Raw genomic sequence first — 60,948 nt, 5'->3', positions numbered from 1 at the left:
ACAGCCCAGGCACGGCCCAACACGCTTCGGGCCGTGCCGGGCCGGCCCGAAGACACGATGGGCCATCGTGCTTTTCCTCAGAATAAGTCTAAATTTTCTCCCTCCTATTGGGCTGTGACATTGTATAGCTAAAAAAAGTCTATTTTACCTCCCTCTTCTTTGTGCTGTGGTATATAAATAGCTAAAATAAGTCTATTTAAGGTTCCTATTCTTTAGACATTGACATTTATATGTCTATTTTCAGTCCCTATACTTTGTGTACCGGGTCTGGCCTGCCAGCCCATCGTGCCGGGCCGGCCCGACCGTGCCAGGCCAGCCCAGCGTGCTGGTAGGGAGGCCCAGGCACGGCCCGACGGTCGGGCCGGGCCGGCATGGGCCCAACCCAAGTCGGGCCGTGCCGTGCTTGGGCCGGGCCAAAAAGGCATGCCGTGGGCCGGGCCTTCGGGCCTCGGGCCTTATGGCCAACTATAATAAGAAGCAGCACTACCACCGATATATAAACGCTGGTGATTCCGGCGAAGTTCTCATTGGTGGATCGATCCATCGATCACGTAGGTACGTAGGTAATTTCTTGGCGTCATCGCAACAATGGCGGGCGGGCCGGGGAGCTGCGTGATGTGCGCGTCCTGTTGCACCCTCCTGCTCTTACTGGTCGCCGCGCTGCTGATCCTCTCGTACGGCGTCGTCTTCAACGTCGGCGTCACGGTGGAGGACGCGTCCCTGACACGCCTCGACCTCGCCGGCGCCAACGGCACCGACCTGGCCTACGGCATCTCGCTCACCGTCGCCGTGCACAACCCCAACATGGCCGTCCGCGCCGAGTACACCCGGCCGCTCGCCGCCGAGCTCCGCCTCGCCACCAGGGAGGAGCTCCTCCACGCCGTCCATCTCGCGGACGCCGGGCAGAGGGTGGAGGCGGCCGAGACGGACAGGTTCGGCGTGACCGACGAGGGCGTGGCGGCTCATCTCGGCGGCGCGGCGTTGACGGAGCTGGTGAAGGAGATGGGCGCGCGCGGGGGAGGAGGTGTCGTCGCTGGAGCTGAAGATCACCGGCGAGGTGAGGTTCCGGCCGGTGCACGCCGGCCGGACGAGGAGGGTGGACGCGACGTGCCCGCTGAGGCTGTACCGACCGGGGACGAACACCACGCAGGTCAACCACAGGGTCATCAAATGCCACTAGACTAGAAGCCGAGCTAATTATATAGGACTCGTGAAAACCTTGTATCTCGTTAGCTCCCTCGGTTCGTTGCAGTTTGTAGGATCGAACGCGAATAACCAAGCCTATCAGGAGGGGGGTGAATGGCAAGGAAAACCAAAACCCCAAAAGCTTTTACCGAAAATAAAAGTTACCCTCAAATCGATGGAAATCTCGACGTAGTTCTATTGCCGCCGGTCGAACCACTCGCACGCAGCCGGTCTAACCGCCGCCTTGTCGCCGGTTGAACCGTCTCCCTGCCGCGGGTGTGACCGCCAGTGGTTAGACTGCAGACTTGCCTCCGGTCCAACCGTCAGGATCCAGAAAAACACGTATCGACGAAACACTTGAAAGTATATCAACTTTATTGCATCAATATATGTTTACAAAGTGTACCTAAAACACTCCCCTCTCAACTCACGAACTAGGATTGAAACCTCGAAGTAAACCCTAATTTTTCTCTCTCAAAAGTCGATATCCTTCTAGCCTCAACCCTTCCCATTGCGAAGATCTCATCCATACAGTATTCATCCACCGTATGCCATCTTGTATCCAACTTCGTCACCCGGTATCCTTGACCGTCTGGATCTCAACTCCTCCCTGAGTCTAGTCCCGATCCCCACCGTTGACCGAAGTTGACCTCCAAGAATCCTGACTTTAGTCATCTTCTCACATGGTATCCCGACCGCACTAGACCTCTGTTTTTCCCTGAACATAATCCCGGTCCTCACCATTGACCAAGGCTGACCTCAAGTCACCTGCACACAATCAGATAAAGCAAACATTTCTGGGCACAAATATCACAACCTGACCCACATTAGTCACACGCACTCACACTAACATCCACACATCTTTTCAAACTAATTCTTTGATTAAATCATTTGCATAGCCAATTGTTCATCACAAATATTAACCATGATAATGATTTCACGTTCTCCCCCTTGATGAACACATTGGCAACATCTTCAAAATGCAATTTTGTGTTTTTGAAAAATGAAAACAAAAATCTCAAAAGTGAAAAAGAAAAACTCTCCCCCTTTTTAAAAGAAAGAATTTCTCCCATCAATTTGCAATCAAAGCACAAAATCGACTATTTTTAAAATTGAAACAATTCAATTCTCCCTCTTTCAAGAAGCATGCATTTTGTATATTTCTCCTCCTTTAACAATGATTTCATCAAGAATGCAAAAGAGAATAATAACCAATGAAGCACATATGCAATGATGTCATGATCGCCACTTGGAATAACCATTTTATATTTTATATTTTATATTTCTTTCGAGAGCTTTGAAGTGTACCTAAAACAATTCATGATCATGTATTGCAAGACAAGAGAGATAAATTCATTAACTAGTTAACAAACATGCACTATATTATAAACATGAATCAAAGATATTATAATTAAGCTCGAATTAGCAATAAGGATTCATGATTTCAAATGATTTATAATGCAATATATTCACAAGCACATAGGTTGAAAAATAAACACTATACATATATACCTATTGCATTTATCACTCTTTCTCAAATTAGCTTTAGCACAAAACAAACAAGATAATTTTTTAAACTTTTATTTGAGCCATTTTACTCACTTTTTTTCTCTCAATTATTCCATGTACGTCACATACCTGGTGTACAGCGTTGGCAACCTACCCTAGGATACCTAGGAAAGGTGTTTGCACTATGCTACTACTGACAATATGAGAGATATGGATAGAGCTCTTGACAATATCTCTCATTACGAAAATAAAGGAGGAGACCAAAACTTGGGCCCTAGTAGAAGCAAAATGCCTTGCACATATCAATCCTTAGTTTTTTTAGAAAATACTTTCTAGTTTCCTTTTCTTTTTCTTTTGTAACGCTCTTCTTCCTATACAGTTTTTCCCTCCCAGTATACTCAATGAAATTGGCGCACCTAAATACCGATTTATTATAAAAAAAAAAGCTCGATTAGGTGGTTCAGCCGTTGCGTACGTGCATCGTAGCGCAGCAGATACTACCATCCAGCATATCACGTGGCATGTGGCACAGAAGTTGCGAGTTCGTGAATGCATATACATGCAGTAGGCCAGTATAGGAAGAAGAGAAGAGAAACGGTACAGATCGATCAAGATATTTCTGTACAGAAATTAACCAGAGTACGAAAAGTTAGTAATTTTGAATTGATGAATCATATATATTTCGACCAAAACTCACAAATTTGGACTTACAGATCAATGTATACTACAGGAGCAATTTTACGGTCCTTAAAGAGGTGTCACGAGGCACTACTTTTTTTTAGTAAACTAGTAAGGTAGCCCGCGCAGTTGCGCGGGCCTCTTATTTAAAATATCATTTTTTGTTGTTATTACGATTTTTTATATTATGACTTTGTCTCTCGGTGAAAAAATTTATGGTTGAAAAACTTCTTATGCATAACAATTGTCAATACAAAAGGTCCACACACATAGAAATTGTGTCGTATATATGTACACGTGCATTAGATTAGGAATAAGTTTTTTTTTTCTTATACACCGTTGTACGTACACGAAGAAGTTTAGCAATTGAATGGTTTAGTTTTAAAGGATCTAAGATAATGGGCTCACGGATTTAAATCATGTGATAATGTAGAGTGTTTGTAGCGTGTCATCTGGTGATTTATTAGGAGCGTCTGTAAAACAAAAGATTGAAAAGAGCATATATTTAGATGAAGCACAGAAAAACACAGGAATGTTAATTACAATTTATTAAGACATCTAGATGAAATAATCATTTATTAGTGAAAAAACTGCAGTTAACCATTAGTGATTTCATTGCCTTGATCCCACGCGCATGAAACAAAACCATGAGGAATTGATCAAAAACATTGGCTAGTAATAACGATGATAACGTCTGGAGATGTTGTACGTGTCACTTATGGCCAACCCATGTGTTGTGCTTATACTACATTAAATGAACTTAATTTGTCCATGATAGCAATCCAAAAGCTAAGGCTAATGATCTTACACCACACGCTTTACTTTGGAGTACTGGACTCTTTTGTAGTTCCCCGACCCCCTCTCCCTAATGCCTTGTTCGGTTAGGAGGGGAATTGAAGAAGATTAGAGGGGATTGAGGGGGAATAATTCCATACCATAATAGGTGTGGAACAAATCCCCTCCAATCCCTCTCTCATAGATATTAACCGAACATGGCCTAATAATGACTGTTGCAGCTTGCAGCGCCATATCCATGTCCCCCTCCTATATTCCGTCCTCACCTCAACATCCTCCTGGGAGTTATCTCCCAGCTCAGCAGGTGGCCGCCCTGGTCTCTCTCTCTCTATCCCTTCCTCTTCTGGTCATGTCCTCTCTATTTCCCTTGATTAGTTAGATTGGGCATCAGCTGCTGGGCTGGTGCCGCAGACCTCTTATTACAAAGATCACCTGTGTTCAAATTGCGTGTTGTAGAGGATGGGAGGATGTAGCCACCAAAATTGTGTGTTGCGGAGGATTAAAAGGTGTTGCTGGCGAGCTGTACATATATGTATGCAAGCCGGTGTGTGTATATGTATATATGTATATATGTATGTATATGTAATCTTGACTCATGAAATTAATCTTGTCATATGTGATTTAAATTTTGCTATGAGATAGATTTGAAATATTGCCTTGTGTACACAATTATGGAACTAATCTTCGTTTATTCATGACAAATCCATGCGCTGCACGTGCCTAATCTTGCATGCCATATGTGATTAGATTTTGCTTAATTTCGAATCTTGTCTCCAAACACGATTATATATGGAACTAATCTTCGTTAGTTCACGTTATGGAACTAACCCATGCGCTGCACGTGCGGGCCCCTAGGGAGTTCTCAACTCCCTCGATGTGCCACGTGATGACATAAGAGCGTTTTGAGGAAACTACGTGACAGTTTGAGAGCGTTTTTAGGAAGTTTAATGGACTTTTAGTATATAATAGAAGATTTGGTACCTCTTGGTACCTAAATACTACGTACCAAATTTTACACTAAATTTTTGATACCTCGTGGTACCTCCTCGAGGATCATAAAATTACTCTTCTTCTGTAGTTTTGTAGTTTTTCTGTTGGGCCCTGCTTTTTCCAATCTTACCACTTATCTAAAGTCTCTACAAGAAAGCGGAATATTCTTGGTGGCCAGTTGATTTTCTTAGCGGTCACAAAACAGCCGCCAAGATTATATTGGTGGCCAGTTGATTTTCTTATCTAAAGTCACAAGATTTTCTTAGCGGTTCAAACTAGCCGCCAAGCAAAACAGAATATCCTTGGCGGCCATACGATTTTATTGGCGGCTATTTCCAACCGCCAAGGTATTACCTTGGCGGTTGGAAATAGCCGCCAAGGTAATAATATTCTTGGCGGTTCGAAATAGCCGCCAAGGTAATTCCTGCCAACCGCCAAATCACCGATCCGCGCCTAATGCCACGTCATCGATCCACGCCTCCTCCCGCGATCTCAATCTTAACCGTCCATTCCCTCCCCATCCAACAGTAGATTCACTAATGAGTTAAAATACTCCTATGAGTTAAATTTTAACTCATGACAGTTAAATAATATTTTGAAGTAGTAAATGATTTCAACTGAAAAAGTCATCAACAATAAAGTTGTATAACTCATCAAGATCTATAACTTATATTTTGGTCAGTTCTTTATCTGACAATGTGATAGTAACATTTTCATAAAATTTACATATATCTCTTATAGTTTATAGAACTATATAAGAGATATGTACATTTTATGAACAATGTTACAAATCACTTTGTTAGATGAAGAAGTGACCAAAATAAAAGTTATAGATTTTGATGAGTTATACCACTTTGTTATTGATGACTTTTTCAGTTGAAATCATTTATTAGTTGAAAATGTTGTTTGAAGTAGTCATCATTTGAAATTCAAATTCAAACTGTTGAAACAAAGTCATATAGTAAAATGACCAAACCAAAAGTTGTAGATCTTGATGCGTTTTACAACTTTGTTGTTGATAGTTTTTTCATTTGAAAACATTTACTACCCAAAAAATTATTTGAATTTCATATATTTTAAAATTCAAATTTTTTATAGTTTAATCAAACTCGGATGGAAAAATGACCAAAATAAAAATGGTAGATCTCAATGAGTTCTACAACTTTATTTTTGACAACTTTTTCACATGAGTTCATTTATTATGATAAAATTCGATTTGAATTTTTTCATTGGTAAAATGGCCTCATGCCACGTCATCGATCCGCGCCTCCTCGCGCGATCCCAATCCCAACCATCCATCTTCATCCAACGGACTGAAGATCGCTGCCGGTTGGTCTCCATGATCGATCCGAGTGCAGTGAGAACAAAAAACACCTACTTATTCACCTAACAAGACAATGCAAGGTACGTACACTACACTGGTCAAGGTCACCTGTGACGGGCCCAAACCCTCACCTTTGACGGTTTTGGGCTTGGTCAATGATCAGTGGTCACTGGTAAGTCCAGTCACCTTTGACGGGTGGCCGGCTGTCAGTGGTGACATCCACCTCTGACGGGCAAGTTAATAGAAGGCCGTCAGAGGTGTTGGTCTAAGCTAGACTAGGGCTTGTTAGGACCCGTCACAGGTGTCTCATCTCTGACGAGCCCCTAAATAAAGGCCCGTCAGAGGTGATGATCTCCGGTATATAGTAGCCGTCACAGGGTGACCCACCTGTGATGGGCCCGAAAGTAAAGGCCCGTCACAGGTGGGTCACCTGTGACGGTCCGACGTTTGCGAGTCCGTCACAGGTGAGGTTACCTGTGACGGATGTTTCTTCCGAACCGTCACTGATGAGTTAATTCCAGAAAAAAATAAATGCTAAATATTGGCTAGCCTCAGGAATTGCTAGCCATGCCCTCTGAAAAACAGAAACATCACAGGTGCCAGTCACCCCCCCTCCAAATGGCACTTAAATCCACATTCAAGTTGCACTTAACTAACAGTTGCAACCATAGGCAGCAGCATGGGCAAACATAGACAGCAAGGGCAAACATAGACAGCAGCAGTTGCACTTAAATCCACATTCAAGATTCACTGCACCAAAATCATGTATATAAAATCTAGCCCCTACATTCATCCAAAACATCGACAGACAACAAATCACATTTAATTCATCTATACAGCAGCACCAATAATCGAAACAACAAATCACATTTCATTCATCTAAACAATGCAATTCATCCATCGAAAAAAAGGAGGAATGGGGGAGGGTGGCGGCATACTTGGAGAAGCGGCGTACTTGGAGACGGCGGCGCAGGCCGTAGTCGTCCTGGATCCTGGTGGCGGCGGCGGAGAGGCAGTGGCGAAGGGGTCGAGGCGGTCGGCGGTGGTCGGGGATCCCGGCGTCGGGGAGGTCGGGGTCGGGGAGGTCGGGGAAGTCGATGGACGGACGGCGGAGAGGACGACCGGCGGCGGCGGAGAGGGCGGAGATGGCAGCAGAGAGGGCAGCGGAGATGGCGGCGGAGAGGGAGGAGGAGAGGATGAGGCGGCGACGGTGGAGATATGGCGGTGGAGAGGACGGCGGAGATGGCGGCAGAGAGGGCAGCGGAGATGGCGGCGGAGAGGGCGGAGGAGAGGTTGAGGCGGCGACGGTGGAGATGGCGGTGGAGAGGACGGCGGCGGTCGAGAGAGTGAGTGAGGAGGCGGCGGTAGAGAGGATTTGCCCTAGGCAGTGGCGGCGAAGGAGAGAGGCCGAGAGAGATCGATCGGCCGAAAACGTCTAAGTGTTGGTGAAGAAGACGAGGGCGCACCGGGAATATATATACCCCCGGATCTTTACTCCCGGTTGTTCTCAACAACCGGGACTAAAGATATCTTTAGTCCCGGTTGTTGAGAACAACCGGGAGTAAAGAAAAGATCTTTACTCCCGGTTGTTGAGAAGTTGTTCTCAACAACCGGGAGTAAATATCTTTTCCCGCTATTTCAAAATTCTTTTTAAACCCGGTTAGGGTTAAGAACCGGGCCTAAAGATTATAGCACTGCATATGATTTTCGCTTACATATGTGTTTATAAAATAGAAGTTAATGCATTAACATTATTTAAAGTACAAAGATTAATGACAATTACTTCGAAAAATTATTTTTGTCTGTAATAAATTAAGTGGATAAATCGTAATAAGCAAATATATGACTTATAATTAATAAAAATTCCAATATATATATATACTTAGCATATATATGAATGATATTATTATATTGGTAAAAACTCTAATTAAGATATGTATGTACATACTGCATGATTTAAAATTAATAAAAATTGTAATCATCATATATACTTAGCGTAGGAATTATATTAAATTAAATGCTAAAAACTCTAATTAACATGTGTAAATGCCACATGCATGATTTAAACCTTTTAAAAATTCGAATAGTCATATATAAGTAGCATATGAAAGATAGTAAATTAAATTGTGAAAAACTCTAATATATGAATGATAGTTTTAAAAATATATTAAATTTAATACTTTTAAAAATTCTCCAGTCAATTATAATTAGCATATGAATGATAGTAAATTAAATGTTAAAAACTCTAATTAACATATGAAATTGCCACTTGCGTGATTTAAAACTTTTAAAAATCCTCTAGTCAATTATAATTAGCATATGAATGCTAGTAAATTAAATGTTAAAAACTCTAATTAACATACATATGAAATTGCCACCTGTGTGATTTAAAACTTTTAAAAATTGTAAGTATCACATATAACTAACATATACATGATTTAAACTTGTTGAAACCTCTAATAATCGTGCGTAATTAACATATGCCATACATCAATTGATTTATATGGATAATCAATACATCCAAAATAGTTTACATCGTGTACACAATAATTACGGCATTACATCGGCGGTGACGGTTGACCGCACGTACTTTCTCCTCACTATTGTTCCCTCCTTGTGATCGCTGCGTGAGTAAGGGGTGTCTTCATTTGATAGGAGGATGCTAGGGTCAATCGTCACCGTGAAAGGGGGTTGCCCATCCAACTGATCGTAATCCTCGTCAGTCTTGTCCTCAACTCCGACGATTTTTCTTTTGCCTGGGAGAACCACTTGACGCTTAGGCTCATCAGGCCCTCTGCCCTTCTTTCCTTTGCTAGATATGTCCTTCACGAAAAAGACTTGCGTTACATCATTGGCAAGGACAAAAGGTTCGTCCGAGTATCCAACCTTGTTAAGGTCAACAGTTGTCATCCCACTGTCATTCGCAAACATTCTCTTCATGCGCTCCGCAATTGGGAGATACCACACCACCTTTGCTGGGCCTCCCCTCTTTGACTTACTTCCTTCACCTTCACTCTTTGCTCGTTTGTATCTTGATGCCCCACAGATAGGGCAGACATCCAAGTCAGCGTATTCCTTGTAATACAAAATGCAGTCGCTCGGACATGCATAAATTCTTCTGACCTCCATGCCCAACGGACATAATACTTGCTTCGCTTCATATGTCGTCTGAGGTAAATTGTTCCCCTCTGGCAACAGATCCTTTAACAGTTCAAGGAGTTCTGTAAAACTCTTGTCCGACCAGCCATTACTAGCCTTAAGCTTCATGAGTTCCAACACGCATGACAACCTGCTGTGCTTCGACTTGCATCCATCATACAACGGCATCTGGCAATCTTCCACCAACTTACTAAACTTCTCATAATCTCTGTCATTGTCCTCTGCGTCTTCAATGTCATGCAACATTGTAGATAGACATTGAGTGTCCAAATCTATGGTCTCTCCACCTAAAGCAGAAGGTACGAACATGCCTTCTCGAGCTGCGGCGGTGTTCTCTACATCCTGATCCAACACTTCTTCAGCTGCGACATCAGGCGCCTCTTGCTCTCCATGCTTGGTCCAACAGGTATATTTCTTCATGAATCCATTCATTATCAAATGAGCATGCACTTCATCCTTGTCTTCGATCATCTGTTCATTCTTACAGTCCCTACATGGGCACAACATGTGCATGCTCATCCTACTTTTTCTGTCATTATCCGCAAATGTGACAAATTCAGTGACCCCCTCTCTATACTCGGTAGACGAACGATGCGCATAGTATATCCATCTACGATCCATCTGAAATCAACAACATACAAAGAAAAATAAATGATGATCGATATGTTGAGAATGAATGGAGAATAATGTGTTTTTTACCTTGAATTTTAGCAAAAAATCGCCCCCTTGCCCTCCCAACCGATTTGTGAACAGTAAAATGGTCGGGATGGAAAGCAGTTGGCAGTTTGGGGGGTATTTATAGACCCAACACACCTCAAACGGGTTAGATAAAAAAAGCCCGTCAAAGGTATTGGTCATACCTTTGACGGGCTTCTATTCAGTGGCCCGTCACTGGTATCCCCTCACCTGTGACGGGCCAGAAATGAAAGCTGTCACAGGTGGCGGCCCATCACCTCTGACGGCTTCTAATGTATCGGCCCGTCACAGGTGAGGGGATACCAGTGACGGGTTGGAAGCAAAACTCGTCACTGGTATACCTCTGACGGGTTTTCCTTTCGGCCCGTCACAGGTGAGGGGATACCTGTGACGGTCCGCGGCCGGATGGCTCACCGGTGACGTTATCCCGTCTGACCCGTCAGAGGTAATGGTCACTAGTGACCAAATCGTTTGCCTGTCACAGGTATCCCGTCAGAGGTGTGAGGATCTGGCGTAGTGGTACGTAGCTAGCTAGCTAACTCGGCTGCCGTTTCTTCGCACGCCGTACTTGCTAGCTAGCTAGTTTCCTCGATCAGTGCTCGGTCGCGTTCGATCGACTTGGTCCATGTCATGGAGGAGGCGTGGGACATGATCGAGAGTTTCGTGCAGTCTAGCCGAAGAGGCTCCTCCATCCGATCTGACCACAAGCAGCGTCGGAATGTGGGTGGAGCTGATCGAGCCTGTTGCCTCTGATCCAAATAAACTCGAGCAGGAAACGCCTCAGGTCCGGCCGTTGCACAAGATCGAGACAGGACACTGCCGCATGCACAAGCTTGCATTGGTGAACACAAAAAAGAAACGCGCGAAAGAGAGCGACGGAGGTGCATGCACAGTAGCCGTGGACCACCGTACCCCAACGCGTTGATGCAAAAAGGACGCGCTCTTCCATATTGAGCGATATAGATGCAATTAATGCAGTGATCGACCTGCACATACAGATGAGTATATATATCCCGGGAAAGTTTCAGGTGCAACAAACCCACCCAATCAGTTAGCTAGCTAGCTGGCTTATTGCAACCCACCCATCCTATATATATCAGCTAGCTAGCTGGCTTATTGCAGCCTCGATCAAGACAGTGATCGGCTCAAAAAGCTAGCAACGACCCAATGCAAGCTCTGCCGATGCAATCCTTCTACATATAAGGGATCGGAGGATGCATATATAGCCATCTCCATCACATCTCTTACAGCTTGATGGAGCAGCAGTTGGTTATTTTTCCTTAATTTGCCTAGTACGTTAATTTGGAAGAGTAAATGTACTATGAAACTGAAAATGTTTATGTGGCTACTTATGATGGATAGATTAAACACTAGAGAAATGCTACAGAGAAGACATTTCACAGTACATGGTGAACCAGAATGTGTAATGTGCAGTGATGCAGCCCTTGAAGACACGACCCATCTTTTTTTCTCCTGCTCCTTTGCAAAGAGTTGCTGGGTTTACCTTGGAATACATTGGAGAATGGACCTCAGTTTCATGAATATGATTATGTATGCTAAAGCATATTTCCAGAAATCTTTCTTTATTGAAGCGGTGGCAATTGCAGCTTAATTGGAACATTTGGACGACAAGAAATGCACAATTTTTTGATGGTGTTCAACTTAATCTAAACTCTTGGAAACAAAGGTTCAGGGTGGATTTTACTCTACATATGTTTAGAGTAAAAGAAGTAGAAAGGCCTATATGGAAATCATGGATAGACAGAGTGATGTAATAACTTTGTAAATTCTATCTCTCTCCCTCTTTGTAAATATTCTTCCCTTTATATATATTCTAAATGGATCACATGCGTATGGCTTGCACGATGAAGCAAGCCACCCACCAGGCCACCACTATATAAAGGGGGGCAGAGTTGCACGGTATATCTATTCCAGCACCCACCTACAAGCCGAGCAGAGCACAACTGCACGATGGCAACCACCCCACGCCTGCCGGTTGTGCTGCTGGTGTTGGCAGCGGCAGCACTGGCCGCACCGGCGATGGCCGACTACGCACACCCCCCATTGGATCCTAACCAGTAAGTTTTCCAACCCTCTCCTGCGCTCTCACTCTCACGTACTGAGGATTCATTCTCCTTAAGTCTCCTAGCTAATCGATCTTAATTAAGCCCCACTAATTAACTAGTCTCCCTATAGCAGCTAGATCGGCCCCTATATATAAATCAAGGGAATATACATGCTTTGCTGCCGATGTTAGCTTTTGCATTGCATTATTAGTTGGAAACTTGGAACAATTAAGCATGCCCGGCCGTGCAGGACTGACTCATCCACTGCACTGCACGACCACTACTCTGCAGTCTGCACCGGCCTGTGTAGTGTTACTAGTGTAGAACTCCTCGATCACTACTCTCTCGATCCAAATATGATACTACCTTATCAAGCAAGCATGCTAGTGATCTCATTAATTGATACTGATCGACAGTCGTATGTATGTACATCGATCACACTGGCTACTAGGAAGGAGATGCATGAGGCCATGGTATGTATGTATATATATGATGCTACCATAAATGCAGAATCAGCAAGCATATATCGATCGAATGCAATAACTTGATTTGGATTCATTAGTTTATTATTAAGTCTAATTAACCGCGCAATATATATAATTGGGAGTTAGTACGTAATAATTGTGCAGTAGCTCGGTCAGATCATCCCCGTATATTACGAACGATTCTCGATCAAGAGGGTTGTGCTGCTATGCTAGATTTTGTAATGTTCCATTGAATTTTTAATTTGTGTTCCGATCGATATGAGATATGATCATCTCATGCATCTAGTATCTCAGAAATACACGTACGTATGAATTTTTTTGAGAATTAATATTATTTTTATGGAAAATCGCAAAAGTAGTGGTCAACCGGGGAAAATCGCGAAAGTAGGTCCCCGTCGAACGGGTGCAGTTCGATAGGGCGCCTATCGAACGGCCAGAGCGCGACTGGCGAGGAGATCGGAAGGCTGCCGTTCGACAGGACCTGTCGAACAGCCCCCGTTCGACAGGCAGGGCTGTCGAACTGCCCCTGTTCGACAGGATATCCGTCGAACTGGCGCAGTTCGACAGGGTCGTGTTCTCCATTTATTACGAACAGCCCCCGTTCGACAGGCAGAGCTGTCGAACTGCCCCTGTTCGATAGGATATCCGCCGAACTGGCGCAGTTCGACAGGGTCGCGTTCTCCATTTATTTGTAATAAGTTATTTTTTTTAATAATATGTAATTTATTTTAGTGTGTAAGAAAGGAAAATATTTTTGTAATGTTATATGTATATGATTTAGGGTTTTGATAATGTTTGGTCAGAAATTGTAGTATTTATTTGTTGGTTAAAATATTTGAATTATTTAGTTTCATTATTTGTATATTTGAATGATAATTTGTCATGATTCATTCGAAGGGTATGCTACTGAGTAATTATCCGAAGAAGTTTATGAAATAGTACTGATAGTACTAAGTTAATCGTAAAGTGTTTCTCAAATAGTACGGACAGAACATAAATGACTAAAAGTTTAATACAAATAGATAAGTCAAGGACGATCAGTGCCCTTCGCACGCTTGCTAGGTCCTCCCTTCTTCCTACGCCTAATCTGCTCAGTGGGATATGTCAAATTATCAGGGGGGTGCCTATCTCTAGCTACCTGCTGTGGTGTCACGTCTGGCCCTGACCGGCCTCCGTCTCCTGCGTCGGCTGTGTGACCTGAGGTGCTGCGTGCCAGTAATCCATCCCTACTTCCCCCTGGGGAGGATCAGTGGAAAAGAAGTCCTCAATGAATGCTGTGCGAGGGGAGTAAGCAGGCATTCCGTGATGCGTCGACGCCGAACCGTACTCATCGTCTGTTTGCACAAGAGGGAGAAACCAAAAAATATGGCGTAGTTAGTAACGATACATATAATTAGAAACTAAAGCGTGTTATTGTTTAAAATGACTTACATGTGTGCTGTGTGTGGCCCTGCTCTGGCGCACGCGGAGTGATATGAAGTCCCTATGCTGGTGTGTTCAACACGTTGTCCCCCGTTGGCATGTAAGGGAAGTGTGCCGACCCAGATGCTCCCTGCGAGGGGTGAACATAAGGCGGAGTTTGGAATACCTGCGGACGTGGTGGTGCCGTGCTCGACGTGGGTACCCCTGATCCGGCTGACCCCCTGGTGTACTCCGGTGCTGGGGTGTGCTGAAAGGAAGGACGACCGTGAGATGTGTGGGCCGCTTCGTACCCGCGACGTGAAGAGGATGGACCACTCCGATCCACGCTGGAACGTCGGGGTAGTGGTGGTGATGGCCATCGGCCCGACGTCTACACCACATCTGCCGCGCTCCGACAGGAGACACGACGTAGTAGTGCGGCAGCACGTGCACGGAAGTTGCGAAGGATGCTCGCCACGTCGTCAGGCCTGACGACTGGAGGTCTTGCCTCTAGTCTTTGCAGCAGGGTGTCGGACTCCACGTGAACGTGCTCAACAAATTCCGCCTGTTCCACAAATAATCAAGGCAATTAAAATTATTTAACCAGTTGCACATTTATTAAGAGTATTTAACAAGATGCACATTTGTTAGAAATAATGAACCAGTTGCACATCATTTATAAATACTGAACTAGTTCCACATTTATGTAAGAAAAGGAACTAGTTGAACCAATTGCACATTTATTAGACATACTGAACTACTTGCTAACTTTTTAAAAATATTGAACTAGTTGCTCAAATTCCACAAATAAACACGTACCATTGAGTTGTAAGCTGATCTAGGCTGAGGGGTAAACGTGTCAGTAATCGCTGCCTGGTGGGGGACGGTGCTATCTCTTTGTGGAGGAAAACACCTCCATCGTGTAACACTGCGGTACCAACGAAGGTAAGCTCCATAATAACTCCCATCGTCTGGAGGTGTCTGAAGTGCCAAGTTATCAGCTGCGTGCTCCCACTCTTGTACCGTCGGCTGAACCGTGGTCACAATAACTAGCTCGTAGGAAAGCCCGAGCCCCTTTCTGGAGTACCTGCACAACAACAAATTCACACATCAGAAAAAATGTTGTGCAGTGATTTATTTTAAAAAATGTAGGATTAAACAACTGTGATGTGAACTAACCTATGAAGACTATCAGCCAAAGGACGACCATCTCTCGGAGGGAAGTCCTGATACATGCCCAACTGTTTGAGAACCCTGTGGACATTGTGTGGCTCGACGTGCACGTCCACCACGAGGTGACAAGTCGTCATCCAGAGTTGCATATCTCGCGTGCAAAGATCCGCGAGACCGTGCGGTGCACGATCATTGACATCGTGCTGAGTGTAGGGAGTCCACCGAACACGGTCAGGCGTAAGCTGATCAAAGTCAGCTACAAACTGAGTGTACACACGACGTGTCGTCCCGCTAACCCACTGCGGCTGTAACAAGTAGTAGTTTTCATTAGTCATATAAGGAAAGTTTGTGAACTAGTATTCATAATGATAACATCAACGAATTTAACGAAAAATACCTCACGGTGTGTCCACAAGGATCCCATAGTGGGACGATCGTCGATGTCATCAACACCAGACCTATACATCTCTCGCAAACTGTAGTTTGCGTACGAGTCAAGCTGAGGCCTACCAATGTCGAAGCGCTCGTGCGCCCACAACATAAGTAGCAATGGGCATCCAGGGAGTGAACTTTGCTTGCTGTTCCTCACGCAAGCATCACACAGTCCGGCATATGTCGCCGCAAGTACCGCCGACCCCCAACTGTACTGTGGAATCTCCGCGATAGGTAACTCTGCAATCTGCTCCGCAAAGTGGATGAAGTGCTTGTCCACGGAGTCAGCGTGAGTTCCCGTGAACATCACCCATCCAAACAACCACAACAGGTAAGCGACTAAGTGCCGCTGCACGATCCACTCCTCCTGGTCATCAGGGAAGACATCCTGTCGAAACTGATTCAACCAACTTTTCGTAGGACCGTGCCCATCTGTGAGATCCTCCAGTGCAACAGGCAGCACACCACCAAAACTGGCCAGAAGGTCATCCGCCCATCCAGCATTCACCATTGTTGGGCCAACTGCTGGCCCAGCTATCGGCAGCCCCAACAAATAAGACACATCCTGCAGAGTGGGCACCATCTCTCCAACTGTGAGGTGGAAAGTATGGGTCTCAGGCCTCCATCTATCCACAAGAGCACTCAGAAGCGCCGCGTCAATGTGGATTCGTTCGGACCTTGCACGTGAAGGCTCGACCAACCGTGCAAACGTCAAAGACCCAGCTACTCTCAGCCTACAACATGACAGAGCGCAAGTTATTAATACATGAAAATATAAACACCTTGTATTAGTAAAAACAATATATTTTCACACACCTTGAAACCCAACGAGGATCAATACGCCAATATTGATCCGGTCCTCTCATCTTTAGCACATTGCAGAAAGTTCCTGTACTAAGACGTCGCGATCGATGGTTCCTATCGATCTCCTTGTCTATCAGCTGCCCATCATATTGATCAGCCATACCTGCAGATCGAAAACCACATTAGTACAATGCACGTATGGTAACAGTACAGTAAATGTATGCAACATAATTCAAGTAACAAATTTGCATGCCATTTCAATTTAAAATTACAGTACCAGCACACATAGATACAGATAAGAACAGTTCAGTACATTTCAATTTAAAATTACAAGCCCACGACACATATATTATGATATTACAAGTGCAGTGCAGTTCGAAATTTAAATTACAATTCCAATACAAATACATGACGATATTAAAAGTGCAGTGCAGTTCAAAATGAAAATTACAAGGCCATTACAAATAGATTCGGGTAATAAAAGTGCAAGAAAGTTCAAATTAAAATTACTGATGCACTAAACATAAATTGAACGATAACGATCTTCAAAGTAGGGAGTCCACCAAGGATAATAGCGAACTAAGGATTATTTTTCTTCTTCAACTTCCCCTTTGGAACGCGACAAACATCAGCGCCTGTGGCATCTTGCCCTACATTGTACATGCTGCAATCTTTACGGCAATGGTTCTCCCCGCAAAGAATGCAAGCTTTCTTACGACGAGAACGATCTTTCACTTCAGCTTCATCCATAAGGTTTTTGATCCTGCGCGACTGGCGACGACCCTTAGTATCAACTAATAAATTTGAGTCAGGAACCCAATTGGCTTGCCCTGGAGGAGGACGAGTGAAATCGCACACGGCACGCCAACCACGCAATTCACCACGCCAAGTTGCCTCCCACGATTCCTTTCTAAAGTAGGGAGAAACAAAAATGTTTCCATCAACACCCCCTTTTGCGGAAGCAGCAAGAACATGGGAACATGGCCGATGTAACAGGTAAGGCTTGTTGCAATTGCATTTGCAAGCGTGATACTCTGGCCACAACGTGCATTCCAATGTGATGTCAGTAGTCCCAATGCCGACACCACTCTTGTCACGAAGTCGTATCTCAAATAACAACTCTCTATTCCCAGCAGGCCATACTCTGTGGATTCCTCCCTTCTTACTTTTCTCATCCATGTACTGTGTAATAGCGGGGCTATACTTAACACTGGGTTTGCTGAGGTTCAGACTAGCCATGGAATACCTTTTACAGAGATACTTCTGTGTACCCCTCGTGATGCCCTCCAGGATAGCAACAAGTGGTAGAGGTCGTGTATTCTTCATAAACCAGTTATACACTTCAGCAAGATTTGTTGTCATCACACCATACCTCGATCCATCTGTATCGTACAACAACGACCATTTCTCCCTTGGCTCAAATTCTACCCACTCCGTGAAGCACTTCGTGGCCCTTCCACGCTTCCTGCGCCGAGTAATACTTGGTGCTTCATTAGGAATGGGTTCAAGTCCCTTCGGCTCCTCCTGTCTGGCAACTATAGGTTTTTTTCCTAACCTCTTCCATGTGTGTAGTGGTCAAACGATCCAGTTGATCCCATATGGCATCAAACTTTCTTTGTTGATTCTGCTTGCATAACTTCTTGAACAGGTCCATCAATCTCTTACTCCTGAATTGTCTATAAAAATTAGCCCCAAAATGTCGCATGCACCATCTGCTATGTAAATCTGGCCATGGCACGGACTGTGTGACATCTTCTTGAAGCTTCTGTATCGCTGATAACAAACCGGCGTGTCGGTCATGCAGAACACACACATTTGGTCTGTTTTCAACAACACACATTTTAATGTGCCGCAAAAACCATAGCCAGCTTGATGTGTTCTCGCTTTCAACAAATGCAAAAGCAACAGGAACGACATGGCTATCCGCGTCGACTCCGATCGCGGTTAGAATTATTCCTCTGTACTTGCCTGTCATGAAAGTGCCATCAACACAGAGCAAAGGAATGCAATTTCTAAAGGCCTCTATCATGCACCCAAATGACCAGAAAGCCCGACGAAGAACATTCTCCCCATATTCATTCACCTCATCGAGAATAGCCATGTGTGTGCCCGGGTTTCTTGCCTGCATCACCTCCAATAGTGGGGGAAGATTGTGATAAGAATCCTCATAAGTTCCAAACCTCATCTTCAATGCTTTCTGTTTTGCCCTCCAAGCCTTGTCGTACGATATCTCATATCCGTACTCTTTCTCAACGTCATGCATTATGGTGAAAGGGGACAAAGATGTTTTTCTAACCACCTTTGAATATACCATTTGTGCCACAAATGCCGCTGTCAGGTTTCTGTGCACCAGACGGGTATTCTCCAACAAACACGTATGTTGCTCAACCCTCGAAGCTACCCATAAAGTGTCATGTTGTGGCTTGTAACCATGTACTCTCCAAGGACATCCACCCTGTATGCACTTCACGTCATACGTCGTCCTATTTGAAACCTTCACCCTGAACTCACGCTTCTGGACAAATGCCCACCTCTTCACCGCATCTTGTAAGTGACTTTTGTCATGAAACATCTGTCCAACTTTCACCTGCTTACTATCATAACACCAGTGGGCATCTAAACCATCGTTTACCTTCATACGACTTATTGATATGGTCATCCAATCATCGGGTATGTTAGTTTCGTTGTCCCACAGTGTTGTATCTTCTCCTTCCACTACAAGCGCAAGGTATTCCTCGTTTTCCACTTCCATCTGATCCACTACCGCCTCATTCTCCTCCGCTGCATCAACACGCATAGGCGAATCCGGTTCTTCATCGTCCGAGTCGTTGGCCTCACGATTAGTACCACGAACAATGACCTCTCCTTGTGTATTACCCTCTACTACTTCTTCCCCTCGACCTTGCTCAGTCCGCCAAACATTTTCAGCTTGTCCACCTTCCAACGGAGTTTCTTCCACCACGGCATGACTTGACTCCCCCGATTGATCAACACATGTTGTCTTCTGCACCACTATTGCCAGGCTATAGCCTTTCTCCCTTACTTTACTAACAAACTTTCTCTAACTCCCAGTTGACGCAACCTCCACTACTCTCCACTGCCATCCATGTTGACCCCTCACTGGCCACACGGCATTTATGACAAATTTATCGTGCACTAGATCTACCCCAAACATATTATACAACCACCCTAACACGTCGTTCAAACCCATATGCTCCGGTGCATTCAGACTAGTATCATGGAAGGCATATACAGTCAAATCCACCCCGCTATCACATATTTGTATAGGAGAATCGCCATAATACAGACGAATGGGCATATCACCTGACATCCTGATAAAACATGACAAATAGTCTCACGTTTAATCATTTAATCATTCGATAATTACCCTATTACAACTTATACTACATTGCCGTGTACTAATTTACAACTATTAGTAACAAACAACTAGTTTAATAATCCAAATTAAATATAACACCTTTGTACCTATTTTAACACACAACATATCAATAATATGTACTAACTAAGAACTAATTTAACCGTAAAATTACTTAAATACCTCTACCAACATTTAGCAATAACAAATATGTGCTAACCATACATACTAACATCGAACAATGCGAAACAATTAACAACTCTTAAACCAATTTTTTATTAAACTTTCATATGCATTGTACTTAGGGATTACTAATGTATACCTTAACTTTACTGCTGGAGGGCGTCGCCAACCCTTTTCTCCCGACCGGCGCCTCCTCGGCCTCCTCTCCGGCCTGCTATCCCCTCCCCTCGCTCCCTCCGGCGCTCACGGCGACGATGTGGCGACTCTCGGCGGCGGCTGGCGATGTGGTCCTCAAACAAATCGAACTCGCGGCCTTGGTGGACGGGGCTTTAAACCGGCCTGTCGAACGCCCATTGTTCGACAGGGTCGGTGGAGGGCCCCGTCGAACGCCCCCGGTTCGACAGGCCTCGCGGCGCCGGGTGGTGGGCCCTGTCGAACTCCCTCCGTTCGACAGGTGAGCGTGTCGAACGCCAGCCGTTCGACAGGGCTTTGTCGGCTGCCCGTCGTTCGATAGGTGCCCTATCGAATTGCATCCGTTCGACAGGGACCTACTTTCGCGATTTTCCCCGGTTGGCCACCACTTTTGCGATTTTCCATAAAAATAATATTAATTCTCAAAAAAATTCCGTACGTACTACTAGCTCGATCGTCCGATTCATGCATCCTGTGTAAAATAAATAATTAGAGAATCCACTGGATGGATCGATATGTTGCGTGATGAATTTTCTTTTCTGCTGGTTAATTAATTAATTAATTATAGATATTAATTGCTCGATCTACGTACTGCATGCAGGGACCTTACGACCTGATCAGCTTCAATGTGGCCACAGACGACTACGGAGAACTCATGTCGTACATTTACACCCTTCTGATACAAGACAGCAGCAACAAAATGTGGGGCCCGGACAACACCGTCGTTTGGGTCTTGCACCAGCAGGCCGTCAACAGGAAGCCCTTCAAGTGGTTCATCCTCGAGCTTGTCGGCGCCGGCGACAACAAAATCATGCTCGCGATTCGCCGGGACAACCTCTACATCACCGGCTTCACCGACGGTAGCGGCCTGTGGTACATCTTCAGCAATAGGCCGCGGGAGCTCATCCCGGTGGCGACGGTCTTCCGGCTCGCCGACGACTACCCTGGTCTGGTCGGCGGGTCGAGGAATCTGGCGGGGGTTCGCGTCAGCAAGCAGACCATCCTTGAAGCCGTCGAACTCGTCGCCAGCTTCGTGCCCAGGGACTCCGCCGACGTCGGCTACGTCGGTCGAGCCCTGGCAATCGCCCGTTCCATGACGTCATCCTGGAAGGTTGGGAGTCCGGCGCCGACGTCGGCGAGCTCCACGAGCTGGTCATCAAGTGGAGGGTCGTGTCCTGTGCCCTCATGATATCCGTGCAGGAGGGTGGAACGTGGAGCAGCAATGAGGCAAAAGATCTGCGTACTAGTACGCGCGTCTACACATTGGATATCGCACTGAAGACCGTCGCGGTGGCCCTTTGGCCCTGGAGGGAGCTGTGTTCCGAAACCATTACGTGGCTCCAGTGAGCCTCGTTGGGATGTGCGTGCTAGTTAAACGTGTGTGTGCTTAACTAGACGTGGGATGTTTTCTTTCCAAAAAATGCATCAGCCCCACGGTTAGCACATGCTCAGTGGTAATTAATAAAGCTCATCTTTAATGAATGAAATTAGTAGACAAAACTAATCTCTCTTGACTGAAAGTTTCTAACAAAACTAATCACTGTTTGACTAAAATGTGCTTACTGACCTAAGTACTATTAGTAGAAACAAATTTAATATGTTCCAAAACTACTTTCTGGTATAATTCAATTAAAAAATAACTAGTTTAGTAGGTTGTAAAATTAACTTTGGTGGATGACCAAATTAATGGCTAACAAACTAATTAAGTATAAACAAAAAATTCATAGATGTGTTATAAACTTCAAGTAGAAGCATGCACTAGAACTAAAAGATTACTTCTCTCAGGAGCTTGCACTCAAAACATAGTCCATCGGTGACAAAAGCAAAAGTCCTATCTACTTTGAACTATGTGTATTGTAACGTAAATCATAGAGCCTTCTTGAAAAAAGCACCTACTACAAGCTATCACAAACTGCATAAAAGCTAAAATTAAAAAAAGCACAGAATCAATAAGCTTGTCAAGTGTCAAAACATATTATAACATAAATCACAGAGCCTTCCTGAAATAATCACCTACTACAAACTATCACAAGCTGCATAAAAGCTAAAATTAAAAAGGCACAGAATCAGTAAGCTTGTCGGCAAGCGTCAAAACTAGGTACCAACAAGCAAAAAGACAATACACCTGCCACCTTTTTTAGCACCTAAGTTCTCAATTTTCAGTTATATATGAAATGACTCCCCAATGTTCTCCACTTTTCTAATGACAGCTAACACGGAGCAAACAAATATGCATCATTATAATGCAAACCTTCTAGCCCTGACCCTATGCCCCAACATGAAAATGTTCAAATTCAGTCTTACTACAAAATTTGAGCGCCAAAATCTATCATACGCATAGGACTTAAAACACCTACAAGAATAATGATATCCTCAAAACTAAGCAATACGCAATCGTAGATCGAAGGATAAAAAATTGAACCCATGAACAGACTAACTATGAGATCAACGAAAATGTGGTTCGGGACTACTACTATGCATGTTTTCTCGAGCTCCTATACTTCGTTCTTCTGCCATAGTTTTTTCCTCTAGTTTCTAACAGATCCTTCTCATGTTAATTAATCACATAAACAACACGTTTCAAAAAAAAAAAGCACGCCTAGATGGGAACCAACAGGCAAAAGAAACACATGTACATATTCCACCACCGAACCACATGTAAACATAAATCAGAGCAACAACATCAGCTCACTGTGTGGACTAGCTGAGATCCAAGAGACAAATCTTGGCCACTCACCAGCCGGAACGAGAAGCCCAACGGCTGCTTCGCTGCTCCCCACAAAGGCCTCCACAGAAGCCATCAGAACCGCCGAGACTACCTGCCCGACCGCCGTGGAAGAGCTACCCTTGCCTCCTGAACAAAACAGATTGTAACTCCCTTCCTGACTGCTGTTCCACCGGAGGGAGCCTTTTGGCCCTTTGGCCCTGGAGGGAGCCTCCTTCTCATTTTGTGTACGCTCGATAATATTTGGGGTGATACGGCCGCGCCGATATGTTTTTGTAATCTCCTCAGCATGCATTCTACAAAAAGAAAATAATGTAATGAATGCTCATTGCAAAAAGAGTTATGCTAACAGTGTATATGAATTTGAGATAATACAGAAGGTATGGATTGACATCTGGGCAATCGAAAGGCACATATCTATGTGCCTGGATTTTAGCCAAACCCCTTATAACACATAACTTCTAGGCTTGCCAAGAGGTTTTCCAGCACGAGGAAAAAGATTTGTTTGATTTTCATCATCAAGAGAAGCAATGGACTCGTCGTTATCATCATTTCGTGAAGGTAGGTGTCACGCCCAGAAATTTAGCCCAAATTTCCAGACTATTTTGTGTATTAAATCCCTGTCCAGGACCAGCCAGGGTACACAAAACGACAAGTAATAAACAGATCCAAATGTAAATAAAGCGTAAAATACTTACAGAAGAGGCACTTAGGCCTCACACCAAAAGAGAACGACAGTAGCGGAAAAAGGCGATCCTAGCGGGGCTTCAGCTCCACTCCACAGGCAAAACTCAACTGGGGTCTGAGCCTTGGTCTTCTAACTTCGTCTTCAGCTCAGAAGCACTACACTTCTGAAAATGGGGAATAATAGCAAGGCTGAGTACAACCACCGTACTCAGCAAGCCACACCAACGATGCAGACGTGCAAGGTGACACAAGGAAGGCTTGTGGCTATTTGCATAAAGGCGATTGTAAAATATTTCATTGAGCAAAACAGTAAAACTGATGAGTAATTAAAGTAACATTAAATCTCCACTTATCAACGCTACACCACGTTGAACAGGCCCAACCAACCCACCTGAACTACAGTGCATTGAGTCGATTTATTAAGGTGGGACTAATCACGGTGAATCTGGTCGACCGCCCATAACCGCGGGCACGGCTATTCGAATAGTTTTACTCTGATCAGAGGTGTACAACTGTACCCACAAGACACAGCCCCACGACACGTTTCCGTGCGCTGACATGCCACCACGACATACTGGAAAGAGGCCGTGACAGGACCCTTCGCATAACCCCCTCTAACCAAGCACACCACACCTCAGGTTTCACCCCCACTCCTCGCAAGGCAGCGGGCAGTCCCCTCTCGTGCCTAGGTGAATCCAGAAGTCGCATAGGCCGTCGCAGGGCCCATCCAAACTCCATCACGCCCACCCTTGCCTGGATGCGTCGGCTAGAGGAAAGCTACACTACAAGCCCAGCCGTTGCCCACGCTGGCTTGTGGTAAGCACGATAAATTCTTCCAGGGTTTCCCGCGAACCGGTCCTTAATTGCCATGGGTGCGACTAGCAAAACCATGCACCCACAGCCCACCATGTAATCGCATTTTAGTTGGATAATTACGACCATGAAGCATGGCCAGATGTCTCGAGCACGCAGCTCATTCTGATACTAAAAAAGGTCTAATACTGTAATTATCCCATCAACTGAGCTAGTGGTAATTAAGCATGGCTAAGCATATAGTTCTAGCTAGGTCACATAAGTAACATGAGCTAGTCGATTTATTACCCAATGTTGACGAAGGACAGATATCAAGTAAACATGGCACAAGCGAGCAGATAGGTAAACCCTAATCCCATGTAATTAGCAAGACATGCAATTTTATTTGCAAACGGTAAAACATTTGTAAATTAGGATCAAAATGCTCAAGGGGAATGTGTGACTTGCCTTGCTTCTTCAAACAATCTTCCGAACACTTTTCCTCGCGACCGCGGACTTCCGAAACGACGGATTCTACACGCAGGCACGCAAAATGAGGAAAAACTCTAATAAAAACCAAGGAAATAGTACATAAAAACTAAACAAACATGTAGAGCTCAATTTTATATGAATTTTGCAAGTTGAATGGCTCAATTCGGAGTTCGAATCAATTAGATATGAATTTTAGAAGTTTTGAGCCATTTAAATGAATTTCTAGAATTTTTAACGATTTATTGCGCAATTAATAATTAATTTCTTAAAGGAAAAGGACTGTCGCTGACGTCAGCAAGAGAGGGGCCGACGCCGATAGGCGGGTCCCACACGTCAACGGCACAAGGGGAGGGCGCACGGTGGACTCAGTCCATCGCGGCACGTGCGCGGGCGCACCACGTGGACGGCCACGGCGGACGAGCGGCAGCGGTGGCGCCGGCGTGGCGACACGAGGGCACCGACGCGGGGCGGCGCCGAGCGGCCACGTGGACGGCCCAGATTCACCCGGGGTGAATCGGGCGGCCACGGGCGGGCAGGAGCCAGCTCGCCGACCGACCGGCCAGGAGCGGTGACGCGCGGCCCGATGGTCACTGGCGACGACCACCGGCGCGGCAGCACGCGCGGGTGAGCGGCGGAGGGTAGCGGGAAAGGGGAGGGGAGCTCACCGAGCGGCACACGGCCGAAGGATGCGGCCGGCGGCGAGATGGCAACGGGAGGCGGCGACGGCGGAGCTCGGGGCGGACGGAGACGACGACGCTCCGGTGACGAGCTGAGCTCGGGAACAGGCGGACGAGCGGCAGCTGCGCCACAGGATGGAAGGGGAACTGTTAGGGAGGACGGGGCAACGACATGGCCGGCCGGAGAGGAAAAGAAGGGAGGAAGGGCTCACCGGCGCACGGAATAGCGGACGTCCCGTGAGTCTCCGGCGATGGGAAGAGGTGGCCGAGGTTCCCCTCGTCCCTGCGGAGCCGAAGGAGGCGACGGCGCGGGTTGGCAACGACCGGAGCAGCGGGACGGGACGGCTGGAGGCAGTGAACGGCGGTGGTAGAGCTCGGGTCGACGGTGGAAAGGTGGTTGCGGCGATGAAATGGGGAAACGGAGCAGAGGCCGGGGTAGAGCTTGGCACGGCGTTGCCGACGACGCAAACGGCGAGGTGCGGCGACGACTAACGCGGCAGCAGCGGCCGGCTGAAGGCGGCGGCGGCGGGGGAGAGAGGTGGTGCACGAGGCGGCGGTGTTCCAGAGGCGGAGAGGGGAAATGGAGTAGAGGCCGGGCTGCGGCACGGCGCCGCGAAGCCGACAGTGGTGGCGGATTGGCGCGGCGGTGGGTGGAGCGGCGGAATCGGCCGGACGGAGCTCGCCGGAAAGCGGTGGTGCACGGGAGCGGCGTGGGGAGGGCGTTAGGGAGGCGCGGGGAGCTCGGGAAAAATGGGGAAATGGAAGAGGGGAGGCCGAGGATGCTTTTTATAGCCTCAAGAGTCGACGGGGAGGCCGGTTGGCGGCGGATTTGAAGGGAGAAAGGGGCGCCGGCGACGTGGTTGAGTGGGCTCGGGGTGGCGGCGGTTTTCGCGGGGAGAGGTGGGGGAACGAGGAGGACGTGGGCGGCGAGGTCCCACGGACGAGCGCGCGCGCGCGGGGTGGAGGAGGTGGGTGGAAACGGCGGCGTCGTGGGGCGGCTCGGGCGGCCATGGCAGCAGTTGGAGCTGGAGGAAGGGGATGACAGGTGGGGTCCACGGGTCCCACCTGTCGGAGAGAGAGGGAGGGAGAGGCCGGCTGGGGAGGCGGAACGGACTTGAGTGAGAGAGAGAGCCGAGCGGGCCGAGGGAGGACGCCGGCCCGAGAGGGAGAGAAAGGGGGCGCGCGGGCCGCGGGAGAGAATGAAGACTTGGGCCGAAAATGGCCCAAAGAAAGGAAGGGGGGTTTTATTTGTTTTCTTTTTATTTTAATTGATTCAATGATCTTTGTGCTATTAAAACTATTTCTCGAGCTTCGAAAATTCGCGGGAAATTTCAGAGATTATTTTAGGGCACAAAGAATATTACAAAATATTCTCGGCCAGTGATTTTTAAAGGAAATTTTTAATTCCCTCAATAATTCACTTGATTAATTTGCTTTAACTTTTATTTAATTTCTAGAAAATACATTATTAAATGATTTTTAATCCCGAACGAAAATCGGGGCGTTACAGTAGGTTGTGCTTTGTCTCAAAACCTTCAATATATCTTAGAACAAAATGTCATACACTCATCTGCCAAATATGCTTCAGCTATACATCCCTCAGGATGCGCTTTATTACGCACATATGACTTCAACACACTCAAATATCTACATAAACATGGAAATGAGAAAAAAAAGTTAAGAAATATATATTGGATAACAAATTCAATTGTATTTGTAATATAAACATACCTTTCCACAAAGTACATCGATCGGTAACACACAGGACCTCCTATTTCAGCCTCTGTTGCTAAATGAGCAACTAAATGCACCATAACAGTAAAAAATCTAGGAGGAAATATCATCTCCATACGGCATAATGTCATTTTAATTTGTTCATCCAACTTCCGAAGCACATCTATGTATAGGACTTTTGCACTTAATTCTCTAAAATAACCACATAGTTCAAATAATACGGATGTAACATTGTCTGGAAGCACACCTCGCAAAGCAACAGGAAGAAGTTGTTGGATTAGAATATGGTAGTCATGACTTTTAAGTCCTGAAATTTTTGCCTGACCAACATTTACACATCTTGATATGTTTCCTGAGTAGCCATCCGGAACTTTAATATCATGGAGAACTTTGCAAAATTGTTGCTTCTCATTTTTAGACATTGTATAGGTAGCAGGAGGCAAGTAATACTTATTGTTAGCTTTTTTTTTAGGATGCAATCCTAGCCTTATATTCATTTCTTGCAGGTCTAGTCGTGCCTGTAAATTATCCTTTGATTTGCCTTCCAGTCTTAGAAGTGTCCCATATATATTATCACAAACATTCTTCTCTATATGCATTACATCAAGATTGTGGCGTAGTAAATTGGACTCCCAATAAGGCAAAGAAAATAGCCCACTAACACAGTTCCATGTTTTTGACTTCTCAAAATCATTAATTGCCTTTATTTTACTAAGAATTGCAGTTTCAGAAAATGCAATAGGCTCTGGTCTATGTTCTTCAATTCCATCAAAAGAAATTCGATTGTAACGGAACTCATGGTCTAGGGGTAGAAAACGACGATGTCCCATGAAAGAATACTTGCGACCATGTATCAAACGTTTAGAACATGTTTCATCATGACATGTAATACATGCAAATTCACCATTTACGCTATAACCTGCAAAGATCCCAATTCCATGGTAGTCACTGATTGCGAACAATAATATAGCACGGAGTTGAAACATCTCATCTTGGGATGCATCATATGTGGGGGTTCCAACCTTAAACAAATCAATCAACTCTTCATAAACCGGCTCCATAAATACATGAAAATCCTTTCCAGGGTAAGATGGCCCTGGAATTATGAGAGCAAGCATAAGTAAGGATGCTGTCATGCAAAACCATGGAGGAAGGTTATAGGGAACTAAGACGACCGGCCAACAACTGTAGGTCGAACTCATCGTTCCAACTGAATTAAACCCATCACTAGCCATTGCAAACCTGATATTTCGAGAATCTGATGCAAAGGTAGGATATCTAGAATCAATGTCTTTCCAAGCCTTTGAATCAGCTGGATGACGCAATGCATCATCCTTTGTGCGACCCTCATCATGCCACCTCACTGCTGTAGCTGATTCCTTATGCATAAATAACCTCTTAAGCCTTGGCTTAATTGGGAAGTATCGTAAAACTTTTCTTGGGGTTGCCCTTCTTCTTTCCTTCTTTGTTAAAGTAGTTTTATCTTCTTTGTTTTTCCACCTTGAAGTTCCACATTTTGAACAAAAGTCATCATTTGCCTTGTCTTTCCTGTAAAGTTGACAGTTTTTTTGGACAAACATGAATCTTGACATAATTAAGTCCAAGCTTTCCCATTATCTTCCTGGCCTCAACAAATGTTCTAGGTAAACTCTTACCATTTGGAATTGCTTGTTGCAGGATCGCTAGCAAATCATTTAAAGATTTATTACTCCACTTGTTAATGGATTTTATGTAAAACAAGACTACAAGAAACGAAAGCCTTGTAAGTTCACACCCTTCCCATAAAGGTTCATGAGCATCTCGGAGTAAATCATAGAACGCTTTTGTTTCAGAGTCTGGCCCACTGTTAGAAGAAGTTGGTGCATCATAATCATTCACTGGAGGGCTGCTGCCTGTGTTTCCAAAAGCATCTTGAACTAGCTGTTGCATATTATTATCAATTCTATTTTGTGATTTTATTTCACTGTTAGCAGAGATGAATGATGCAGTTTCACCATGACAACCCCAAGGATTATAACCAAGTAACATTCCATTGTACACTAAGGGAGTGTTTGAAGAGAAGGGGATTGAGGAGATTGGGAAGATACGCAAAACGAGGTGAGCCATTAGCTCATGATTAATTGAGTATTAACTATTTTAAATTTCAAAAATGGATTAATATGATTTTTTAAAGCAACTTTCCTATTGAAATTTTTTGCAAAAAACGCACCGTTTAGTAGTTTGAAAAGCGTGCGCGCGGAAAACGAGACACAATCTCTCCTATCTCCACCTAACGAACACTCCCTAAATGATCATACACTTCATCACGCCTTAGTAACCACTTATTAACACATTTCTTGCACGGACACCGGATCTTATCATTAGGATTCTTTTCCCTATATGCAAACTCAAGAAAACCCTCTATTCCAGCAAGGTACTCATCACTTGGTCTAGGGGAAAGCAGTAACTTCTTAATAGCATTTAAATCCATCGGTTTTCTGTGATGGGATAAGAAATATGGTTAGTACATCAGTGTTCCTAATTTGACAACCACCCACTAAATTTTTTTGATATAATTTTAAGTTCAACTCAAAATTAGTCTGTCTACAGAATATATATATGATGTGAGGTTAACCGCACCTGGACTCCTGACGTTGTGATCCAGTACATACGGCGGCTATATTGGACATATTGCGGAGCAGCAGATGGGTAGATCAGGCATCGGTGAAGAGGTTGGGCCTGAAAAAAGCACTCTGGATAAATGAAAGTAATCTGAGGCAACATGAACAGCCACATGATAAGGACATTACATGACAATTGAAAACTGAAAATACAGTTCCACAAGAACAGTTTGCATGTCAATCTTGATTAGGAGCAGAGGAGATAACAGGACCTACAAATATAAATTTTAGAACATTTGTGCACTACAAATATGTCCCTGTGATTAGCTAACTGGAGCTCTGATACTCTAGATATACAGCCTTTACCTACGATCTGAACAAATAAATGCCAGATATAATAGGATGGAAGATAAAACAAAAACGATGAAATATTTCGTTTGCACTGAAACAAACAAGTAATAGATAGAGGTGTGTCTATACAGGTCAAGGATCGAACACCTGGTGTGCATAAAAAACAGAGTGCTCCTAACCTGGCGTAGTTTGCACTTGCAGATGAGAGGTCTTTGGGCACAACCAAAATAGCTGATGAAGATGCAGTAGAGAGAACAGGGAAGATGCCAGCCGCCCTTGGGCAGAGCATCAGCAGGATATGGGGAACGCCGTTCTTGGGAGCGGCTCGATGGAGCAGCTCTGCACGGTGCGGCCTCGGAACCGGTGCAGCGGTGCTGGCGGACAGCGCCTGGTGGACGGCGGCGTAAGGGCTGTGGTGGTGCGGCAGATCAGGGGAATTTTGTTCTGGTTGTTTGCCTACTCAGGTCAAAGAGCGAGATACAAGGAACGAAAGAAAAATCCGTGTGCATATGACAGGGTGGACCTAGCAACATATTAGGATAAATTAGTCTATACTTTTTTAAGTGAAAACTAGAAACATTTGGAACAGCATGAATACTTTAAGAATTTTGTCGGCACATTATAAGTAAATAGTTTAATCCCTGCAAATAAATATATTAATGCTATAAAATTAATACATTATTACAATATCCTATAAATAATCATTATCCCGTGCCGCTTCGCCGCGTCCTCGCCGTCCTCTGCCGCTCCCACCGCGAGCGCCGCGGCGGCCATTCCCGCCATCGTCGCCGTCCTCCGCCGTGGTAGTGGCCGCAGTTGGCGGCGACGATGCGGCTCTCCTCCTCGGCGTCCTCCGCCGCGAACTCCACGGCGGCCGCTCCCGCCGTCCTCACCATCTCCTCCGCCACAATGAGCTCGAGCCCCGGTGACCGACGCCGCCTCGTGCCCCTCTGGGAGAGAAGATAGAGAGAGAGAAGAGAAGAGAGATATGAGAGCTGACATGTGGGCCCAAGGGCATTTTTGACATTTCACGTGATTCTTCTCTCCTCTCCAATCGTAAATTATTATTTTAATCAGCGCAGTGTCCATTGGCAAATTACCACGTTTATGAAGCGTTTTCCCCAAAAGTGAGTTCGGGCGGTGTCCCATAGCTAAAACCACGAAGTCGGAGTGTCCTGTAGCAAAATTTTTGCAAATAGCACATAGCGACTAGGTCGTGAGCTTCGCACACACTATTTGACAACTTCTAGCTTCGAGGCTAAAACACCATTGGGTTTGTTCGGCACGTGGTAAGCATTTTCCCTGGGAGAAACGCCACCAGGGGGGTATTGGATGAATCCCCTCCCATCACCCAATCCCCTCCACCCCAGGGATCTGGTTCCCTTGGTCATTCGGAATGCAAATGGTGGGGAAGGTTAACGTTCACTTCAGACATTAACTCAGGCCAAACAACATTCAACACTGATATTTAAATTTCATATCACTGAAAATACCAAGAAAACTAAACAGATAGTCTTGAAATTTAAAAATAGCATTACCGAAAATTTGAAATATTGTAAATAAAAAACTAAAATTTCTGGAGAAAATAAGAAATTCTGAAGATTGCCTAAAAAGATTATGAAAATTCTGAATACCGCATAGAATGTTCTAAAAATTGCTTGCATCATATCCATTCAGTCACCACAATCAGTCACCCATTCACAATACATGATTTACTCATTTAAACATCATATTCATCACCACAATCAGCTAGGATAAGCCACTGAAAACTAATTACATTCATTTCATACAAACAGAAAGTAAGAGTCCCAAAAATCCAAATTCTCCGTAAGTGCAAGAGCAGAAGGCATTACTGCAAGGCTATCAGTAGCTCCATTACCTGCTGCGAGTGAAAAATGAGTTATCGTCAGTGCTCTGCATTAGGCATTAATCCATGCTATGAATAGAACTATAGTATAAAAAGTAGCAGAATTACAGGGAGGAAATATACATCAGTAGAAGAGCATTTCCTTGAACAATCGACGTCAGAAGGGAACTATTTGTATAGAAATATATATAAATATAAGTAGATCACATTAGCAGTATAGCATCATTAGCAAAATAGGATCAGTGCTCAAGCTTATACTGAGTTCATGGCAAAGCACAAAGAGGCTGAGGGGGGCTCCTGAGTATTTACTCCGTACAGGAAATGACATCGATCTATCTATGACTAGACCTACAGAGATTGATCGAAATTTTTACACATTCCAAGTAGTAGTGCATCCAATTCATCCCAATCCCATGAATTAGCACATAGTAAAAGATGCAGAGCAGGGAAAAGGAAAAGAATCATATCGTCATCCTCTTCCTCCCGCTTCCGACGATTAGCTCTTGAACACATTTTTGTACTACACACAAGAGGAAATAGGAGTATTGTTCATGCATACAGCACTCATCATGACAGATAATGTTTCTTTATTAAAAACAAGGACTTGACAGCTTTGCATAAAAACCATCAACAAATACAAACACTCCATGCTACACCCAGATATAGTCTACTGTCATAGAACTGAATGAAGAAATGCAACCCGGTGACTGATCAAAGATAACACACTGCTTCCAAAAGTACACATTGGACAATGTATAAAGCTGTTCCCTCCTTTGTAGCAAACATTATTACAATTATATTGCAACAGTGAATTAGGAAATTTTCATAAAATCGAGATATCCAATATATTTGATCATAAGTCAATTGTTAATCTAATAAATAAGAGGGCAATGAAATTCTGTAACAAGGAAATTTAGTACTAAATAATACTACTAGTCTGCTCATCCCTGACACAAGCTCTATGAAGAATAATGACCAGCTATTAGCCCAGTGATTTCTTTTTTTTGCTTTAATATGTTGCAAACAGCTATTGTGTTTCCGAAGACCATATTTGACAATAAAATCTCTTAAAAATCGAATAAGAAGCATGGTTGAAGCAAGAAGCGTGTAACGTCTAACAATGAAAGAAATGCCGAGTTCATGGTTCTTGTTGGGGAAGAGACGGTGCCTGGACAGAAGTGTCAACGAATCTTGCATGGATGGAAGGCAGCAAAACGTAAGGTTCTTCATCCACACGAGCAATGATGGAGAAAAATAAGGGACTCACCTTGCCGTGGGGAGAAGAGAAGGCTGCGCCGAGGTCGTGCACCGTGGGAGGAAGGGAGGAGGCGCCGGCACCGGTGAACAAAGGGATGCGGCGCCCGCAGATCCGGTGAGACGGCACGTGCAGATCCGACGTGAGGCGGCGGCGGCGGCGACTTCTGCGGCGACAGGAGGCGGCGGCGACATCTGCGGCGAGAGGAGGCGGCGGCGCGGGCGGATGCGGTGAGAGGCGCCGGCGCCGGCGCCGCGCGACGGGGCGAGGAGAGGCAGCGCCTGCGCCGCTCGAGGCGGCGTGGTGGATTTCCACCAGTCTGGGCAGTGGACCATTATCCCTAGGGTTTGGGGGGTAATGGGCCGGGATATCCACCATACCGGGCCGAGCCGAATGCGTTTTTGGTTAACACAGGGATTTTTTCCCCACGTGGTGGGCTTCCCCGAAGGGGCCGGGGAAAAGGCCGGTATCCTGGCCTTTTACACTGCTGCCGAACGAGGAATTTTTTTTATTTATAATTTTTTTTATTAAAAGTTTTACAAAAATAATTTTCCATTTTGAAAATTGACGGAAGTAGTCGCCTACCGCCCTCAAAATCGCCCTCTCAGAGGGCGGTGAAAATGACGTGGCAGACGGCCGTTCGCTCTCGGGCGACGGCCGTCAACGAAATTTGCAGGCGGCCCCCTTGCCGCCCTCCGCGAGGGCGATTTTGTACTGTGCGGGGGGCCGCCTGCAAATGGGCGGCGAGGGGGGGCATGGAATTTTGCAGGCGGCCCCCTTGCCGCCCTCCGCTAGGGCGATTTTGTACTGTGCGGGGGGCCGCCTGCAAATGGGCGGCGAGGGGGCATGGAATTTTGCAGGCGGCCCCCTTGCCGCCCTCCGCTAGGGCGATTTTGTACTGTGCGGGGGGCCGCCTGCAAATGGGCGGCGAGGGGGCATGGAATTTTGCAGGCGGCCCCCTTGCCGCCCTGGGGGAGGGCGATTTTTGCCTCCCCCCTATAAAGCCCAGTCCCTCCTCTGTGAAATTTCATTATATTGACTAAAAATCCAAAAAAAACGAAAGAGAGAGAGGGGAGGGCAGCAGAAGGGGAGCGGCGAAGCCCTGCTGGTTCGCTCACCTCATCACAGGTATGCTCCCATACATCTTTTGCATTTGTACTAATATGTTATGTTTGAGTATATATGTTGCGTTTTAGTTTTAGTTCCATATATTTTAGCACATCTGTAGCACACAGCACATATGTGTAGATCCAGAGCATAGAATATAAAGTATGAATTGAGACATAGACAGTAGTGTTAATTGTAAGATGTAGTTTAGTTTGATCTGGAGAATGTAACGTACTTTTAGAAATTTAGAGAACAATATTGTAGAGAATGTAACTTAGGGCGTAGTACAGAAATGCGAGGTTAACGCAGTTATTGTTTTCATCAGGTACAATGTCAAGTAAGGTCACATTTCAGATAGTTCACGGTGAAGGAAATATTAGATTTGGTCCAGATGGTGTTGATCTGTCAGATTTTGTAATGACATCTAAGGGCATCGATAGGCCTGCGGAGAGAACATTTCAGTCAATTTATAGTTGGTTGTTGAGAGGATTTAGAATAGACCAAGAAGTCTACACAATGTCAGTATCAGTTGTAGTGAGTCGTGCAACAGAAGGTTATTTTTGGGAACTAATGCCGATGGACAGCACTGCTGCTTGGAGATATTTGTGTGGAAATGGCTTTTGAACGGTCATGGCCCCTCGTTATATTTGTGTCGGTACAAGAGAAAGATATAAATGTTTCAATGCAAACCGAAGATGTAGAGGGTCCTATCAATGCAGGGGATGTTGTTGGACCATCGATGCAAAATGAGGAAAATCAACCAAGGGAGGAGCAGGCCATGGGCATGGCGGATGAGGGGGAGAGAGTCGGTATAATTGTTGATGAAATGGAGAGGAAAGATTCGGATAATGAGGAAGCGGACGACGACGCATCATCCGATGAGGAAGGTGATGTAATGGCCACTGATTGGGCAAATGAGGACTTCTCTGGACTTGTTATATCAGAGGGTGATCATGTACCCTGGGAGTATAAGGAGAACGAGGTAATTGAGGGTGCAAGGTATGCTCATAAGGATGAGATGAAGGAGGCGGTGAAGCATTGGGCAGTTTCCTTGTAGAGAGAGTTTAGGGTGGTCAAGTCAACAAATTATGTGTATGAAGTGAGGTGCATGAAGAAAGATTGTCCGTGGCGTGTCTATGCATATAAGGGTAAATGGAATGATTATTGGAAAGTTAGCATTGTGACCGAGCACAAGTGCTACTTACAAGGGGTGGAGAAGTATCACCGAAACATCACTTCAGCTTTTGTGGCAAGTGAGATGTACAGCAGTGTTGTTGGTAACATTGGCTTTGAACCAAAATCAATTATTAGGCACATCGAGAACAAATTCAAGTACACCATAAGCTATGCAAAGGCCTGGAGAGCCAAACAAAAGATTATTGAGATGAGGTATGGCACATTTGAAGCTTCTTATGATAATTTGCCTCGTTTGTTAGCCACCATTGCCCAGAGGAATAATAATACTTACTATGACCTACATACATTTACATCGGTTGATGATCGAACAAAGAGTGTGCTGCAAAGAGCCTTTTTCTCATTGGGTGCTTGCATCAATGCTTTTGTGCATTGTCGACCTGTTCTATGCATAGATGGAACTTTTATGACAGGTAAATACCGAGGTCAGATATTGACAGCAATTGGGTGTGATGGGAACAACCAGGTTCTACCTATGGCTTTTGCATTTGTAGAGAGTGAGAACACTGAAAGCTGGTACTGGTTCCTAGAGAGAGTGCACATTGCAGTGGTGCGTATGAGGCCCAATGTTTGCCTTATACATGATCGTCATGCGGGTATGTTGCGGGCTATTGACTACTTGCAGAACGGTTGGGATGAGAAGGGACTTCCAGCTAAGTGGCCTGATGTTTGGAGTCGGTGGTGCATGCGTCACATGGGTGCAAATTTCTACAAGCAATTCAAGAACAAGCATCTTATGGAGCTCTTTAAGAGGCTCTGTGCACAGAACCAAGAGAAGAAATTTAATGAGTTGTGGGACAAGTTGGATGAGTTGACAACGAAGCAAACAGATGAGCAATCTCGCAGACCACTAGTTGAAGGTGACGAGCCTCCCATACCTCTTGGTGCATTACATGATGACCCACCAACAATGAGAAGGAGGTCAGGGTCGTCCATCAGAAATTTCACTCAGTGGATTGAGAATGAGCCTAAGGAGAAGTGGTCTCTATTGTTCGACACCGATGGATCTCGGTATGGCATAATGACAACCAATTTGGCAGAGGTGTACAACTGGGTAATGCGAGGAGTTCGGGTACTTCCATTGGTTGCTATTGTTGAATTCATCCTTCACGGCACGCAAGCGTACTTTAGGGATCGATACAAGAAAATTGGTCCGTCCATGGCCGATAACAACATAGTGTTTGGCAACGTAGTGACAAAGTACATGGAAGATAAAATCAAAAAGGCACAGAGACATCGAGTTGTTGCTCAAGGCACACAAGTGCATCGGTATGAAATAATGTGTGTTGATAGGAGCAGGCGTGGTATCTATCGCAAGCAAGCCGTGCAGGAATGTGTCTTGAAGGCGGATGGTGGATGTACCTGCAGTTGTATGAAGCCGAAGCTTCATCACCTTCCTTGCTCACACGTCCTTGCTGCTGCCGGTGATTGTGGCATATCTCCCAATGTGTACGTCTCAAATTATTTCAGGAAAGAAGCAATCTTTCATACATGGAGTGAGGAGATATATGGGTTCGGGATCTCAGGATCTTACACAACGCTGAGTGCCCAAGTTTTTTATATTCCAGATCCATCTAAGTTAAGGGTGAAAAAGGGTCGACGCCAAACTAGACGCATCAGAAATGATATGGATGAGTCAGAAGCAGGTGGGAGGACTTTACGCTGCAGCAAGTGTGATCTGCGCGGCCATACTTACAAGAAATGCCCGAAGAATGCAGAAGTTCCAAGCGGCGCAGATGCTAGTCCATCTGGACAGGCAAGTGATGGTAGGCGACCACCTGGTGAAGGAACAACAAGCAGGCGCGCAAGGCCAAGGCGTCGTCGCGCAGCAGGCGATTCCATGGTGTAACAATGCTTTCGATTTAGGAAATAAAATGCTGTTGTGATGTAATGAGTGTTCGGACTAAATACTTCTATCGTGTAATTTCAATTCAATGTTGTTGTAGTGAGTACCTCCGACTATTGTTGTACTAGTAGTAATGCGAACTATTCGGTGTTGTATCATAATGTTATCGTGATGAGTGTTCGGACTAAACACTTTTGTTTGTTTGTACTCTTGTTTAATATGTGTTAGTAATTCGCTTATGAACATTTATTACTTATGTTGAACTAATTATTTATATGTTTCTGATCAACCTATTTGATGCAGGTATGGCGTACGACACACCGGCGCTGTTGAACCGTGGGATTGACAGGAACCACCGCTCGTTCCTGTCAGCAGTCGAGGGTGCACAGCTCGGCACCTTCCGTCCACGCACGTCGCGCGAGTGGTTGCGTGTCGACCCCCGTCACGTTCCTTGGTACGCGTATGTTCACATTTCAACTCAACTTTGCTTTGTGTTGTACTTATGTTTGAAGTTTGCTCTATACAGGTTGCGTGCGGCAGGCCTTCTACCACTTTGTAGGCTTGTTGAGGCGGCGGCGGACGACCGTGACCCAGCGAAGCGGTGGGATGCAGACCGGTCACTCCTTGCCGCTCTTGTAGACCGCTGGAGACCTGAGACGCACACGTTCCACCTTCCCTGTGGGGAGATGGCTCCGACACTGCAGGACGTGTCGTACCTGCTCGGGCTACCGCTGGCGGGAGCACCAGTTGGTCCCGTGGACGGTGTTTTTGGGTGGAAGGAGGATATCACTGCGCGCTTCGAGCAGGTGATGCGCCTTCCACACCTAGGACCGGCCAACACCCTTCCTCCGTACTCTACAGTCGGGCCTAGCAAGGCTTGGTTGCTCCAGTTCACTGTAAGTAAATAAGTTGTTATTATCATACATGCTTATTTGCGACCGGATGAGTGTTTTGTACTAACATTTCATTCTCAATTGTAGGCGGACCTTCTGCACCCTGACGCTGATGATTACTCGGTCCGACGCTCCCTTGAGGCGTACCTGTTGTGGTTGTTCGGGTGGGTGATGTTCACTAGCACCCACGGGCACGCTGTGGACTTCCGGCTAGTCCACTACGCACGGTCCATCGCGGATGCTCAGCCACAGGACGTGCCGCAGTGGAGCTGGGGTTCTGCCGTGCTAGCAGCCACGTACCGTGCCCTCTGTGAGGCGTGCACGAAGACTGACGCGGGAGCGATCATCGCTGGCTGCCCTATGTTGCTTCAGCTTTGGGCAGCCGAGAGGTTTGCCATAGGTTGACCAGTGGTGGACAGCGCACCCTACGGGGTTGGTCGCAGCGCGCAGTGGCCAGAGGACGGTCCCACGATGGGGACTTACTGGTGTCGACGTGGGGTTAGTGCAACTTCGCTGCGTTATAAGTTTATCAGTCGTCTTCTTTTTTTTTTCTTCACATAACATGTCTAATTCCGATCATGTTTATTGCAGCGTCGTTACGCTCACGTCCAGGTGAGACGTGGTTACCCGGACTTCGTGTTCGAGTTTGACCGTCTCCAGCCGAGCGAGTCATCTGGGAGCCGTACACAGAAGAGGCCGTCGCTGCGAGAGCACCGCTAGGACTTTCGTCCTTGTGCACACACGACCAGGCTTACTGGCTCACCATCCTGCCGATGGTGTTCGACATTTTTGTTGAGCCTCACTGCCCGCAGCGTGTGATGAGACAGTTCGGACTTAGGCAGGTGTTTCCGGGCAACGTGCAGCCGACCGTCCTCCCTGCCGACCACTCGTGAGTTCGGATTGTTCATTTCTAAATTTTTATGATAATTACTTCATCGAGCCATATAATTTACCTCTCTTCACAGGTTGACTCGACGGGGACAGCTAGCAGGCGCACTTTGGGCTCCACGTGTACAGCAGTACGTTGACGACTGGGTGTTAGCTACAGAGGAGGTGATCAACGAGCTCTTCCCACACACGGAGGAGAACTACCGTGACTACCTTCGCTGGTACCTTCCTCGCACTCGTGCGCGTGTGACCTTCACTCCAGACGCCCCAGAGCCGCACGTTGCCGCTGTCACGGACGCGTATCCCAAGCACCGTGACCGAGACTACTTCGTGGCGGTACGTCCAATTTGTATTACTTCTTACAATTATTTCATTTATCTTGCATAATATAGGACAACTACTGAATTTTTTATTTCCATCTTGCATAGGCTGATGCCGCACGGGATATCAGTGCCGATATCACCGCAGTCCAAGTGAGGTTGAACAGAGGTTTGCACTTGACTGACGTTGAGCAGAGGGTGACCTTCGACTGGATGCAGGAGAAGATGCGTGCGGTCATGCGCGTCTTCTCCTGTCGCAGCGCCGTGGACGTCGTACCTCCAGCTGGTCCGGTACAACCACGGCCTCGCGCGCCTACCGTCGGAGCAGGACCTCGACCTACGGCACCTGTTTCGCACGGTACTGCTCAGCCCAGAGGTTTCTTAAGTTTTGTTTCTGTTTTTCTACGAAAACATCACCCCGTCGTAACTTGATGTTCCATCCTCGCAGGACCTCGTTTGCCTTCGAGCGCCCCTAGCTTCGGAGCAGTGCGACCTACAGCACCGGTTTTGCACGGTACAGTTCAGCCCAGATATTACTTCATTTTTGTTTCAGCTTTTGCACGAATATGTCACCATGTTTTAACTGCACGTTTCCTCATCGCAGGACCTCGTCTGCCTTCGAGCGCGTTCGCAGGCACGACCGGCGCTTCCGCGAGCTCCGCAAGGGCGTTCGCCACCTCTTCGGGCGCGTTCGCCAGCTCTTCCTCTCACGGAGCGTCGATCCCTCGCCCACACAGTACTTTACTTTTTATTACTACTGTTAAATACTTGTACGAAACTGATGGTCCTTGTCCAGCAGGATTTGCAGCCGGGATCTTCGGTACTGGGGCCTCTTCGTCTCACGCCAGTAGGACTGGTCCTACTAGCCAGTTCTACGACGACGACTTGCACGGTGCACACCACCACGACGTACTAGGCTCCTCTCAGCTTGGAGGAGCTCCAGAGGCGCACACTCAGGAGCAGCCAGAGGTCACACCTGTACAGGCAGGACGGGTTGGCCGTGCCGTACCCCCGGACCGACTCACGTACTCCCAGGGGCACATTAGGGCGCAGGGTAGGAGGGACAGGGGTAAGAGGCCTCGTCAGTAGTGTTCTACCTCTTCAGTCCTTATGTGACCGTTTCTTTTGGCTTACAAACTTGTAAAGCAGTACTACTTTTGCTATTACTACTGCAGTACTACTTGTGTTTGTCTCGTCTACATAGTTCTTTTCATTCATATGGTGCTAGAACAACTTATGCTCACGACAACACACTTTCGGCGCTTCACGGTAGTGTCAGATCCAGTAGCGCGCACAGTCCACAACAGCACACATGAAAAGCGGCAGCTCGAGTTATCACTATCAACTTTCGGCGCTGCCTGTTGACATAAAGTGAATCACGCCCACGCGTGATCGTCTTGTCACATCTAATGAATAATGTATCTCATTGAGTTCACATATATTGCAGTGAAAACGACGCTATATAATTGACAATCTGAAGGCAACCTCTTCATATCTTCTTTCCCACTAGCACACCACACACGAAAATGGAAGCCTATTCATTGGTAATACGTAATCTAGATTTGAGATTATGTAGAACATTCTTCACTACAATTTTACATTTTGGCAGCAAACCAAATATGATCAAATGCAATTTTACCTTACCAAATATTTGGTAGTGCCAAAACTTGCTTATATTTTGGCACTAACAAAATATTTGTACGGTAACAATCCAAATATGCCCTAAAAAATAATAAAATTATATTTTACCAGTCTTGGAGATTTTAATCTTGTATAGTTTTCAATATAAAAAGATTTGATAACTATTGATATTTATACAAAAATATAGAGCACAGTATAAAATCGCCCTCCCCCAGGGCGGCAAGGGGGCCGCCTGCAAAATTCCATGCCCCCTCGCCGCCCATTTGCAGGCGGCCCCCCGCATAGTACAAAATCGACCTAGCGGAGGGCGGCAAAGGGGCCGCCTGCAAAATTCCATGCCCCCCCTCGCCGCCCATTTGCAGGCGGCCCCCCGCACAATATAAAATCGCCCTAGCGGAGGGCGGCAAGGGGGCCGCCTGCAAATTTCGTTGACGGCCGTCGCCCGAGAGCGAACGGCCGGCTGCCACGTCATTTTCGCCGCCCTCTGGGAGGGCGATTTTTAAAAATCGCCCTCCCAGAGGGCGGTAGGCGACTACTTCCGTCAATTTTCAAAATGAAAAATTATTTTTGTAAAACTTTTAATAAAAAAAATTATAAATAAAAAAAATTCGCCGAACGAGCCCTATGGGGGTTTGAAAAGCAAGTGTGGCCTTAGACGACTTAGAGAAGTGCAATGTATATTGCCACCGATATTATTATAGCATCTTTATTTAAAAAAACCGTGAGTTGTCAAAGTTTTAATATGAATAGTGTCCAGAAATAGAGGAAGTAAAGTTAAAAGAGAAAAAAGTCATGATACGTGTACATAAGAGAATACAGGAAAAATCGATGGAATGAAAGTTAAGGGAAATTTTTTGATGGTACTGTGGATATTATGGGTACCCCATACCCATACGGCATGGTTATCCGACTAGTCATAGGGGATAACTTATATCTATGGAATATGTAATAGATCATGACTCGGGTATTACGTTTCCTTATATATTACGGAACGGCCTAAAGTCCTGGTTTGATAATATTGTAAAGTAGATTTAGGAAACCGATACCGTATTGGTTAAGGTTTCTATCTTGTAATCCTGCCCCCCACCCTATATAAGGTGGGCAGGAGGCCCTCTAGGGGGCATGATGACATAACCTGATCGTCAGATCAATACACACCCGGCGGATTTAAATCCCCAAACAGGAGTAGGGTATTACCTCTCATTGAGAGGGCCTGAACCTGTCTAAATCCTTTGTCTCCGCATCCATCCACTTTTAGGTCTCGTGCGCTACCCCCTTTTATTATTGCCGAATCCATGTTTCGACAGTTGGCGCGCCAGGTAGGGGTTGCGTCGAGTTTCCTATCAACGAGCGCGATGGAATCAATTTCATGAGTCGCCGACTTCGCTTTCGCTTTGGAAGTTTTCACTTCCTTTCCGTCGACCGCTTCTTCAAGCTCCTCTTCTCTGACTTGATCCAAATCAGTCAGGGGGAAACTCAATCTGATTTTTATCATTATTTATCATATTGATTTTTAATCTCAGATTAATTTCTTGCTATTTTTTGTTGTTGTTCGCATATAACTACGCGGCACTATTGAGGCGATTGATGCTGGTCATGGACTCGAGGCGTCTCAGCTTTCCGGTCGATCGGCCGCGAGTCCACTCCGCCGGCTTGTCCTCGCCACCGCCATTGCTGATAGCAACAACGACTTCACCGCCGGCCTGCCTCCGTCGCCGCCGACTGGTGTCATCGCCTATACGGTTGGTCGGTCACACCACCGTTCATGGGCGTTCATGTCTTCACCGACCGGCTGGCCTTCGCCGCCGCCGACTGGTGTTTCCGCCTGCACGGCTGGCCTATTATGCCGCCGCTGTTGGGCGTCTACGACTTCACCACCGGCCTGCCTCCGTCGCCGCCGACTGGTGTCCCCGCCTATACGGTCGGTTGGTCACACCACCGTTGATGGGCATCGTCATCTACACCGCCGGCCTGCCTCCGTCGCCGCCGACTGGTGTCCCCGCCTATACGGTCGGTTGGTCACACCACCGTTGATGGGCATCGTCATCTACACCGCCGGCCTGCCTCCGTCGCCGCCGAGTGGTGCCTCCGCCTACACGGCTGGCCTATTATGCCGCCACTGTTGGGCGTCTACGACTTCACCGCCGGCCTGCTTCCGTCGCCGCCGATTGGTGCCTCCGCCTACACGGCTGGCCTATTATGCCGCCGCTGTTGGGTGTCTACGACTTCACCGCCGGCCTGCTTCCGTCGCCGCCGATTGGTGCCTCCGCCTACACGGCTGGCCTATTATGCCGCCGCTGTTGGGCGTCTACGACTTCACCGCCGGCCTGCCTCCGTCGCCGCCGAGTGGTGCCTCCGCCTACACGGCTGGCCTATTATGCCGCCGCTGTTGGGCGTCTACGACTTCACCGCCGGCCTGCCTCCGTCGCCGCCGAGTGGTGCCTCCGCCTACACGGCTGGCCTATTATGCCGCCGCTGTTGGGCGTCTACGACTTCACCGCCGGCCTGCCTCCGTCGCCGCCGAGTGGTGCCTCCGCCTACACGGCTGGCCTATTATGCCGCCGCTGTTGGGCGTCTACGACTTCACCGCCGGCCTGCCTCCGTCGCCGCCGAGTGGTGCCTCCGCCTACACGGCTGGCCTATTATGCCGCCGCTGTTGGGCGTCTACGACTTCACCGCCGGCCTGCCTCCGTCGCCGCCGACTGGTGGCCTCCGCCTACACGGCTGGCCTATTATGCCGCCGCTGTTGGGCGTCTACGACTTCACCGCCGGCCTGCCTCCGTCGCCGCCGAGTGGTGCCTCCGCCTACACGGCTGGCCTATTATGCCGCCGCTGTTGGGCGTCTACGACTTCACCGCCGGCCTGCCTCCGTCGCCGCCGATTGGTGCCTCCGCCTACACGGCTGGCCTATTATGCCGCCGCTGTTGGGCGTCTACGACTTCACCGCCGGCCTGCCTCCGTCGCCGCCGAGTGGTGCCTCCGCCTACACGGCTGGCCTATTATGCCGCCGCTGTTGGGCGTCTACGACTTCACCGCCGGCCTGCCTCCGTCGCCGCCGAGTGGTGCCTCCGCCTACACGGCTGGCCTATTATGCCGCCGCTGTTGGGCGTCTACGACTTCACCGCCGGCCTGCCTCCGTCGCCGCCGAGTGGTGCCTCCGCCTACACGGCTGGCCTATTATGCCGCCGCTGTTGGGCGTCTACGACTTCACCGCCGGCCTGCCTCCGTCGCCGCCGAGTGGTGCCTCCGCCTACACGGCTGGCCTATTATGCCGCCGCTGTTGGGCGTCTACGACTTCACCGCCGGCCTGCCTCCGTCGCCGCCGAGTGGTGCCTCCGCCTACACGGCTGGCCTATTATGCCGCCGCTGTTGGGCGTCTACGACTTCACCGCCGGCCTGCCTCCGTCGCCGCCGACTGGTGTCCTCGCCTACACGGCTGGCCTATTATGCCGCCGCTGTTGGGCGTCTACGACTTCACCGCCGGCCTGCCTCCGTCGCCGCCGACTGGTGTCCTCGCCTACACGGCTGGCCTATTATGCCGCCGCTGTTGGGCGTCTACGACTTCACCGCCGGCCTGCCTCCGTCGCCGCCGATTGGTGCCTCCGCCTACACGGCTGGCCTATTATGCCGCCGCTGTTGGGCGTGTACGACTTCACCGCCGGCCTGCCTCCGTCGCCGCCGAGTGGTGCCTCCGCCTACACGGCTGGCCTATTATGCCGCCGCTGTTGGGCGTCTACGACTTCACCGCCGGCCTGCCTCCGTCGCCGCCGACTGGTGTCCTCGCCTACACGGCTGGCCTATTATGCCGCCGCTGTTGGGCGTCTACGACTTCACCGCCGGCCTGCCTCCGTCGCCGCCGATTGGTGCCTCCGCCTACACGGCTGGCCTATTATGCCGCCGCTGTTGGGCGTCTACGACTTCACCGCCGGCCTGCCTCCGTCGCCGCCGAGTGGTGCCTCCGCCTACACGGCTGGCCTATTATGCCGCCGTTGTTGGATGTCTACATCCTCACCGTTGGCTCACCTTCGCTGCCGTCGACTGGTGTTTCCGCTTACACGACTGACCTATTATGCCGCCATTAGCGGGCATCTTCGCTTTCACCGTCGACCGCCTTCGTCGCCGCCGACTGGTGTCTTCATTGTTATTGATGGACGACTTTGTTCCCACATTGGCCACTTCTGCCATCACCAAGGGGAATATTACAAAGCTAAGTCATCATTTATTTTATTCTTTATATGATATTTTTCCTTTTCCTCTGCCTCACTACACCAATTGGTCTTCCATTGAGTAGTGAGTCGGGGGCTACAGATGTTATATCATATTTTTTATAATATTTATCTTGATTGCTTGCGACATAATCTGAGTACAAAAGTACCTATCGAGTTATGGAGTTCTATCTTCCTATGCTTTCCGTTTGGTGTGCCAATGGATGGTTGCCTTTGGGCCGATTCCTAGCACCCGGGGGCTCGATTGGATGGACCGAGTAACGCAAGGTGCTAAGTATTATTCGGAATAAATCAAAAGCATAGAGATAAGATAAATTTATTTTCTGCTCTTAATAATTGCAAAAGTACCCGAGTAGTAAATTCTGATTCGTGAAACTTTGTTCCATTAATGGCGAACTCATGTCACTCGTATGCATGTCTGGGAAGTGCCTAGGCCGACTCCCGGTGCTTGGGGGCTATGACTAGTCGGACAGAGCGTTTAAACGTAATGAATCATCTGCTCGGGGAAATCAAAATTGACAAGAGGAGAAATACATATTTATAAATATTTTAAAATACTTGATTTTTTCTCGAGTATTATATTTATATCAGATACTACTCATCCTATATGTTTGTTCTGCAGGATCCAGATCCAGATATGCATAAAAGGGATTCATGGCTTTAAGCTTATCTCTTACGCTCCAGGAATGGATCAGTCAGAACATCACCACCGGCTCGCCTCGACCGCCGCCGACTGGTGTTTCCTCCTGCACGGCTGGCCTATTATGCCGCCGTTGTTGGGCGTCTACGTCTTCACCGACCGGCTTGCCTTCGCCGCCGCCGACTGGTGTTTCCGCCTGCACGGCTGGCCTATTACGCCGCCGTTGTTGGGCGTCTACGTCTTCACCGACCGGCCGCCTCGACCGCCGCCGACTGGTGTTTCCGCCTGCACGGCTGGCCTTTATGCCGCCGTTGTTGGGCGTCTACGTCTTCACCGACCGGCCGCCTCGACCGCCGCCGACTGGTGCTTCCGCCTGCACGGCTGGCCTTTACGCCGCCGTTGTTGGGCGTCTACGTCTTCACCGACCGGCCGCCTCGACCGCCGCCGACTGGTGTTTCCGCCTGCACGGCTGGCCTTTATGCCGCCGTTGTTGGGCGTCTACGTCTTCACCGACCGGCCGCCTCGACCGCCGCCGACTGGTGTTTCCGCCTGCACGGCTGGCCTTTATGCCGCCGTTGATTGGGCGTCTACGTCTTCACCGACCGGCCGCCTCGTCCGCCGCCGACTGGTGCTTCCGCCTGCACGGCTGGCCTTTACGCCGCCGTTGTTGGGCGTCTACGTCTTCACCGACCGGCTTGCCTTCGCCGCCGCCGACTGGTGTTTCCGCCTGCACGGCTGGCCTATTACGCCGCCGTTGTTGGGCGTCTACGTCTTCACCGACCGGCCGCCTCGACCGCCGCCGACTGGTGTTTCCGCCTGCACGGCTGGCCTTTATGCCGCCGTTGATTGGGCGTCTACGTCTTCACCGACCGGCTTGCCTTCGTCGCCGCCGACTGTTGTTTCCGCCTGCACGGCTGGCCTTTATGCCGCCGCTGTTGGGCGTTTACGTCTTCACCGACCGGCTTGCCTTCGCCGCCGCCGACTGGTGTTTCCGCCTGCACGGCTGGCCTTTATGCCGCCGCTGTTGGGCGTCTACGTCTTCACCGACCGGCCGCCTCGACCGCCGCCGACTGGTGTTTCCGCCTGCACGGCTGGCCTATTATGCTGCCGTTGTTGGGCGTCTACATCTTCACCGACCGGCCGCCTCGTCCGCCGCCGACTGGTGCTTCCGCCTGCACGGCTGACTTATTATGCCGCCGTTGTTGGGCGTCTACGTCTTCACCGACCGGCCGCCTCGACCGCTGCCGACTGGTGTTTCCGCCTGCACGGCTGGCCTTTATGCCGCCGTTGTTGGGCGTCTACGTCTTCACCGACCGGCCGCCTCGTCCGCCGCCGACTGGTGCTTCCGCCTGCACGGCTGACTTATTATGCTGCCGTTGTTGGGCGTCTACGTCTTCACCGATCGGCTTGCCTTCGCCGCCGCCGACTGGTGTTTCCGCCTGCACGGCTGGCCTATTATGACCGGCCGCCGCATCCGCCGCTGACTGGTGTCACCGCCTGCACGGCTGGCTTGTTATAACGCCAACTGATGCTATCTTCTTCACGGCTGGCTACATCGCTGTCACTACTAATAGGCATTAGTATCTTCAACACAAGCTGCCTACGTTTGCCATGGCTGCCGACTGGTTTCTTCACTTCCATGGCTGCATGATTCTGCCAGTGTTGATTGGCCTTACCATCTTCATCGCCGGTCGTCTCGTCTGCTGATGACTAGTGCCCTCGCCTCTACATCTGGTTTATACAGCTACCACTACTGATGGACATCATCGTCTTCCGCCGCCAACTCGTGTTATGCCGCCGCCGACTGGTGCTTTTATCTTCACAACTGCGCGTCTTCACTACCGGTTCACTTCATCACGGCAACACAACTTTGTCATCATGGTGGAGCGACTTCATCTTTATTATCTTCGGAACCAGCAAACTCTATTGCTGCTACTTCACAAGTTTTGCTACATCACCAACCATGACGTTGTTGTGAATCTCGACATCTCGGCATGCGATGCCGTGTTATTTTACTACAACAAGTGGCTCTCCAATATTCAGGATTTCTACTTGGACATCTTCAACACATATCTTCAATCAAGCAATGACTACTCGACGACAAGAAGCTATAATTCTCGACTCTATGTTCAGTTGTTTCCCAACTAACCAAAGAGTCGGGGGCTACACAAATATAAGGCTCAAAATTTGACAAATTTTATGTCAAGCTGAAGCAATCAATTAATCAGCCAACAAGTCAACTCTGGGAGTCATCAATTTTGTCTTCGCTTCAGAGCAGTAGGTCAAGATTAAATTTACATGTCTGGGAGTTTGGAGTCATCAACCAATCAACTCATATCAGATTCAATGAGTTGAACAACAGCATATACTTTCCTCCAAGTGAAGCATCTACAACAGTTTGATGGATTATTGTCACTGACATCATCACCAGCACATCTGCTTCATCAGCTCTGACATTCCGCCGTTGCTAATGGATGACTAAGACTTTGCCAACTTGCTATTCCGCCTTCACGGTTGACCTACTATGCAAACGCTGATGAGCGTCTTCGTCATTATCATCGGCTATTACACCGCTATTGACTGGATCACCGACATCGTCATCTTCATCAACATCCTGTCAAACCTCTTTATCATAGCTTACTCTACTGCTATTGATAGGCAACTTCGTCATCATGTTTGATCATCTGTTGATGCTTATCATCATTGCTGTCGGTTACGTTTGTCGTCGCCGACTATTTTCCTCATCTTCATGATTGGTGGATTTCGTCATCGCCTTTGATCTGCCTTGTCTGTCACCGACTGATTATTTCGCTGCCATGGCTACACAACTTTATCGCTGGGCGCCTTCATCTTCATTGATGGCTGACCTGACTGTTGCCGACTGGTTTCTTCGCCTCCACGGCTGTGCAACTTCATCACTTTTGATTGGTATCATTATCTTCACTACCACCAATATTTTTGCCACCTCTGGTGGGCAATATTATCTCTATGTTGGTCGTCTTGTCTCTATGCCAACTGTGTCAGCTACCATCAATGGACAATTTTGACTATGACAGAAGAACAAGCTATATGCTCAGGGGCTCATCAACTCAAGCGTGAGGATTATATCTCCAATTTGGACTTGTTCCGGATACATTCCACATGGATTCATAGTCATGAGTTTATTTTCTATGCTCAAAGACTGGACCAATTATTATTCTCCGTAAGGGCTATCAACCGAATACTTGCGCCAGTCGGGATTCAATTATTATATTTATTTTGGAGTATCCCATAAGGGATAATCATTCCGATCAGAAGCTATTCATATGAGCTACACTTGGTCTATATTACCCGGAAGATTTATTACTCGGGAGCATGTTACATGCGTCATCCTTTAAAGGGTGTCGAAGGCATATTTTTTGGCCTAGGCCTAATATGTCTGCAGCCCATATTTTCAGGTGTGGCCTGTCACGTTCTTTTAGGGACTTAGGCACTTTTTGCTTAGGCCAAAGTGCGCGTGATCAAGTGCCCAATACCTTAAAATCCTTTTATACCGCAGTTACTTAACTTTTTAGGAGTTGGTACAATGCATCTTAAAAGGTGTCAAACAGTAAAGCTTTATATAGCTGTCCCGCTGACTTTTTTATATAGTCAAGGTGCTGTTTGGGTTTATCAAGCAATTGATTGGATACAATATCATTGCTTTTTGCCACGTAAGTGTGCATTTTTATTGACCAATATTATGGCTTAGGCTGATTATATATTGTGGTCATTTTCTAGGCGGTTGGTAAATCCTTTATGAGTTTATTTACTCGGATGTTATACCACATATGCCATATATTTCCAGGTGTGGTGAAACCATGTGTCTTTTAGGGACTTAAGCACATCTGTTAAAGCAGTGTGCGCATGGCGTATGCCCAATACTTTGGAAATTTCTTTATTCACAGCATTCAAGCTTCTTTATAGCTATTTTGCTATATCACTCATCATATTTTACAAAGCAGTTGGTATATCACCCAGATCATGTTATTTGGAGGATTCACACCGCATATGCTATATATTGATATCAAGTCACTTGGTTGATTACGATTATCAAAACCACTCGGTTGGTTGGATTATTTATTCCTTGACTATATGCTTGGTTTGTTCAATTAACCACATTGTCGGGGGCTACACCTATTAGGTGCATCTAGTCGGTGCACCTGACTTTATTTTCCAGCCCTCCACAGTCTTCAGATTTGGTAAAAGTACTCGGGAGACCATGACAAAGATGATTGAAGCACTCGGCTTTGGAGTAATCTGGTTCGAGAGAAGATTATCTTTTTGACTGCGAAGGTCTCAGGGGCTACTGTGGATATTATGGGTACCCCATACCCATACGGCATGGTTATCCGACTAGTCATAGGGGATAACTTATATCTATGGAATATGTAATAGATCATGACTCGGGTATTACGTTTCCTTATATATTACGGAACGGCCTAAAGTCCTGGTTTGATAATATTGTAAAGTAGATTTAGGAAACCGATACCGTATTGGTTAAGGTTTCTATCTTGTAATCCTGCCCCCCACCCTATATAAGGTGGGCAGGAGGCCCTCTAGGGGGCATGATGACATAACCTGATCGTCAGATCAATACACACCCGGCGGATTTAAATCCCCAAACAGGAGTAGGGTATTACCTCTCATTGAGAGGGCCTGAACCTGTCTAAATCCTTTGTCTCCGCATCCATCCACTTTTAGGTCTCGTGCGCTACCCCCTTTTATTATTGCCGAATCCATGTTTCGACAGGTACAAAATTAAAGTAGTATAATTCATAGTTGTAGAAAACCATCTTTTTGTTTAAAAAGAATGCAGTTTCAATTTTTTAGAGGGTTCTATTTTTTTCCAGGAGGGAGCGTCCTCCTGTTATGAAATATTTGGGTGATCTCATCCATATATTTGGATAGAGCAGCAACCAATTCAGGGACACGACGGTTGGTTGTGCCCCACACCTCTTCTCGCCTCACGGCAATTCTAGCAACGGACGCGATGGTTCCCAAACCATCGCGCCTTCGGTTGCCGCCTTTCTCCCTCCTATATATTGTAACACTGTTATCAATAAAGGATCCGCTCATTCATTCCCTTAATCTCTCGCTCTCGCTCAATCTCTCTCGCTACAATCAATCTTATTTACAATACGTTATCAGCACTTTTCGCTCTCGCGAAGGAGATCGCGAAGTGAAAGAAGGAAACATCACTTTTTGATCTACAGAAAAAGCGAACAGGAAAAACAGAAGGTACGATGCCTACCTTTCATTGAATCATGGATGCCGTTCTTGGCCTCCCTCGACATCAGCGCGCACGCCGGCTCCGCCATCTTCTTCGCCGACCGATGAGGAGGACACTCCGGGGATCCCGCAGAGGCAGGGCTAGGGTTGGTGGCCGCCGCCACTACCCTCGCCGCCGTGTGACTGCAACTCCGGTTGTGGTTCCCCCACCCGTCCCTGTCGCGCCTCCTCCTCCGCCTCCGGTTGCCGAAGCACCTCGCCGGATCCTTGTGCAGGGGGTGCAGTACTGCGCCCACCACGGATGGACGGCAGTGGTGACACTGCCCGGCGAGCCATGCGATCTTCCCCCGGAGATGGAGTCGCTGCCGCCACCATCAACCGCTCCTTCACCATCTCCACCGACACCAAGCCGACGCCGACGCCGTTCCCCCACTCCCGCGCCACCGGGGTCCGGCCGGACCGGTACCCTGGCTGCGCGCACGGGGGAGCCGCCCTTCTTCAACCCGTCCTCGTCTCGTCATCACGCTGGTGAAGCCGCCGCTCGCCGTCCCGGCCTCCGCCACACCTTCATCGCCGTTCCCCATGGCTCTCCTAGCCGTACACTCCCTAACGGGGTGCCGGGGAATGGCGTCCGGGCTCGGCCGGCTTCCGACTCCGACGAGGATCGGGAGCCGTTGGCCTAATCCGGCCGGCCAACCGCCGGCGGACGGAGGGGCGGCCGAGGCGGCAGTGGTGGTGGATGGCGACGGCGGTGGGCGGCGGATGGTGGATGGCGACGGCGGGGGGCGGCGGATGGTGGATGTAGGCGATGGCGGCGGCTGAAGGGAGGTGGCGAAGTGTGGCGGTGGTGGAAATGGAGGCAGCGGCGGTGTCGGCGGTGTCGGCGGCGCACCTCGGCGCTCCCTCGGCGGCGTCGGCGGCGTCCCCCACGGCGACGTTGGCGGCGGTGGGCGGCGAACAGGGCGGCGGCGTGGGCAGCGGAAAGGGCGGCAGCGGCGGCGAAATCGTGGGGGCGGTTAGGGTTAACCCTAACCCCCCCTCCCCCGACGCCCCACCCCGTGCCCCTTTACTGCCGGGCCGGATGGGCCGGCCCACCGCCCCCCTAGCCTGCCGGCCTGTGCCACACGGTGGTGGGCCGAATTCTTTAGATTTCGGCGCACTACCTAATTTACCATTTAAATTTAGTTTTAATTTTAATTTAGCAGCAATTTTCATCTAAGTCCCTGTGTTTTATTTAATTTAGTACAAGCAGTTCATCAGTTGTACAACTTACTATGTAATGGTCCTGTAGACCACTGATGTTATATGTTACTTAACATAGGTGTTTATTTAAATACCCTGCTTCACTAAATTTATTTGTTGTCTTAATAACATGCCTCTTGCATATTATTTCAAGACACACTCTACTTTCTCGCTTTATTAATTTACAAAATTCTATAAATTTTGTACTTTGATTTAGCAAATTCTCTTAATTATGTACAACATGATTAATGGAGGATTTAATGAATGTTCCACTTCACATTTTGACTTGGAAATTAATCACATGTTGATGGAGTCCTACACTTTGGTCATCACGACCATAACTTAGGCCGCGAGTATCTCGCCTATCATCAAGTGGTCTACATTTTGAGATGATTACCCGATGGAGTCCTACAAATTGGCCGCACTGGTCATAACCTAGGCAGCGAGCATCTCGCCCATCTCACAGAGGTCTACATCTTATGATGATTACCCACATGTGTTACTTTCCGAGAATATGTTTTGAAAAATGAGATTATTTGAAATATGGTTGAGCACAAGGTAGTGGAGTTCTAAACATTGGCTGCGGTATATTCACCAGAATATATTTGCCTGGAGACCGTGTTTTAGGCAGCAAGTATAACTTGCCCACTATTAAGGGATCTACTCCACTGTTTAATTACTTGGAGATTATCCACATTGTGCCACCTAATTTCGAATTCTAACTCAAATTGTCAGGTCTATTACCTACATCTTTTCGAAACATTACAAAATATGAAGTCTTACATTTCGCATTAAGATTACAACCTTAATATCATGTTTTTATTAATTTACCTCTGTAAATTAATAATGTTAACCATGATTGTAGGGACATGGCAACAAAAGAGTTCGACGAACTCGCCCTCGATGGGACTAACTATCCCATCTGGGCTTTCGATATCAAAATAAATTTTGCCTCTCGGGGGATTTTAAATACAATTGAGGAACCCAATGATGGGGACCCGCCAATTGAGAACAGGAAGTTAAATACAACCCTTTTTCTTTTGAGGCTCTACATTCACAAGGATCTCAAACATGAATACATGTTAGAGACGAGCCCTCTCAACCTTTGGAAAGCTCTAAAAGAGCGTTATGATCAGCAAAAGGAACTCTCATTTGGCCTGAGGCTAATTATGAGTGGGTTCATTTACGCCTACAGGACTGTAAAACTGTGGCAGAATACAACCATGCTGTTCATAACATTTGCTCCAGGTTGAAGTTTTGCGAACAAGAGCCAACGGAGGCAGAGAAGATAGAGAAAACTCTATCAACTATGCTTCCGGAGGACAGGATACTTACTCAACAGTATCGCGCTAACAATTTCCAGAAACATTCTCTGCTTATACATACATTGACTCAGGCAGAAAGACACCATGAGCTTTCTTTAAAGAATGCCCAATAGCGCCCCCCGGGCTCTGCTCCACTACCTGAGGTGCACTTCAATGTACATAATAATGCTGAGAATAAGAAAGGATTCAAGGGAAATTCTTCGAATAATCCTAAGAATCTGACTGGAAAGCGCAAACGCAACAACAACAGGCGCAAATTCAAGGGTCGAAAGAAAGGAAAAGGGAAGGGTAAGGCACCACAACCTCGTAGCAATGGAAACAAGCATTGCAACAGGTGTGGATCTGACACTCATGTCGCTAAAGACTGCCGCATCCCGAAATATCTTGTTCTCTTGTACCAAAAATCCCTCAAAGACAAAAAATCTTCTGAGAACCCAAGATTTGAAGCCCACTTCAATCTTACACATGAAGAGCTCCCTGAGGTTGCAAGTTCTCACCAGGCTCCTGTTGAACCAAAGAGCAACCTCAATGTTCTCCCAGAAGATGTCGCTCCACTCTTTGCGATGGACGATATGTTCATCGAATACTGCTCAACGGACCCACTTGGAGATTTGCAATAATCTCGGTGCGTCCCACTTGGAGATGAAGCTGCTCTTATCTCAGTGTGCTTGAAACAGTATATTGATATCCTATAAGTTTGCCAAACAGTATTGGTTGTAATAAGTAGATAAGTACGAACTCCCTTATATTGTAAAGTTGTATGGCTTGCTAGTCATTAGAGTATGTACTTTTAACATATGTAAACGTCATACTATGTATTTGATGTTTTAATTATTGTATGTATGTATATATATTGGATAAAGAATTCTTAATCAAGCAATTCTTCTTTCATTATAGATGTCTAAGGATATCGCTCCGATTGGAGAGGAATTATGTCTTGTGGACAGTGGTACCACAAACTCTATACTTAGGGAGATCAAATATTTTCAAACTCTCAAAAAGAGAGAAGGCAAAGTTTTGACTATCGCTGGGCGCGATACTGTGATAGTTGGCTCCGGACGAGCAATTATTACACTCCCAATGGGTACACAAATTATAATCGAGGATGCTTTATTGTATCCTGATTCAACCCGTACCCTACTAAGTTATAGAGATATCCATCAAAATGGGTTTCACATTGAAACCCATATGGATAATCGAGAAGAATTTCTTCTCTTAACCAAACAAAACGGATATGGCAAATGCATTTGCGAGAAAATTCCATCTCTCAAATCGGGATTGTACTATACATACATTAAACCCATTGCACATGTTGCGTATAAAGTAATTTTTCAAAATGTTGATGCATTCCACACTTGGCATGATCGACTTGGGCACCCCGGTATCGGGATGATGAGAAAAATTATTGGCAACTCTATTGGTCATCATTTGATCACTGACAAATTTTCCAAATCCTCTGATTTTGTATGCACTGCATGTGCTACTGGGAAACTGATTTTGAGACCATCTTATCTCAAAATCAGAGCCGAACCACTTAAATTCCTTGAACGCATTCAAGGAGATAAATGTGGCCCTATTGTGCCAAGATATGGACCGTTCAGGTACTTTATGGTTTTGATTGACGCATCTACTAGATGGTCTCATGTGTGTCTTCTATCGACACGAAACCATGCCTTTGCCAAATTAATGTCTCAAATTATAAGGCTGAAGGCAAATTACCCTGAACATAGGATTCAATCAATCCGTATAGACAACGCTGCCGAATTTACATCTCATGCTTTCGATGATTATTGTATGGCATTGGGAATTCAGGTTCAGCACTCTGTTCCATATGTCCACACACAAAATGGTTTGTCTGAATCATTGATCAAAAGAATTAAGCTTATTGCTCGACCATTATTGATGAATTGCAAATTACCTTCGTCGTGTTAGGGTCATGCAGTTCTGCACGCTGCTGACCTTGTCCAACTACGACCAACTGCATATCATGAAACTTCCCCAATGCAGTTAGTACGTGGAAATCCTCCAAGTATTTCCCATTTGCGTAAGTTCGGTTGTGCTGTATACATATCGATCTCACCACCACAGCGTACAGCTATGGGCCCACACAGGAAAGTGGGGATCTATGTGGGATTCAAATCTCCGTCGATCATAAAGTATTTAGAACCCTTAACAGGTGATCTATTTACTGCCCGGTTCGCTGACTCTATCTTTGATGAGGAACATTTCCCGGCATTAGGGGGAGACTTCAAGTACCAGAAAGAATGCCAGGAAATTGATTGGGATGCCCAGGGTATTCCAGCCTCAGACCCACGTACTACTGAAACTGAACTTCAAGTTCAGAAAATTATACATTTGCAAAGACTTGCAAATAACCTGCCAGATGCATTTACCAATTATAAAGGTGTGACTAAATCTTTCATTCCCGCTCAGAATGCGCCAGAAAGAGTGGAGGTACCAAATAAAACTACTCAACTTCCACTCACTAAAAAGAGAGGAAGAAGTATGGCCATGTAACATTCTGAAAATGTGTCATTTTCTAATCTTGCATCATGCTGATTCTTATGTTCTTAATAACCTTCTAAACCTAGGAAAATATAATTAGAGGGAGCTCCTAAAACTAACTCGCATAAAACCTCTCTGGTATTTAATCCCTTTTGTGTTTTTCATTTAAAAACATATTTGGTATTTCTTGTTGAAATTCTATTTTCAAATATTAAACCTTCTTTCGACTAAAACTCTTTTATTCAAATTTAGTTTAAAAACCATTTTTATTATTATGAATTATGGTCCAAGAAATCCTCCAATTTTTGTCCTTGAACCTAGACCAAAGTAATTCCAATCTCATTGGAATTAATTGTTAGCCCATCCTTTGATCTTAAACCCATCCTTTGATTCTCGATCCAAATATCCAAATTCCTCCTTTTGATCTAGCCACCAATTTAATTTCTGTGGCTTGATTTCCTCTTCGGCACAAGAATTGTATTATTGCAATATTGTGAATAATTGCTCTTGTGCTAAGAAAATTCCAATTTATATTCTTCACTCAACTTCCCCTTTTAGCCACAAATATACATAACACCAATTTTAGAGTTCAAATCCTATTTATTGCCTTCAACTAATTCCCTTCTATATTCCCAAAAATATTTTGAGGAATATTATTAATTTCCATTCCTATTTGAGTGCTTCCAAATAAATTCCCTCAAACTCCACCTCTAAATATTGCACTCAAATAAATTAGGAAATCTCTTTTGTGAATTCTTTCCAAATTCAAATTCTTTGCAAAACCTAGTTATCCAAATCAAGTATTCAAATTAGGCTTCTTTCTTTTTGTCATCGGGCCGAAACTCCATTCTTTCTTCCTTTTTGGCCCAATCCCTTTTCTTTTATCTTCTATTTTCCTCCTCCTTCTTGAGCTGCCGGCCCAGCTAAGCCGAGCCGGCCCAAACCAGCCCACACCCCAACCGAGCCGCCCCCTCCTCCCGTGCACGGCTCACGCCGCCGCCAACTCCTCTTCCTTCGCCGCTAAGGAAACGAAGCCGGCCGCCGTAGTTCGAATCTTCACGCCATTGTCGCCCGTGCACTTCTCGATCTCCTCCACAACCGCCTTTCACCACCGCCTCTCTCCCCTATAAATAGCCGGCCATCCCTCCCCTTCTCTACATACAATCAGAGCTCCATCTCTCTCTCTTTCTCTCCCATGTCCGGCCATGGCCGCCACCACCCGATCTCCCTCACCGGAGCTTCGCAAGCCAAACCATCGCGCCATCGAGTTCGCCTCGACGAGGTGATTCCATTTTTCCTGTTTCCCCCTTCTCCCCCACCCCATAGCAACCACCACCGCCACCTCTCTTTGCCGCCGAAGATAAGCTCTTCTACTCGCCGTTCCAGCCATCTCCCTCACTCTCTCCGCCAGCCACCGCCCACCCCAGGTGCGTCGTGCTCGGGAACATGTGTGGCCGCCGACGTCGCCGCCTTTCGTCCACCGGAGAGCCGGCGCCCACTCTCTCCCTCTCCTGTGTAGCCGGCAAGAAAAAGAAGAAGAGAGGAAGAAGATGACGGGAGAAAGAAGAAGGAGAAGAAAAAGAAAAAGAAAGACTGACAGGTGGGCCCCTGCACAGTGACTTTTCTCATTTTCTAGATTTAATTCAAATCCTATTCTTTAGAAGCACATATCTCCTAAACCGTAGATCCGATTCTAGTGAAACTTGGACCTAAATTCATCTAAATTCAACTCTTCATTTTGATATCAAATTTGCTATTTTAAGATTTTATTTGAATTTCCTTAATTTATTCAAATGCCATTTGAATAAATATTTGATTTAATCTTATAATTGAATTTACAATTTAAACTTATATTTGCTTTTCAAATATTTTCTTTTATTTCCAAAATGCCCGTTAGCCACTAAAAAGCCGCCGGTTGGAACTTTACGCCTTCCATGGGGACGTTTGCGCGGTCTACGGACCTCAACGTCGGACCGTTGGTTGTAAAGCCCGGCAAAAACCAAACCTAAGGTCGAAGTGCTGCTCCTGGCACCCCACGCCTTGATGCGTACAGCGGTCGGAGCTTCACTATCCCCTCGACCTCCATTGCACGCCGCACAGTTAGCTCTTGAGCTCTGTGTGATCCTAGCCGCTCTGCCGCCACTCACGGTTGTCGGAGTAACACTTCCGCCCCACTAAACTTGCACCCACCTCCTATTCTTCTAGCCGATATGTTGTCTATCGACACGGCTAGAAATGATACCAAACCTAGTCGTCATGCTGTCCAACTCTAGCGACGACTAGCAAACACCCAAAACCCTAGCCGATATTTATCCTACCTCGATATCGGCCTAAACAACTAAACCTTAGCCACTATTCTATCAAAGCCAACCTTAACCCATATTAGCCACATGCCTATTTAACCATATCAACTATCCAGTATATTTCCTATCGTCCAAACCACGAGAGCCTCCACATAAAATATAGAGCCTAGCCGAGATACTGTCCTACTCCACAGTCGACTCCCATATAACTAAACCCTAGCTATTATACTACCAAAACCTACCACTAGCAAATACTAGCCCCATAATCCCTATACCCTATAAAAGAGATAGGTTATACCTTAAACCCTAGCCCTCTTAGTCGTTTATCGTTTTCTTATTATTTTATGGCTTTTATTGAATTTGGTTCTTCCTCTTTCTCAGTAAAGACTATTGTCTTTTGGATGGCAACCTATGGTATTTCGAGAATCGTATAATCAGGTTGCCTATCTTGGATTTATTTGCGTTGGAGCAAGGCAAGTTATTATTCCTCCCCTTGAGCATAATTATCCTATATTCTATATCTCTATTCTATGCATTAGCCATTCATGATTTTGAATGCATAATCTGAACATATAGCAAACCAGTTATATGCTAGCTTTTGCTTAGCCCTGCCTAGTTAGATTGCATAAAACATAATGAACTTAGATTGGGACAGTACGCAAGATTTGGTTGATTTCCGGGTGGCTAGTACTGTCTCGGTCGATATAAGTTTACCAAGTACTTATGTCAAACGAACGAGTACGACCGCAGCTTCTAGAATGGGGACAGACCTAGATATTATGTTAATTAACAATGTGGTACCTCTGTACAGTGGTTCTTATATAAGTCCTCGCGAAGGAGGCAAATATATGCCGCGAAGGGCAAATGTGATATTTACCGAGGCGCAGGTAAATATCTTGATTATCGCGCGATGTGTGTGTGAATTTATGAAAACCTGGTTGAGATGAAATGGGGTCTCTCATCCAGTTCTCTCTAAAAACCCCGGGAACGCCAGAACTCCTCTCGCTGCTGATAACGTTACATTCAGAGCGCATGGGGACTAGAGTTCATGGAACAGGTGCCACAATTGTTAATAACCTAATACTGGGCCATGACTAAGCTAATGATTATTGGCAAGTCGTGGACTGCGGGTAAAGCGTACATCTACTGCAGTATGAATGTGCTCACGGATTGAGCATCGGGACTCATATGGTACTTTGGTTAGAAATATAATTCAAGATTTTCTTAAATACTGTTGCATATCAAGCATTTCAGGATTTCTACCTCTTTATTCTCAGCTTTCTGCAAGTAAACCTAGCTCTACACAGATATTACCATTTCATATATTCATTATTGGTTAATATAATAGCTTGCTGAGTACGTTGTACTCACCCTTGCTTCAACCCCTCTTTTTCAGAGTTTAATTGGAGTTTTTGCCGAAGCTGGGAGTTCAATCACATAAGTTAGTTCCCTTTAAACCTAATCTTCAAGTCTAGTGTAGTTAGATGGTTTAATTCTATAGTAAAACGGCAGAGTTGAGTCATCGTATAGCCTCTGCTGTAATAGTTAGCCACAAACTTGTAAATGTCCTATTATTTTATATAAAGATATCTCCTTTGGAGTCTTTACCAAATGTATGCGATGAAGATCCAGATTGTTGAACCTGTATCAATCTACTGATCCAGGGCTTGATACAGTTAAACATGTCGGTTTCCGAATCGTTAGTTTTGGGAGCCGACAGGCCACTCAGCGAGAAACAATTGCTAATAAGCAAAGAAAGACGGTAAATGCAAACCAACCTTTAGTTGGTACACACCGAATTGATACTATATATCAAGCAGATCGTGATAGTCTGCAACCTAGCTCAGTGGTGCACAATGCTAAGACTAGGAATTCGGAAGACCATAGACATATTGTTTCAGGAGATCATGGTGAGTCTGTAAGGGTTGATGAAATTGCCA

General features: G+C 46.6%; 2 protein-coding genes, 1 long non-coding RNA gene and 1 other non-coding gene across 4 annotated transcripts; 1 reads left to right on the top strand and 3 right to left on the bottom strand.

Moving 5' to 3' along the window:
- The first annotated feature begins 12,266 nt into the window (after positions 1-12,266).
- On the top strand, positions 12,267-21,934 carry LOC112938595 (protein synthesis inhibitor II-like). Its single transcript, XM_026024579.2, has 2 exons — positions 12,267-12,414; positions 21,050-21,934. The coding sequence occupies exon 2, from the start codon at positions 21,104-21,106 to the stop codon at positions 21,635-21,637; it is 534 nt and encodes a 177-aa protein (XP_025880364.1). The 5' UTR covers positions 12,267-12,414; positions 21,050-21,103; the 3' UTR covers positions 21,638-21,934.
- A 974-nt stretch (positions 21,935-22,908) lies between these two features.
- On the bottom strand, positions 22,909-27,569 carry LOC112938596 (formin-like protein 3). The gene is made up of 7 exons (XM_066309425.1): positions 27,553-27,569; positions 27,386-27,468; positions 26,034-26,916; positions 25,810-25,944; positions 25,121-25,186; positions 23,872-24,024; positions 22,909-23,469 (listed from the first exon to the last, which is right to left on the bottom strand). Exons 1-6 carry the CDS (start codon positions 27,567-27,569, stop codon positions 24,003-24,005), a joined length of 1,206 nt encoding a protein of 401 aa, XP_066165522.1. The 3' UTR covers positions 22,909-23,469; positions 23,872-24,002.
- Positions 27,570-28,356: 787 nt separating this feature from the next.
- Positions 28,357-30,987, bottom strand: LOC107280574 (uncharacterized). The gene is made up of 4 exons (XR_010740724.1): positions 30,686-30,987; positions 30,175-30,273; positions 28,798-29,103; positions 28,357-28,651 (listed from the first exon to the last, which is right to left on the bottom strand). It is a non-coding gene; the product is annotated as an uncharacterized lncRNA (long non-coding RNA).
- A 1,162-nt stretch (positions 30,988-32,149) lies between these two features.
- On the bottom strand, positions 32,150-33,956 carry LOC9266843 (uncharacterized). Its single transcript, XR_010740723.1, has 2 exons — positions 33,641-33,956; positions 32,150-32,388 (listed from the first exon to the last, which is right to left on the bottom strand). It is a non-coding gene; the product is annotated as an uncharacterized protein (transcript).
- Positions 33,957-60,948: the final 26,992 nt, after the last annotated feature.

This window comes from Oryza sativa, chromosome 4, assembly GCF_034140825.1.
Source record: "Oryza sativa Japonica Group chromosome 4, ASM3414082v1".
Classification (NCBI taxonomy): Eukaryota; Viridiplantae; Streptophyta; class Magnoliopsida; order Poales; family Poaceae; genus Oryza; species Oryza sativa.
Note: the sequence above shows the minus strand (reverse complement) of the source record. Positions and strands in the feature narration are given on the sequence as shown.

Coding starts and splice junctions, on each gene's coding strand:
- LOC112938595 (XM_026024579.2), top strand. CDS start 21,104: ATGTCGTACATTTACACCCTTCTGATACAAGACAGCAGCAACAAAATG.
- LOC112938596 (XM_066309425.1), bottom strand. Junction 25,187..25,809: donor CTTCGGCCGTGTGCCGCTCG/GTGAGCTCCCCT, acceptor GCCTGCGTGTAG/AATCCGTCGTTTCGGAAGTC. Junction 24,025..25,120: donor AGATTGTTTGAAGAAGCAAG/GCAAGTCACACA, acceptor CCCCATTTTCAG/AAGTGTAGTGCTTCTGAGCT.